The sequence below is a fragment of the Phragmites australis genome, chromosome 7 (genome assembly GCF_958298935.1).
Source record: "Phragmites australis chromosome 7, lpPhrAust1.1, whole genome shotgun sequence".
NCBI classification, from domain to species: Eukaryota; Viridiplantae; Streptophyta; class Magnoliopsida; order Poales; family Poaceae; genus Phragmites; species Phragmites australis.
In genome coordinates this window covers 21208395-21279984 of record NC_084927.1, presented here as the reverse complement: position 1 = coordinate 21279984, position 71590 = coordinate 21208395, and the positions used below count along the sequence as shown (strand labels likewise).

Sequence of the window (71590 nt, the reverse complement as noted above, 5' to 3'; positions counted from 1 at the left end):
TCAATCTCGAGGACAGGCGTCCACTCCGCCACAAAGTCAGAGAGCGCTTGGTTTTTGATCGCCTGGTAGCTAACAAACTGCAGATCAAACTCCGCCAGCTCCATCGCCCACTTGACGATGCACCCAGTGCCTTCTCGGTTCCGAAGGATGGGTCCCAGCGGATATGTGGTAACCACCGAGACCTTGTGCGCCTGGAAGTAGTGCCGCAGCTTACGAGAAGCGACGAGCACGGTATAGAGCAGCTTCTGGACTTGGGGGTACCTTGTCTTGGCATCTCAGAGGACTTCACTGACGAAGTACACCGGTCGCTGTACACGACGGGCCCAGACTGCGGCTTCACCCGAGGTCTTATCACAGCCCCCAAGCTCAGCGGCGTGGTCGGGGCTGGCCGAGTGCTCGGGCTCGGCTCCCTGGTCGGGAGGAGCCAGGTGCTCGGGCTCGACTCCCTGCTCAGGAGGAGCCAGGTGCTCGGGCTCGACTTCCTAGTCGGGAGGAGCCGCGAGGACTGGAGACTACTCGGGGGCGGCTGGGAGCTGGGACCCAGCACCTTGCCCCGAGCATTCATCACGCTCCACCACCAGTACCATGCTCACGACCTGAGGTGTGGCCGAGACGTAGAGCAGTAGAGGCTCACACTCGGAAGGGGCCACCAGTATGGGCGGCAAGGTGAGATACTTCTTCAAGTCGCGGAAGGCCTGCTCGGCCTCCGGCGTCCAGTCAAAGTGACTGGTCTTCTTCAGGAGTTTGAAGAGGGGGAGTCCTCGCTCCCCGAGCTTGGAGATGAAGCGCCCGAGGGCCATCATGCAGCCGGCGAGGCATTGAACTTCCTTGAGTCGAGCCGGGGGTCGCATCTGCTCGATGGCCCGGATCTTCTCTGGGTTACCCTCGATTCCTTGGCTAGAGACCAAGAAACCAAGGAGCTTGCCCGCAGGTACCTCGAAAACACACTTCTTGGGGTTGAGCTTCAAGCGGGTAGTGCGGAGACTGTTGAAAGTCTCGGCCAGATCTTCCAGCAGGGTGGCGCGGTCTCGGGATTTAACCACGAGATCGTCGACGTAAGCCTCGATGTTGCGGCCAACCTGCGAATCAAGGGTAATACGCACGGCGCGCTGGAAAGACAACCCAGCGTTGCGCAAACCAAATGGCATTGATACATAATAATAAGTCCCCACCGGAGTGGTAAAAGAAGTTTTTTCTTCATCCTCTACGGCCATGCGAATTTGGTGATAACCAGAGTTTGCATCTAAAAAACATAAAAGATTGCACCCAACGGTTGCATCTACGATCTGATCTATGCGGGGTAAAGGAAAAGGATCTTTTGGGCAAGCCTTGTTTAAGTCGGTGTAGTCGACGCACATGCCGAGCTTGCCATTGGCCTTCGGGACGATGACTGGGTTTGCCAGCCACTCAGGGTGGAGGACTTCTCGGATGAAGCCGGGGTCAAGGAGCTTACTTACTTGCTCCCGGATAAACTCCTGACGCTCGGACGCCTGCCGCCAGACTTTTTGTCTCACCGGCCGTGCGTCCGGGCACATAGCAAGGTGGTGCTCGATCACCTCCCTAGGGATCCCAGGCATATCGAACGGCTGCCATGCAAACAAGTCGACGTTAGCCCGGAGGAAGGTGACGAGCGCGCTTTCCTATTTGCCACCCAGGTCACCACCGATTCGGACGACCTGGGAAGCGTCTTCGCCCACCATGATCTCCTTCGTAGGAATGGAGGCATCGTCAGCGAGTCGGGGTTTGGATGAAGAGGGTCCCAGGCCCCCTGGGTAACCTTCGACCTCGGGCCGAGCTGAGGCCAAGGTCGAGTATAACTGCTCGGCGCAGGATACGGCGCTGCCGGTCTCAGCGGGCGTGAAGATGGGGCCTGCAGGGCCCGGCATTTTAACCGTCAGGTATGCGTAGTGGGTGACCACCATGAATCGAGCGAGCGCTGGGCACCCGAGGATGGCGTTGTAGGGGAGGGGGAGTTCCACGACATCGAAGATGACGTTCTCTGTCCGGAAGTTGTCCCGACTCCCAAATGTTACGGGCAGCTCAACCTGCCCGAGGGGTAGGGAGTGCCCTGGCATCACCCCGTAGAAGGGGAGCAACGGTTTTAGGCGTCTGGAAGGCACCTGCAGCTTCTCGAAGACTTCCCGGGAAAGGAGGTTTAGGCCTGCACCCCCGTCAATTAGCACTCTGCTGACCTTTACGTTGCAGATGGTGGGGGACACTACCAGGGGTAGTCGCCCCACGCCTGCAGTACTGGCGGGGTGGTCGGTCAGGCTGAATGTGATCGGGGAGTTCGACCACTTCAGGGGCGTTGCGGCCTCCGTGCTCGGGGTCACCGAGCACACCTCGCACCGCATGGTCTTGACGCAGCGGCGGGAGGAGGACGTGTACGTGCCTCCATCGATGAAGGCGACAGTGTGCTCAGGCTCCTGGAAGCAGAGCTCTTGGTTGTCGTGGGCGGCTCTGTCGTCGCCGCCCCTACAGGGCTCTTCACGGTCCCTCTGGCGCCGCTCGATGAGACCTTTGACCATGCGGCACTCCGTGAGGTCATGCCACTCGGTCTGGTGGATCTAGCACCACTTCCCTGGCTCGGGCCTTGCAGGAGCGGGGGCCCTTGCGGGAGCAGGAGCCCTCGCGGGAGCCGGAGCCCTTGGGCGCAGGCCTTTTGTCGGCGGCCGCCCGACTCGCTAGCCGGCGGTCAGGCTCCTGTGCTGGCCTATGGGAGAGGCCCTGGGCCAGCGCAACAGGGAGAGCCTCGCGCCTCCTTCCCTTTTTCTTTTCCCGCCTGTTAGAGCGGGAAGGACCTGGTTGATCGGCAGCGGGTTGCTCAGGGTGTGGAACGTGCCATGCCCGAGCCTCCGCCACCTTGGCGCACTTGTTGACCAACGCGAAGAGTTCCGCGGTGGTTTCGACCTCGTGCGTGCCCAGCTTTTCGAGCATCCGCTCGTCGCGGACACCCTGCCGGAACACGATAATGATGGCGTGGGGGGTTATCCGCGGGATGGTGTTGCGGACCTGGCTGAAGCGCTGTATGAAGCTCCGCAACGTCTCCCCCTCCTATTGTTTCATGGAGTGGAGGTCGCACTACAGGCCGGGGCGCGTGAATGTGCCCTAAAAATTATCTACAAACTTATGGCAAAGGTCATCCCAGGAGAAGATGGATCTTGGGGGTAAGTTCATAAGCCAAGAACGGGTAGAGCCCCTCAAGGCTACATGGAAATAATTGGCCATCACCTTTTCACTACCGCCGGCCGTTTGGACAGCGGTGGTGTAGATTTAGAGGAACTCGACGGGGTCGATGGACCCATCGTACTTCTCCGGCAGTTCTGGCCGAAACTTAGTGGGCCTGTTGACCCGACGGAGCTCGCTGGTGAAGGCACGGCAGCCTGTGCCGTACCCTGCTGCGCGGGCAACGCCTTTGGGCGGTGAACGCTAGCGAGCCGGGGAGCCCCGGCGGTCACGGGCTGGCATGGAGGAGGCCTGGTCCTCAGCTTCGGCCTCATGCCGGGACTCCCGTTGGCGCTCAAGGGCAACACGCCCGTCTTCGACGGCCCTCCGCTCGTTGAGGTGCAAGCGGAGGTCCTGAGCTTCGGAAGTGGCTAGGGGGGCGGCACTCCGCTTGGAGGCCCCCCGGCCGGTTCGGCCGCCACCTGAGGATGGACCGGCCTTGGTTGCGCCGCGGTGAGAGGTAGCTCGGGAGCTTTCGGCCAACACCTGACGGTGAGCCGTGCCCACCAGAGCGACCACCTCCTAGAGCCAGTGGCCCTCCAGGGTTCCCCCCCCCCCCCCTGTCTAGACTGGCGGGTGCCTGAGGAGAGCTTGCGCTGCAAGCAGCGCGCTCCCAGGACTGGCATCGCCAAAGGCTATCCTGCGCTGTAACGTCACCCGGCGCTGTCCAGACATGGACCTCGCGGGAGGAGTTTCTGCCACTTGCTGGGGGTTAGGCGGTGCGCTTACAACGGCAACGGCGGCCCTACTGGGCCCAGCTCCATGGTCCCCATGAGAGGGGAGTGCCGTGCGGGCGGACCGTGGCTGCTGCTGAGGAGCAGCAGCGACTGGGGCCTCCTGCGCGAGGGGCTCCATTTCTTCACTGGAGCTGGAGCCGGTGCGTCGGAGATGATGACCACCTACCATTTTTTCTGCAGGAAAACAAAATAAATTCAGGGATGCAACCACCCTACCTGGCGCGCCAGCTATCGGAGGGTGAACTCCTTAAGCAAGGATCCGGAGAGACCCCTTTGAGATTCGGCTAGGGGGATGATTCTGAATCTGTTTTGAGGATGAAATAAATGGGCGTAAATGCAACGGCAGGTGGGATGGAAGGATCGGATGCAGAATGCAGTAAATGCTCAGGAGGTTTTTTAGACAGGTTCGAGCCGCACTGAGCGTAATACCCTACTCCTGTGTGTATGCTATAAATGCTCTGAGAATGTCTCTCAGAGATGTTGTTGGTTACAAGAATATTTGTCTATCCTAAAGCTTCGAGCTCCTTGTTCTTCGGTGATCTCAACTTCTGTTCTTGTACTGGATCTCTATCTTCTTCCTCGGCTTCCTCCTTGTCTGAGAATCCCCTTTTCTGTGTCGACCGGCCCTTCCTTAAATACTCGCCGGCGGTGACGTGCCCAGAAAGAGAGGGCACGAGTTCCAAGGCGCCACAAATGGAAAGCAACCATCATGGGCTGCTGCGCGGAGTGATGGGGGGGTTGAAAACGTGCCCCCGTTTGGTCTGTTCGTCATGATGTCGTTCTGCAACGGGTGCCAGGGAGAGGGCCCACCGGGTAGCCACAAAACGGCCCGGCGTGCCCGCTCGGTCAGAGCGGGTCTGACACAGCAGGGCGGCAGGCGGGGCGCCTTGGGCTTCGCAATGTTATCCCGAGGCGCACCGGATGACGCGGGATGGGACCCATGCATTAAATGTCCCCACGCCTCCCTGCCAGGCCGTGGCAGGGACTAACACCGAGCGTGGCTGGAGCAGTTGGAAGTGACAGGCCATGCGCCCTCTTAAATGCAACATCGGTCCTTTCACTGGTTGACACCTCACCTCTGGACCTCTGTGGGGGCCACCGGCGAAGGACTTCTGTCACACCTGGTTTTAACTGCCAAAACCAAATGCGGCTTATGTGTGCCTAGGATGTTCAACACACATAAGGACGTCTCAGGTGAAGTAACAAAAGCAATACTTTTATAGAATAAACGTTAAACTCTTACAGTAATTGACACATATTGTCTTCTATGAAGATATCTGCAGCGGAACAGAAGCACCGGTACCCAACAACACCGCAGACAACTGACCGGGAGACACGCGCCTAGAACGTCACAACCTCATCTTGATAGTCTTCAACATCTTCACTCACTGAGTAGCAGCATACATGTCGCATGGTATAGGGAAAATAGCAAGTGTGAGTAGATAGAGTACTCAGCAAGTGGGGGAAAGTAATGATATGCAGGCTTATATCAAGAATAGGCTAACACATGGTAAATTTGCGTAAATGCGAGTAATGAAAACACATTTGGACTCAAAAATATTAAGCATTTATTATGTGAATGTAACACATACAGTCCAACACGCAGCATATAAGGCTCCCCACCTTGCACACCATAACCATCTAGTACTCTCTATACCAGAACCATAACCACAACCATCTAGTACTCCCTGTACTAGAACCATAACCACAACCATCTAGTACTCCCTGTACCAGAACCACAACCACAACCATCTAGTACTCCCTGTACTAGAACCACAACCAAACCCATAACCACAACCCACTAATCATGTGAGGATCCAAGTCTCTCATATCCGTGAGCACAGCTGTTATAACAGTTTTACACTCTGCAGAGATTGTCCAGCTTTCCCCATGAGTCAGTAAATTCCATGTTGCCGTGTTTTCGAAACACTTAACACACGCCAGTGGTGTGCCGCCAAGAATCACTGAATGACATTTGCCACTAACCAGAGACTAATCCAGTATGTGTCTGCCCACTAGGTTTCACTGCCAGGCTTTACGAAAGCTAAGCTCCTACCCAGAAGCTCCCTTTTGTGCTGACCTAACACACACTGGATAGACTCTAATCAGTATGTCACGTCTTACCCATATCAGCCTCGTGGTTGGTACATTACTTCTTGGGTTGTCGCTCCACGAACCGGTCCTTACATAGGTTACTTGAGCAAATACTAAACCAACATCATAACCATGACAACCATCAAAACTACTTTGCTCAAGGCCTAAGGTTCCATGTTGCTAGACCATTAACAAATTAACGACCATTATTGCATATGTTCATTAGTCAAGATTTTGACACTTCTCAACATCCCAAAAGCATGGCTAAGCAATCTACTCCACAAATACACCTAACCATAAACCATCCAGGTTCCAAGGGATGATAAGGGAAAATCTAGGGAAAACCATAACATAGGTGACTACCCATCATATTGACAGACATTGCATGCAATTTTGTAAAACAAAACATTTGAAAACATAGGTTCAATATGATCAAGGACACTTGCCTTTTTCCCAATGCTGCTTAGTGTTGTCAAAATCTTGGTCTTGAAGTCCCTCGAACTGCTCCAGAATATTATCGACTAATCGCGAGAAATACCGACAAACAACACAAAGCAAACACTAAGAACAACATACCAAACATCATTAAAACACTTTAAAAACACTATGGTTGGATAGGGAAGATTTTAGAAACGTTTAGACACAAGAATCGCCTAAATCGGAGTTAAGATGAAAAGAGAACAGTTTTTGGGAGATGGATTAGGCTGAAAAGGAAAAACTAGTTTACTGGAGTTATCTTCCTATGGGAAAGGTTTTATTGCACAATCACTGCATCAGGTTTGACAACATTATTATGCAAGATTCAAGAAGTGTAGGGCAAACTAGACTTCACTGACTAGGCTAAGGAGAATGATGTGGCGCTGACTTGGCATGCTATGCAAGTACCATCTTGGATTAAAGAAGGGATACACTGAGATCTAGTATCGACCACCTATGATGGATCAAAAAGTCCGAAGGTTGTGCTTCTAGGTTAAAGATACTACTGGTCACTCTATGTAGCGGTGGTGGTTCGGGTTTCGTCGGAGATGGCGATCGAACGCGTGGCCACAGACATCAATGTCGGCCTCAGTGGTGTTTCAGTGAAACGAGGGAAGCATGACGTAGAACGCGGAAAGACTAACTTAGTGGTATGGTTGGTTTTGGAAGGGGTCATCCAAGGTAGCGGCAAAACAGCGATGACTGCTTCTAGGTTTGGTGGTGACCACGAACAGATGCAAGAACGAAGACGCTCACGTTCTAGGAGATTGGCTATAAAATTTGAGAAACCATTTGAACAAAGATGTTCATATATCCCAAGAACACAATGCTATGGCTTTGTATTGGGTAGATCATCTACTAAGAGGAAGAACGATCAACGGCGATGAGACGGGTGATGGCTGCGATATGCTGTGGTTGGCAATGGCGTCCTGGTCGTGTCGCTGTCCAAACAGGGATGGGTTCCTAGGGTAACGTAGAAGACTCAATGGGACACGCTGTGACGTGATTGGTGCATCCATACGGCTTTTGGATTGACGGGGGACGCGAATGCAAATCCGGTGCGCGCGCAGAACGCGTCCAGAAACCGGACAGCGGGTATGTCGACCTTGATTGCGGTAGTTTGGCTACTCTACTGGCTGAGCTAGTTGGTGAGGGCGTGGGGAACATCATGGGACATGCACCGGTCAAAGGGCTTGGTGATTTGACCTCTGGTCGGTCGGGAACATCGATTCCAATCGGCTACAGCGCGGCTGTCTCACGGCTGTCCGCGACGGCGACGACCGCGGCAGCGTAGATCGGGCTTTGGCCGGGGCTAGGGCTTGGATAGGGACTTATTATGATGCTAAAACAGTAGTAAGGGAGGAGAAGAAGGGGTCCTCACATTGCTTTGATGGTCGAGGAAGGAGGATTCGCGGAGAAGATGACGTAGCGCATCAAGGGCGGCGGCGACAGCAGCTCCGGCGAACGGCTGCGCTCCGGCGACGCACGGACAGGGAAGCAGTGATTTCTAGGGCTTGGAGGCATGGAATAGGGGTAGTAGAGGGTGTTCAATTCATATATATAGGGCTAGGGGCGGCTGGTTGAGGTGGAGTCCAAACCGAACACGTATCGGATTCGAATTCGAGTCGGTTACGATTTCCTTTTTCAAAGCTCTGTATTCCGAGGATGATATCTCCATCGTCCGGACTGCAAATTGGACGTTTCTTGATTCTAAATTATAGTACTCGAAACGTTCTACAACTTTGGTAGTCATTGGAACTTTTGAAAACATCATCTTGATTTCTAAAAATGCGCCACAAGATAAACTGTTTGAACTCGGACTTCTCTGCGCAGCACTGATTTCGAGGGCTATAACTCTTAGCTTCATTATCCAAAAAGAGGACTTCCATAGGTTCAAATCGAAGCTCTCGACGAGATCTACAACTTTGGTATTGTCAAGATTTCCATTTGAGGCCGTTTTGGACTCCGAAACGTCATGGAAAGATGAGGCTGTCCAGGACTCCGCGAAAATTTGCAGATTTCGTAGATCCTTTGTTGGGCTATCTAGAAGACTTGGCTAAGGGTTTGGACTTGAGCAAGATTGAGCCTAAAGACACTTTAGGTATATCTAGGATTTAGAAAAGAAACTTTTGCAAAGAAATTTGAATAGGGTTTGAATTCGAATTGAGTTTGGAGTGAATTTAAGAGAAACGAAAAATAAGGTTGATCAAGAATAGGACTAGATAAGGAATTTGAATTTGGATTTGGGTGGAATTTGAGAAATAGGAGTGATTGACTTTAAACAAGGATTTGTATAAGATTTGAATTGACCTGGAGAAGTATCAGGTATGATCAAAGATTGAATAGATGATGAATTCAAAGATTTTGAATTCCAACCATTAAGATCCTTAACTTATTCACTACTGAGTTTTGTAAAAATCTTTTCAAAATCTTTTTCAATCAAAACACCAAAGAGAAAGAAAAATAAAAAGAACTCTAATGCATTTACCTGGCTCCTAACAAAACTCAACATGCAATGCACAGAAAATAATAACCTATATTGATTGATTGATTAAGAAAATAGGTTTTAAACCTATACTACTTGTGAAGCTATTCAATACTCTTGAAAAATTTTAGAAATTTGAGAAATCTGAAAATCAGGGTGTTACAACTTCTGAGGCCGTCGGGGAACCGAGTGCTCGGGGGTCACTGTTCACAGCCCCGAGCACTCTCTCCCGGATATGCCCTTTCTTGATCCTCGGGGAACCAAGTGCTCGGGGGCCACTATTCATGGCCCCCAGCACTCTCTCCCGGAATTGGCTGTTCAGGTCCTCAGGGAACCGAGTGCTCGGGGACCTTTGTTCACGGCCCCGAGCACTCTCTCCCAGAACTAACTTCCTTGGGTCCTCGGGGTACTCGGGTGCTTGGATGCCACTTTTCGCAGCCCCGAGCACACCCTTCCCGGTACTCGGCTTTTCTGGTCATCGGGGGACTTGAGTGCTCGAGGGCCACTGTTCACGACCCCGAGCACTCTCTTCCCGGCACTTGGTCTTCTCGGGTCATCGAGGAACTCGGGTACTTGGGGACCACTCTGGGATCAGACTTTCAACTGTCAGCTCTCTTCACCATTGGAGTACCTTCTTAGCCTGCCGAGACATCTTTGAGGCCACTACTTACTTCATTGACATCTCGTCTGCCCACTGGACCTCTCTGTTTCCAGAATTCGTTGCAACCCACCATTCCAGCTCAGGAGCCTCCTATTGTGCCTCCAACTATCTCACAGCCTGCGCTAGATGAGGTCAATCCTACACTTCAGGAGGTGCTCAGTCATGTTGATCAGGAGATGGCCGCCAAGGGTGTCTACACCTCCAACTCTGACCCTCGTCCAGATACAGTGCAGAGTCAAACTGCAGCAGGAGAGTCCTCTCCAGCCGATGACGCTGTTGTTGAGCTTATCTCGTCTACATCTGACTCTAAGACCGATGCCTCTCGGTTCGTGGTGCAGCCTTCTTGGGTAGTGCTGGCTCCCTCATCGCCTCCATCTCCAGATGTGTAGATGTGTTCTCCTTTTGGTGCTTAGATGCCAAAGGGGGAGAGATTCTAGTGTTAGGGGGCTTTTGGAGAGAGATAGTTAGATTTGAGTTCTAGTGAGCTTGCTAGTTTCAGGGGGAGTCTAGTTTAGCTTTTGGGTAGCTAAGTTCAACTTGTTGGATCTCATGGATTTTGATGTAATGACAGGCTATTTGGTTCTTAATCGATGTGTTTAGCTTGCCATCACGTTGTGTTTTATTTCATGCGTGCTTAAGTCTATTTCTTCTAGCATGATATGTTGTTCTAGTGCTAGGCTTTCTCTTGCTTTATTGTTATATGCTATCAATTGCCTAGTATGATAGGGTGTACTTCAATTTATATCTATATCTTCTCATATGTGTTGTCATTAATCACCAAAAAGTGAGAGATTGTAGCATTTATGCCTCTAGGTAAGTGGTAAATGTTTTGGTGATTAATGACAATTGTATCATTGTGACTAACAATTTATTTTGAAGGGAATAAAAAATTTAGTTCACAATGATAATTATGTATTCTTGGTCCCTAAGGCGATTGTGGATGATCAAAGGACTTGTGCATCAAGATTAAGGATCTTCTAGTTCTAAGTGTTACAAAGGATATGAAGGACACATAGAGTAGTATAGGTTATTTTTCTTTAGTCTTTTGATCATACTATAAAGAGGGGCTAAGAGTAGTAGTTTGACCTAGTGAGTCTAGACTTGGTTTGATACACACTTGTGAAATTCTAGCACTAGGTAGCTTATAGAAGCCCATGATTGACATGTCGAGAAGCTAGAGCTCAAGAAAGTTTCAATTGGATGAGCTCAGAGAAAATTTACCTCACCGTATGATCCGGTCTATGTGAAATGATCTCACCGGAGTATATGGTTATCTCAAGATAGAAAACACTCTATATGCACCGGATGCTCTAATAAACAAAGTGATTTAATCACCGGATGATTTTCTGGGTGACACGTGGTCAAAATTGTTAGAAGTGTTACACCGGATAGTCCGGTGTTAGTGTGGTGAGAGCACTGGTCTATTTTCAGCAAAAGGGGCATTGCCAGGAAAAATTAAATTTCAACTCACCGGATTATCCGGTGATGCAATGATAACAGCACCGGACTATTTATTCCAAAGGTGATTCCAAGGCAAGAATTCTGAAGCTCAGTTCAGCGGATTGTCTAGTGATCATGGTGTGTACACCAGACCAATTCTTGTAGAGAGTAGTTTTTGGTGGCAGAAGAAACTTCAATCACCAGATGGTCCAGTGAAGGCAAGAATGGATCATCGGAGTAATATTTCTAGAGAGGGTTGTTTCGGTTGGATTGAATGAGTTCTACTCACTGGATAGTCCGGTGATAGACACATATGAACACTGGAGATTTTCTACCAGAGAAGATTTTTAGGGTAAAAGAAGTTTAACCCACTGGATAGTCCGGTGATGTCAATAAAATCATCACCGGAGCATATTTTCCTGAGAGGGTTGCAACATGCAGTTTGGCTTGTTTCTATGCATAAGATTGTCCAGTGTTAGGTCGATGTTCACCCAATGATGGCACCGGACTATTTCTCAGTAGTAACGACTAATGATAGCTGGCACAGCAACAATGGAAGTTTGTACTCACCTAATTGTCCGGTGTGAGTAAGGAGATACTCACCAGATCATTCGGTGTTAACAAAAAAAAGTGGGTGGTTAGGTAATGGCTATAATTTGGATCTCTAACCTATAAATACCCCTCCACTTGGTTTCCATTTGGCTCTCCCATGACTCAGAGGAGTTCATACACTGTGTGTGTCATCAAGAAGCAAGAGAGAACACTTGAGTTGATTTCCAAGTCCATAATTGAAGATTAAGGACATCATTAGTCCTTGGAGAGTATCAAGTGTGCATCTAGCTATAGTCTAGACTTCATCTTGGTCAAGTGAAGCTATTAGCTTGTTACTCTTAGTGGTTGTTAACACCTAGCTGGTGTTTGGTGATTGGTGGTGTCTCAGTGAGCTCTTGGAGTTCTTGTGGAAGCCCCGCGAAGAGCTATGTACTTGATTTGATGCTCACTAATCTGGAGATGGAGAAGTGGCAATCATGAGGGAGCACTTGAGTCTTGGTGACTCAAGAGGGAGCAATATCCTTGGTGGATGCTCTAACGAGGACTAGGGAGGAGTGACAACTCCTCGATACCTCGGAAAAAAATCTGGTGTTCTCATGTCTATTCTTTACTATTTTGTAATTTAATTTGAGCATTTATATTCTTGCAAGCTTTCAATTCTGTATTTTCTTAGTGTCTTTGCTTGCTTGTTTAGTTGCCTTCCCCTAGCTTGTTCATGTAGTCATATTTCTTTTCATCTAGGCTAAGGTTGCTATTTGTTCTAGTTTTCGGTAGAAGCTTCTTATTGCCCAATTCACCCCCCCCCCTCTTGGGCCATTCGATCCTTTCAGGAGGGTTTAGAGGCAAAGGTGCAAGAGGTGCGAAGGGATCACGGGAGGTAGACAATGATGGTGGGGTGAACGTTGAGTGGGGCCCCCCTCTGCTTTTATACAAGGTGATGGCTCTTGGAAACGTCTCTTCGATTGACGTTGTGGCATGACTCTAGAATATCCTGCTTTACCGTCATGTTGCATTTAATGCCCGACGCGTGCAGGAGCAACAACTCGAGGAACTCGGCGCACCATGCTGAATGCACGCGCGTTTTCCCACCATAATCATGATCTACTATCATGTAAAAGATTCTCACCACTACCCAAACTTTCCGCTGCTGTGGTCCAACTTTCAAACTCGACCAATGATAAGTCTTCTCCTCGCCTGTCCTTTCACAGGGCTGGGACGATATTTTTGGGCTAATAAAAAATCTTACATGGATGGACCACCTTCTCGAGGACTTGTTTGAGAACTCGAAAACGTTCAGAATCCTAAATAGATAATTTGAGAACCCAGATAACCAAGGTAAATGCATCATCCTAATCGGGAACCCGAGTCTTATTCGATGATGCAGTCGGACAAAATGCTTATCTTTGCTAACCAAGTACTTGACATATTAAAGCCTCATTTCACAGACTGGTGGGGGGCTTGACGATGACTACTGGATGATTATCATATCTGGTCATCCTATGGTTTCCTGTAATTCTTGGGGCATATCTATATCTCCGAAAAGATGATCCATGGATGAATCAAAACTACCCGTAGGTACCAAGGGTATCCCGTAAATAGAAAATTTTATCTTTGAGAATGGGAATGAACATTCAGAGGACGTACGACGCCCCCAATATATATGGAGCATGGGGACCTTATGGAGGGATAAGTCATTAGGATCCAACCAGCGATAGAAGGCTAGATGGCAAAAGAAGCCATTTGACTTGGTTAGATCTATCTAGACTAGCTACGCACCCCTAGTAACAGTCCATGAGATCAACACAAGACAAACATAAGGTTATTATCCTAAGGGAGGCCCAAACCTGTGTAAATACCCCTCCGTATGTTCCTTTGGTACGTCTACTCGAGGCATCCCCCATCTATTCTACAAATTTGTAAGATCGTCGACAAATTCATGTTCAATTGAGTTTGACCCCTTTGGTTTCTTTGTGAAGATTCTCAACATAAAACGGGTAATCAAGAGGCTAATGGTATCTACCCTTTCCAGTCTACCAAAAGCATCACCTTGCCTTCGGCATTTGTAGCCTAGTCCTCCACAGATTTGCATCAATGTCTCGGCCATCCCGGACGCCAGTGCCTTTCCAATTTATCTTCCTTTCTTTTACCTTCAATTGCAAATAATGGCAGCTCCTCTCATGTATGTAATGCATGAAAACTAGGGAAGCATGTTCGCATACCCTTCTCTGCTGCCACCACTATTACCTATTTCCCTTTTTAAATAATACATTGTGATATGTGAACTCCCATTGATAGCTTCACTTGCTATAAGTTTTATCTCATGCTTTTGGATGATTACGCCCATTATGTATTATCCCCTTCGCTCCAATTCTAATACTTGTGCCATAATCCAACACTTCTATAGCCTCATACTTACTCAATTTCATCTCACCATTCAATGCCTACAATGTGACAAAGGGCACAAGTTTGATAACTCTACACTGCGCAATTTTCTTTCTTCTCACGGTGTCACATTCTGTTTTTCTTGCCCATACATGTCTCCTCAAAATGGAAAAGTGAAATGTATCCTACTCACCCTCAACGGCATTGTCTATTCCATGCTCTTTCATGTGCATTTGACTGCCACTTTTTGGGTAGAAGCCTTGCAACAGCTACCTATCTCCTCAATCAGTGCCCATGCAAGCCTTTACATCTAATTACTCCTTACCATGCACTTGTTGGCATTCCACCGAAACACACACACCTCCGCGTGTTTGGGTATCTTTGTTACCCCAATTTAGCCGCCACCTTTCCCCACAAATTAGCTCCAAAATCTGCTACTTGCATCTTTCTTGGTTATCCCCAAGAACACAAAGGCTACCGCTATTTCATTTTGATAACACACAAAATTGTCTTCTATCAACATGTTGTGTTAATTGAAAACTCTTTTTCATTTGGCACATAGACACCCATAGCAATGTCACCCACCACAGTTGTAGTCAATCCAACTGAATCATCATCAAATCCGGTGCCCTAGCGATCTCTTGCGCCTACCTGCTGCGAAGATCTCGATCGCGCCAATCAGATCCCTCCACCAGCTCCCATGGTCCCCGCGTCTGCCACCCACCACCCTCCTGTACCTGCCTCAGATTTTGCTCCAACCAAAGTCACGTCGCTACCACACACCTCTCTGCCAGTGTTGCATCCACCAGCGGTTCTTCACTACACGCACCCTATGTTCCGCGATACCTCTAGCGCATCCCCAGCTGCACGTACACCACCAAATGCCCAGCTCTTTGATTCTATGCAAACATGCTCCAAGTCCAGGATTTCTATTCCCAAACACATCTTCAATCTCTCAGCTAGCACAGCCATCTCTCCACTTCCCTCCACATATTGCACTGCACTCAAAGATCCAAACTGGTACCAAGCCATGGTTGAATAATTTCAAGCCCTTTTGTCCAATCAAACATGTACTTTGGTCCATCCTCCACCTGGTGCAAATATTGTTACAGGGAAATGGATATTTACCACAAATTCAATCCAGATGGCTCTCTATCTCGCTATAAAGCATGTTGGGTGGTTCGTGGGTTCTCTTAAGAAGCCAGTGTTGATTACACCGAGACTTTTAGTCTTGTTATTAAGCCACCAACCATTCGTGTTGTCTTAAGTATTGCCACATCCCATTCCTGGCCAATTCATCAATTATATGTTAAGAATGCCTTCCTCCATGGTTCTCTTTCTGAAACCATGTATTGCCAGCAGCCTTCTGGTTTTGTTAATGTATCTCATCCTTCTTATGTTTGCAAACTCAAAAAGTCCCTTTATGGCTTAAAACAGACTCCTCGCACTTCGTTCTAACATTTTACACGCTTCATCCTTACTCTCGGTTTCACCCAATCTCGATCCGATTTCTCCTTATTCATCTATCATACACATATCCTTACTCTATGTAGATGACATTATTCTCACCATCAATTCTACATCCTTCCTTTAACATCTCATTACTCGCCTCAAAGGTGAATTCTCTATGACTGACCTTGGCCTCTATCTCATTTCCTCGGCATTTCAGTCGATCACAATTCTCATGGTCTTTTTCTATCTCAAGAACAATATGCCACAGACATCCTCCAACATGCAAATATGCTTTCATGCAATCCTTGTTCGACTCCTATCGATACCAAGTCAAAATTATCTAGTCATTTTGGTTCCCCCTCACCAATCCCATCGAATACCACAGCTTAGCTGGCACTTTTTGGTACTTAAATCAAACTCGACCAGATGAAGCACATACTTTGCTATATCTGTGGAACCATCACCTATGGTCTTCAGCTCTTTCGATCTTCCTCCACAGATTTAGTTGCCTATTCCAATTCTAACTGGGCTGGCTGCCCAGATACTCGCCGATCAATGTCTAGGTATTGTGTCTTCCTAGGATCCAACATCATATCATGGTCTTGCAAACACAAGTCATGGTCTCCAGGTCCAGCGTTGAAGTCGATTACGGGGTTATCATGAACATTGTCATTGAAACATGTTGGCTCCGGCAACTGCACATGGAACTTCACCAACTGACGCCCCGTGTCACGATTGTCTATTGTGGCAACATCAGCGTGTCGTGCATGTCTTCCAACCCTGTGCAACATCAACTAACCAAGCATGTCGAGATAGAATTGCATTTCGTTCATGAGAAGGTCTCCATCAGCAGAGTAGTGGTACATTATTGCCGGCTCATGGCTAAAATCAGCAGGGATATACATTTTATCACTACCAGTTTATGCCACGAACCGGCAATGCAAAATAAGATACTAAGTTTGGAAGTTGCAAAATTTAGACTAAGAAGGTAACTATAAAATAAATCACTAATTGCACTAAAAAATATATGATTATACTAAGAATGTATTATTATACTAAGAAATAAGGTCTCGATCAATTACAAAAAATTTGGATTACCCAAAAACCAACATCGGGTTGCAAAAGATCACTAAGCCTATGTTGTAGCCAGCCTACTCCTATGCTAGTTTAGGCTTCTTCACTGGCGGATCATCCAAATCATTGACGTTGTTTGACGATGATGACTACGGCTCCTCCTCCTCCTCAAAGGATGCATCATCCTCCACGCCGTCCTCATCCTCCTCCAACCTCGCCGCTAGGCGACGTGAGGGTGGAGTGCCCTCCATGAAGTACCTCCAGTCATCATCATGCAAGGAGGAAAACATATAATCATAGGAGGTGAAGGAGCTAGGGTCATCTGAGGAGGCTGCCAATGCAGCGTCATCCAGAGATGATGGTAGTTGCGACCGAGGAGAGGTCAGAGATGGCAGTGGTGGAGGAGGAGAGGCCATGAAGATGATGGTATAGCTAGTTAGGAATGATGGTGGACAATCGAATGAGTAGAATGTGGAGGGCGAGTAGTTGTAATAGCTATTCACGAAAGACGAAGGGGTGCCATAGAGTTTTAATGATGGCACAAAAAATTCAGGTTGTAGGAAATTTATCACTATCGGTTGGAGTTACCAACTGGCAGTGATAGGGGGTGCATGAATCGATGTGTTAGTCTATTAGTGTAGGTTGTTAACTCCAACCGGTAGTAATATCATTGCGCTGGGCATAGGAATCGAGGTGTCAATCGATCACTGCCAATTGGTTACTTCAACCTGTATAACTATGAACTCCATTTAATCCACATGCCGTTGTTTCTATGCCACAAGTGAGAATTCACTCTGACGCTAGTGAGCGTAGAGTTCTTTATTCTTCCTTACTTTATTCTGAGAGGTATGTGAGGAAACGCTTTTTATTCTTTCCATCATCTGGTGCTTCATTCTTTCTTACTTAGATCTTTGTTCTTCTTATCTTAAGTTATAGTTCTCTATTTTATGTTTGTGTTATTTTTTGCAGATCTACTCTTTTGTGTCATTTCGATGGCTCCATTGGAAGGAGGGTTAGAGTTAGCCAAATGGTGGCTCGTAACCTAGATCGCATTGCAGACCCTTAGAAATGATTGGTCATTATCTTCGGACACTAGGTTCATCCAACCCGAAGCCGGTGAGTGTGTTGCTCCCCAAAACACCCCAGGACGCAACAATGCTTTTCAGTTTGCCTCTAATCCTCACAACAACAATTGCTAAGTTCTTTGCATGGAACACCGAGATGGAGAGTATCTGCATCATCATATGTACGTTGTTGATGAAGACAGTTTCTACTTCATCATTATGAGCCTCATCAGCATGTACGATGAGGCAAAGGATGATGACTGCAGTTGTTTAAACTATTGTAATGTACTTTTAGATAAGTATTATATAACTTTTTTGTAATGAACTGTTGGGGTCACCATCAAGGCACCCCTTGACTCCGCCCACTTAAGACTGAAGACCATCACGCTCAGTATCCCTCCGGCACCCTTAGGCTCCCTGTGACCTAAGCCTTCGGAGCCTTCTGGGGGCCTAAAGGCCACTAACCACCAGAGTCCACTGACCTCTGGAGGCTTAGGGAGGGGCAAGCGCCCCCCCAGTAAGACCAACTGGACCGGGTCCACCGACCACGTGGTATCTAACATGATGTAGCTGGCATTTAATGCCAGTCAAGTGGTGACCACCCTAACGCGCTGGTGCAAGTGGTGGCCGCCCTGACATGTCGGACAAGACTAGCATCGTATTTGGTGACCGACCAAGCACAGTGGCCGCTCGCCGCCATAGTGACTACCACGGTTGGGTGATGTCATCATCTTGTCGATATTTTGTCCTTTGACCTAGGTGATGTATTACTAAACTGGCCCTATAACCCAGTTTTACAAGTAGTGGCTCGTATCTCTACTGATGGTAAGGGCATGTTTGTAACCATACACTCAAGAGGGCAATATAAATACTGACCATGGGCACACGGTACCACGGATGGAAATTTCTAAGAACTATCATAGGCATCCTCTTCCTCTCAACTACTTCTCCAAGCTTTAGTCGCTCTACTGAGATTGATTCTCGTTGCACCTTGTTCGTGGAAGACAATTTCTTTCACCAATAGTATTTTCATGTATTATGTTAATATGTGGTTTGTATTTCATATTAAGTCTGGCTACTAGTTATCTGCAATTTTTAGTTGTATTTATATTTATAGTATAACTGTTGGTTCTAGTTATGAACCAGCATTATCACTGACACCTCGGTTCCCACGCCCGTGCTTTCAGACTATCACTATCGGTTGTAACCAACAGTGCTGGTCTATCACTACTAGTTGGTTACTTGATCTGACAATGCTAGTTCTGCTACCTTATATAAATGTTCTTTTTCATCCTTCTTCAACACATAGCCCTCCCCAGCCTCCTACGTCTCAAAGCCCCACACTGTCATGGGCCTCCATCACACCGACACCATCGCACCCTCCCAGACACAACCACCGCCGCCCCAACCCAGACTCCCACTATCACGAGCTGCCGTGACCTCCTTCACCTCGACGCCGGCATTTTTCTCCACAATGAGGTAATTTTAGTTGAATATTTTAGAGTATTTTAGGTGCATAGTAAATTATTTTGTTCAATTTTAGCTTATTAGATTAATCTTATAGAGGCCACATATAGGAAAATAATGATACATATCCAACTAAGTTTGAATATGCTATTAAGTGGTATCAAGGTTTAGGTCATGCAAGTTTTGGGACATACAAATGAGGCATAAATGAATTTTTTTTTTTTTTGCATTCTTTGGCGCAATAGCTTGCTCTCATTTTTTTATGACTAAAGTACACAAAAGCTTGTATGGGCCTGTGATGATTATGTGGTTAAGGGACAGTAGGTTGACCATCATAATTACATATTTTCTTATTCAATCTCTCTCATATTCCATGAGGTGTAGAACAAGAAGGTATGTGTCGACGATTGTTGAACCGCCAATCTTACAAATTTTTTGAAGAAGTAGAGAGATGCTTTGAGTAGACGAATCAAAGAGCACACAGAGGGGGTTTTGTATAGGTTTAGACCTTCCTTAGGATAATAGTCATATGTCATGTTTGTCTTGTACTGATCTCTAGGACTGTTACAAGGGGATGTGTGGCTAGCCTAAATAGATATAGCCTAGTCGGGCGGCTTCCTTGCATGTAGTCGAAGAAGATCTAACTACGAAAGGCGTGGTGGATGCAGAGCCTCCGCAGGCTTGAGATGGCTTGTGTCTTTGCCTCAAATGACTTGTCCGCTGTAGGGTCCCCAGGCTCCGCAGGAGTCTTCCTTCTTGATTTTGGAGATAAACTACCTTGTTTATGAGATATCCTAGGTAACTATAGGCGATTTCCATTCCTCCAGGGATCCCGTACCCGAAGATAAAGATATGCCCCAAGAATAAAAAAAAAACTCTGAGGTATCAGAATATGGTAGTTCTATACTACTCATTTCGTCAAGCCCCCCCACCAGTACATGAAGGGTCAAATACTTGGTCAACAAAGATAAACATTTTGACCGATCGTATCATCAAGTAGGACTCGAGTTCCCAATTAGGATGATGTGTCCAACTGGGTTATCAGGGTCCTCAGATCATCTATTCGGTGTTCTGAATGCCTCTGAGTTCTCGAGAAGGTATTCCATCTTAGCAGGATTTCTAATTTGCTTGAAAAATATCATCCCATTCTTATGAAAGGACGAGGAAGATAGGATTTGTTGTTGGCCAGGTTCAAAAGTTGGACCATCACAATGGAGATTTTACGTAGTGGTGAATAGATTCTCTATTTGACAAAAAGAACTACACAAGTATGGCAAAGCACTATTCCATCCCCTTAACTGCCCTGCCTGCTTTGAAAAACAATGGGTAATGGAACACATCGAGAGGCCGCCTCTTTGTCCTCGCAAGTTAGCCAAAAAGACACAAAATTGACTACCTACTGGAGTTTGGTTGCACGTGAGCCATTATGTGGACGCGCATGGCATTTAACGTCCAAAGACAGAGAGACGATGTCTCCCTGACTTAGGAGTCTTTAGAAGCTCTCAAGTGATGAGGCTTCACTGCACCAAATCAACACTCAGCCATGGAGCCTCCACCTTCGCCAGAGTTTTCCTCCTCTTCCCAGAATACTCTCTATCTTCCCTGAAGTATTCTCTTCTAATGCCACCGTCATCTCGTGCCCGATCTAACTCTGCGGTAGAGGTCATTGAGAACTCCTCCAACGAGGAGGTTGAAAAGAAGGCAGCAACCAGCAGCATCCATGTAAAACAGGGCAAGCCCCCAACACCCGTACGGTCGTCCCTAGTCCAATATGAAGTGGATTGGGACCTCTCAGAGGTGGAGATACGAGAAAGAAGAGGTGGCAGCTGAGGTGGAGGAAGAGGAGGCGACTAGCAGTGTCTCTGTAAAAGACGACAACGTCTCGGCTTCTTCTTCACCTTGGTCCTCAAGCAACGTTTGCGAGGGCGGCTAAAGGGGGTAGCTGGGGCAACGACACCGACAAGTTCGGTGGGGAGCCAGGGCCTCACCACCGACCTCATGCTCTCCATCAGCACCGGTGATAGTAGTAGTCGGGGACGAGAACAGGGAGGGAGAGAATTCCCTGACTCAGTTTATTTCTTCCTCCATAGCCCGGCGCTGAGTAGATATTAGGACTTTTTGTAATCCTCTTTCCCCTATCTTATTTGTAAACATGATCGAAATATTTTTAAATGAAAAGATCATATTTCTACCACGATGCCTATGTATGACTGTGAATTTTCTTGAATATAAGGAATGTTTAAACAAGTGTTCGGCCTTTGATTTGTATCTTCCTAGTAGCTTATGGAGTTTCGAAGCCTCTTGTTGGGATGTTCATCGTGATTACCTTAGGTCAGACTTTGAGCGAAAAGTGTCGTAGCTTTTAGGCGCTCGTGGACTCGATAAGGTTATCCGTGGTCCCTAAAGATGTTCTTCCCTTCTCGTCAAAAATTATTTTATGGCACGCACAACAAGTTTTGTAGTCTGAGTACATGTGAGGGCCTCAACAGGATATTGAGGAGGAATTTTCGGATAGGCAGTCTAGAAACTCAAGTGCACGTATGGGCTTAAGCACCTTAACAATTGCTTATCTCAGTTTTTAAGGCATTGGATCGAACTAGGTAAAACGGCATATATTAATTTGTGTAATATGATAACTAATATTACAAAATATATCCTAAGTACTTACACATAGAATTTACGAAGTTGGTCGATGTTTCAAGAATATTTAAGGACTTGACAATCTTCCATTGCTAACCTATACGACCCTGATCGATTAGACTCGACCACCCTATAAGGACCTTCCCACTTCAGAGATAGCTTGTTGCTATTTTTTGGCTTTGTACAAATTGTAAAACCATATCTCCAGGTTGGAAGGATCTTTTGCTGATGTTCTGGTCGTGATAGCTATAGAGAGCTTGCTGGTACCATGCTAATCTTATCAGTGCTTGTGCCCTTTATCTCTGGGAAGGGGATCCCTGGAAGAAAAGAAAATACTCGTACGTACCCGAGGCATCCCATAACTGGGAAGGTCTATCTCCAAAATAGGAAGGAAGAGTCCGGAGGACATACGACATCCCCATATATATACGGAACTGAAGGGGCTACAAAGGAAGAGGCCAGAGCAAGTCATCTCAAGTGATACGAGTTCCACAAGCCAACAAAAGCCAAGGAAGAATAGATTTAGATCCATCTAGGCTAGATATACCCACTTGTAACATGCTCATATCAATACAAGATAACAACACGTAGGGTTATTATCCTCAGGGATGCTCGAACCTGTCTAAAAACCCCTGTGTATTTCCCTTGTGATTCGTCTACTCAAAGCATCCCCCTATTATTTAATAAGTGTGTTAGATTGATGATTTACAAATCATCGACAGCTGGCATCGTCCGTGGGGATCATGACAAAAGATATTGATGAAGTTTTTGCAGATCTGCCCGACGTTCGTCCCAACTAGTGTTCAGATCCTTCCCGAGACATAAGCTTTACACCAGGTTCTCGCAAACATGACGGGAAGCCTTGGTGCAACTTCCACCAAACTAACAACCACAGCATCTACAAGTGTCGCCTCTGGAAAAAGTTGGTCAAGGTCAAAGTCAAAAAAGCAGCCAAGGGAAAGAAGGTCCAGGTTGCAACCCATAGCATGGACACTGACTCGGATGGTAGTAGGGATGACACGAACACTATGTCTTTCTAGCCGAGTGAGAGGACAATCGACCACATGTTAGGTGGTTTTTCATCCTACGAGAACAAGTGGCAGTACAAGACAGTGGTCCGAGAAGTTCTAGCTGCTATTCCTAAGGGTCATCAGGTCATGAAATGGTTCGACACAGAAATCTCCTTTGGCCAAGAAGGCTGCCCTAATAACTTTGTAAATTCGAGCCGCTTTCTGATAGTGGTCAAGCCTACGACAAACAATTGCAGGGTTACCTAAGCCATATCAATGGTGGAAGTTCCCTGAACATCCTCTTTGCTAATGCACTTGTAGGGAAGCAGATCTCGTGGTCTGCAATCAAACCGGTTACTCAAGCCTTCCATGGTATAGTACCCAGATCTTCGGCCACTCTCATTAGCTAGATATTGCTACCTGTCACCTTTGGGAAGCAAGACAATTTCTGAACAGAAAAAATTATGTTTGACATGGTCAATTTCAATACGGCATACAATGCCATCTTAGGAAGACCTAATCATGCTAAATTCATGATAGCTATGCATTACGCTTAATAGTGCGTGAAGATCCCAGGACCCGAGGGAGTCATCACCATCCGAGGCTGCATGAAAACAGGCTTACGCTATGACAAACGAAGTTTAGTTATGGCCACACAGCATCAACTCGACAAGGAGATGAACTCAAGGATAAAGGCCAATGTGAAGTCTCGTGGAGAAGTCAAATTAGTTCCTTTGGATCCAACAGAGGCATCCAAGACCGTCTGAATCAGTTTTAAACTGGATCCCAAATAGGAACTCGCGCTCATCACTTTCTTCTAGGCAAACGCTGACGTGTCTGCTTGGCAACTGTCAGACATGCTCGGGATCCCTAGGGAAGTGATTAAGCATAAATTAGCTATCCAGCACGACGCAAAGCCGGTTAAACAGAAACTTTGACGTTTTGCACCCGATCGGAAAGAAACTATTAAAGAGGAAATTGAAATGCTCACCAAGGTAGGCTTTATTCGAGAAGTGGATCACCCCGAGTGGCTCGCAAACCCTGTTATGATCAAAAAATCAAACAGCAAGTATCGAATGTATGTCAACTTCACGGACCTCAACAAAGCCTGCCCCAATGATGCTTTTCCTCTGCCACAAATAGATCAAATAGTTGGTTTCATCTCTCATTACGACTATCTAAGCTTTCTTGATGCCTACTCTAGTTATCATGAAATTAGCATGAATCCAGAAGATGAGGAGAAAGCCTTCTTTTGTTACCCTGTTTGGGGTTTACTGCTAAATTAAAATGCCTTTCGGATTGAAGAATGCCAGTGCCACATACCAACGAGAAATGCAGATAACACTCCATGATTAGATCGGCCAGAACGTAGAGGCCTGCGTTGATGATCCCGTCATCAAAACCAAAAAGAAGGAAGATATCATCTCCAACCTACAAGAAACGTTCAACAACATGGGCAAAAATCAGGTTATGCTGAATCCAAAAAAGTGCGCATTTGGAGTCGATGCAGGGAACTTGCTCGGATATCTAGTATCTTACCAGGGAATAGAAGTCAATCCTGAAAAGATCAAAGCTATTGAAGAGATGTGACCTCCCAAGTCAGTACGAGAAGTTCAAAGACTAACCAAATGCATGGCAACCCTTAGTCAGTTTATTTCCTGGCTCGAAGATCGAGGACTTCCCTTCTTCAAAGTGTTCAGACAACATGACAAGTTTGAGTCATCAAAAGAAGTAGATGAGGCATTCAACAATATAAAGAGGTATCTTTCTCCCACCCCCCCCCCCCTCCCCTATGCTAGTCACTCCTAACCTTAATGAAGATTTACTCTTATACATCACGGCTGGACCACGAGCTGTAAGTGGGGTATTAGTGGTGGAAAGGAAAGTGCAGGACAAACAAGAGAAAAGCTAGCAACTGGTGTACTACATCAGTGAAGTACTCCATGGTCCTAAAGAATATTATCCATAGTTACAGAAGCTGTTATCTACGGTATTGATGGCTTCTCGTAAGTTACTGCAATACTTCCAGGCTCACAAAATCACCATACCATCAATATTTCCGTTAAGAGAGATCCTGCACAACAGATATGCAATCGACTGAATTGCCAAGTGGCCAGTTGAACTCGGAGAATTTGATGCCCATTTCGTACCTCGAATAGCAATCAAGTCACAAGCACTTGTCTAAAAACCCATGTGAGTGAACTAGTTTTTGAATGGACAAAACCAGATCAACCCCAGATGACCGCAGCAATCTATCGGATATATGGACTTTATTCTTCAACGGGTCACTCACGCTTCAAGGCGTAGTGTGGCTAAGGATTGTACTGATATCTCCAACAGGAAAAAGCCTGCAATACGCTTTGCATATCGATTTTCCGGCTACAAATAACATAGCTGAATATGAGGGTCTGCTTGTCGTCCTCTGAGTAGCTTCTGCTCTTAGCATTCGTCACCTGCTTATGAAAGGGGATTCACAGTTGGTGGTGAAGCAAGTTAGAAAAGAGTATCAAACCACTGATAGGACCATGATAGACTACCTTACGGAGGTGAGGAAACTGGAGAAGAAGTTTGTCAGACTCAAGGTCAAGTATATCCTAAGGAAGGATAACTGCCTCGTCGAAAGTCTTGCACGCACTGCATCCTCACGGTCTCCAGGACAACCCAAGCTTTTCATAGAGAACACAGCTAAGGGATATAACTAGCTCTACGAGACATATAAACAGCTCTGAGGCTCACCAGGGATTGAAGCCCCAAAAGGAATTGCGGGGGGACTCGTGGCTCAGCTCGAAAGCAAAGTTTCGTGGATGACCGCAATCTGCAAGTACCTTCAAGATCAAGTTGTGTCTAAGGATGATGCACTAACTAAGCAAATTTCCCGTCGATCCAAGATGTATACCTTGGTGGATGGCGCTCATAGAGTATTCATAAAGTGTATCTCTCAAAAGCAGGGTAGAGAACTACTCAAAGAAATCCATTGAAGGGTGTGTGGAGCTCATGCTTCCTTCTGAACCCTAGTCGCAAAGGTTTTCAGACATGGTTTCTATTGGCCTACGACTCTCCATGATGCAAGTGAGTTGTTAAAAAAGTGTACAAGCTATCAATTTCACAACAGAAGAATACATCAACCCGCTCAAGCCTTACAGATGATCCCTTTGTCGTGGCCATTCGCGACTTGAGGGTTGGATATTCCGGGGCCCTTCTCGGTAGCACCCAAGGGCTTCAAGTTCCTATTCATTGCAATTGACATATTTACCAAGTGAATTGAAGCTGCGCCAGTCAAGAAAATCATGTTAGCGGCTGCCAAGAAATTCATCATGAAAAGGGTTATGACAAGATTCGGTGTCCCAAGTAGGATCGTCACCAACAACGATACTCAATTCTCCAACCTGGCATTTATTGATTATTGATAGGAACTCGGCACTCAAGTCTGCTTCGCATTCATGGCACATTCAGAAAGAAACAGACAGGTCAATCAGGCAAATGGCCTAGTACATCAGGGAATCCACCACTTATCTGCCTACGCTAAAAACTAGGCTTCTAAATTGCATAATGTACTCTGCGTACTTCGAACAACATCTAGTAGGGTGACGGGTGAAACACCTTTCTTCCAAGTTTATGGGGCTAAAACAATGCTACCATGCGAACTAAACATCAAATCACCCCAACTTGAGTCATACGACAATAAGGATGAAATCCCGAGAAGACAAGATGATCTCAATGCTCTCAAAGAAAAAAGAACACAAGTGTTTATAAGATCCTCATAGTACCAATAAGCTCTCTGATGCTAACACGACTAGAACATCCATAAAAGATCTTTCAAACCCGTAGATCTGGCTTTACGTCTCGTACAAAGCTAGAAAAATAGCAACAAGCTATCTCCAAAATTGGAAGGTCCCTATAGGGTGGTCGAATCTAATCGATCGGGGTCATATAGGAAAGCTATAGAAGATGGTTAGGTCCTTAAAAACTCTTGGAATATTGACCAACTACGTAAGTTCTACGTACAAGCTAATAGAGAGATGATTACAAAAAGTCCTAAAAAAGCTACCTGGTGAAGGGGATGGAGAGATTGATTTAACTTGACCAATGAGAGGTTAAGGTCAATGGCGCCCTAACTCCCGACTGAACTCGCTGGTGTCATAGCCCATGATATCGACATCTCCGACGATGATGATTTAGACTCTCCACTGGGGGTTGCTGCTCTATGACCATGGATTAGGTGAGGGATTAACTCCCAACCACCATCGCCAGAGTCCCCACCTTGGCTACTCCTTTCGACCATCCTCGCCAGAATAACATGAGGAAGGAGAGGATGAAGTGGCAGGCATCTTACCATCTTTAATGGAGACGCTGCCGAACGCCTCCTTCTCTGCCTCAGCTGTTGCTTCTTCCTCCTCTATTTCCGCCTCCAAAAGATCCCAACCCACCTCATCTTGGACTTGAGGCGCTGGGGGCTTACCGTCTTTAACAGGGACACCATGAGTCACAGACCTTTCTTCAACCTCCTCATCGGAGGAGACGTCGATGACATCCGCCACTAAACCAGACTTTGTGGGAGACGATGGAGGAGTGAAGGGTGTGTACTCGATGGAAGAAGGTGAGTAGTCAGGGGAAGAGGGCATGTACTCAGGAGAAGGAGAATCCATGATCGAAATTGAGTGTGGTGCAGCTGAGATTCGATACCCGAAGGTTTATATAGAGCAATGAGTCAGGAGGCGAGACGCCTCACCTACCAAACTTTACCTATGGGTGCGGCTGCGTTATGAGTCACGAGCACCCAAGCGACGCTTGGTCATCAAAGTTGTGTCTTTTTAGCTGACCGACACGAACAAAGAGGTAGACTCAGGTGCAGTCATTTACCCATTGAGTTTTCCAGGGCATGAGAGTAGTCAAAAGGATGGAGAAAGGATCCCATCGCATTCATGATGGAGAATCTTTTTCACCGTCATGCAAACTTTCCACTGCCACGATTCAACTTCGGAGCCTAGCCAGTGACGAGCCTTATCTCCCTTGTACTTAGCAAGGATAGGATAATTCTGCGTGCTGACTAGAAAATCTACTCGGATGGAATACCTTCTTGAGAACTCAGAGGCATTCGAAATCCCGAGTAGGTAACCTTAAAACCCAGGAAACCCGGTTAGATATTTTATCCTAATCGGAATTCTGAGTTTACTCAATGATATGGTCGGCAAAAGGCTTATCTTTGCTGGCTACATACTTAAACCATCGAAGCCTCATTTCATGTACTGATGGGGGACTTGATGATGAATAATGGATAATCACCAAATCTAGAAACCCCAGGGTTTCCCGTAATTCTTGGGGCATATCTTTATCTCTGTGAAGGTGATCCCTGGAAGAAAAGAAACTACTTGCAGGTACCCCAAGCATCCTGTAACCTGGAAGATCTATCTCCAAAAATAGGAAGGAAGAGTCCAGATGACATACGACACCCTCATACTATACAGAACCAAGGGACCCTACGGAAGAAGAGGCCAGAATAAGTCATCTCATGTGATACAAGTTCCACAAGCCCATACAAGCCAACAGAATCCAAGGAAGAAGTCGTCGACTAGGTTTAGATCCATCTAGGCTAGTTACATCCCCTTGTAACAGGTTCATATCAATACAAGACAACAAGATGTAGGGTTATTATCCTCAGGAAGGCCCTAACCTATCTAAAAACCCCTGTGTGTTTTCCTGATGATTTGTCTACTCAAAGCATCCCCCTATTCTTCAACAAGTTTGTTAGATCAGTGATTTACACATCGTCGATAATGCTTTTCATGATGAACTTTGTGGCGGTCGCCGAAGTGATTTTGCCGACTGGCTCAGCTTCAATCCACTTGGTGAAGGTACCGATTGTGATGAATAGGAACTTCAAGCCCCAGGGTGTTACTAGGAAGAGCCCCAGAATATTCAACCCCCAAGTCATGAATGGGTCACGATAAGGGGATAGTCGTAGGGCCTGAGCAAGTTGATGTACGCACCTGCTATGAAATTGATAGCTGGTACATTTTTGTACAACTCGTTTGCATCATGGAGAGGTGTAGGTCAATAAAAACCTTATCTAAATGTCTTCTCGACTAGAGTTCGGAAGGAAGTGCGAGTTCTGCACACCCCTCCATGGATTTCTTCAAGTAGTTTTCTATCCTGCTTCTGAGAGATGCACTTCATGAGTACTTCGTGAGCACCTCTTCAATAGAGGACACCTTATATATCCTAGATTGATGGGACATTTGCTCAGATTATGCATTGTTTTTAGGAACAACTCGACCTTGAAGGTACTTGCGGATTGGGTTCATCCACAAAACTTCACTTTCAATCTAAGACACGAGTTCCCTCACGACTCCTTTTGGGGTGTTGATACCTGGCGAGCCCCCGAGCTGGTTATAGGTCTAATAGGCCACCACTCTTTCAGCTACGGCATTTGATGATTTCATATACAGCTTTGAGAAATTCTCTTCAAAAATCTCGGTTTGTCTTGGAGATTGTGAGGATGCTAGGCGGGCAAGACTATCGATGATGCAATTATCCTTCCTTGGGATATACTTAACCTCGAGTCTGATTAATTTATTTTCTAGCTTCCTCACCTCCATGAGGTAGTCCTTCACAGTCTCACCCGAGCATTGATACTCCTTACTATCTTGCTTCACCACCAACTGTGAATCCCCTTTCATGAGAAGACAGTGGATACCAAGAGCAGAAACTACTTAGAGACCGGCAAGCAGACACTCATATTCGGCTACATTATTCGTAGCCAGGGAGTCCATCTACAAAGCGTATTGCAGGCTTTCTCCAGTATGGGGCACCAACATTCTTCAATCCAAAAGGCATCTTTATGTAGCAATAGAATCTAAACTGAGTGATAGAAGAGGTTTTCTCCCCCTCTTCTGGATGCATGCTTATCTAGTGATAACGGAAATAAACATCAAGAAGGCTTAGATAGTCAAACCAGAAGGTGGGGAAGACATCCTTAGGGCAAGCTTTGTTAAGATTGGTGAAGTCTATGCATATACGCCACTTGTCGTTTGCTTTTTTGACCATGAAGGGATTGGCAAGTGACATGGGGTGATCCACCTCTTGGATGAATCATGCCTTGGTGAGCCTTTCGATCTCCTCCTTGATGGCCTCCTTTCGGTCAGACGCGAACCATCAGAGCTTCTGCTTGACCAGCTTTGCATCGGGCTGGATAGCTAGTTTGTGCTCGATCACCTCCCTAGGGATACTAGGCATGTCAGATGGTTGCCATGCGAACATGTCAGCATTTACCTAGAGGAAGGTGATAAGCATGAGTTCCTGTTTAGGATCCAAATTGGAGCCAATTCGAACAGTCTTGGAGGGTTATGCTGGGTCCAAAGGAACTACTTTGACTTTGTCATGGGACTTTACGAAAGCCTTAGACCTCGAGTTTTTTGTCACCTTGTTGGGTTGATGCTGCGTGGCCATGTCTAGACTCTGTTTGTCGTAGTGTAGGCCTGCTTTTGAGCAGCCCCCTGGACAGTAATGACTCCCTCGGATCTCGGGATATTCACGCATTGGTACGCAATAGTTATGAAGTTGGCCAAAGTTGGTCGACCTAAGATGGCGTTGTACGCTGTTTCAAAATCTACCACATCGAACAGAATCTTCTCTGTTTGGAAGTTGTCATGCTTTCTAAATCTAATGGGGAGTGATATCTTGTTGATGGGAGTGGCCGAAGACCCAGGTACTATACTATGGAAGGCTTGCGTAACTGACTTGATGGTAGATTGGGAAATCTGCATCACTTCGAGTACCCCCACAAAGGGGATGTTGAGGGAGCTTCCTCCATCGGTAAGAACTTGAAAGACCCTGTAGTTATTGATCGTATGCTCAACACTATCAGGAAGCGACCTGGCCGTACAAAGTTCTTTGGGTAGTCATTCTGGCCAAAGGAAATCTTGATATTCGATAATTTGATGGTCTGGCGACCCTTGGGGATGGTATCTAAGACTTCTCGGGTCATAGTCTTGTACTTCCACAGGGTCGACTATCCTCTCATTCAACTGGAAAGACATTGAATCCTAGTTGCCCTCGCTACTGCTGGAGTTAGAGTCCCTGCTTTGGGTCGTGACCTAGGTCTTCTTTCCATGGGTTGCTTTTTTAATCTCCACTTTCACCATCTTCTTCCAAAGGTGGCACTAATGGAGACTATGGTTGTCTATCTGGTGGAGATCGCCCCAAGACTTACCATCGCGTTTTCCAGAGCCTGGTGTAAAGCTCTTACCCCGAGATGAACCGGAGCAGTTGTCGGGATGGGTGTCGAGCAGATCTACAAAAACTTCATCAACTTTGGTTTTCTTTCCCTTACCTCCCTTGGTCTTATTCTTGTGCTTTCTCTTAGACATGTTGCCGACGAGCACAAGCTGAGGGTGCTTGATGCCCTGACCCTTTTCCTTAACAAAGTGGATAGCATCCTCGGCTTTGGCAGACATATCGACGATATTCATGAGTTCTTTGACTGTCTCGACCTCCTTCCTAGCAACGTCTTCAACTCATCGTCGGCTCCTCACCCTCTAATTGAATGCTTGTATGACATCATAGTCGTTGACCTTGGGGATGGTGTTCTGGATGTTGCTAAAGTGGGCTCATGCAGGATTTATTTCTCCATCTGCTCACAATAGTAGAGATCATTTTTTATGCTGGGGCGGACGTATGTACCCTGGAAGTTCACTCTGAATACATCACAGAGTTGTTCCTATGAGTAGATTATCCCTAGCAATAAGTTGGTTAGCCATGTCATGGCTGCCCCTTCAAGGGTTGTGGGGAGGTAATTCATCATTACCTTCTCATCCTCACCAACCGCTTGGATAACCATGGTATAGATCAGGAGAAACTCAATATAATTCATGTCGATCGACCCAGGGCGGAATCTTGCTAACTAGTTCATGTTCCGTAAATCTAGAGAGAAGCCCTGACACCCGTTGATTGCACCTTGCTTGGTCCGGGTAGCCTCGGTATTCTTCTCCACGGGAATCGAAGATCGGCCCTGACTAGAGTGGTATCGGGACGTCGTCCAATCGGATCATCGAGGGGTGGTTGATACCTCTTGGAGGGTCTTCGAGCGTCTCTGCTCATTGATGAACTCACGCAAGTTATTAATCGGATGACCTTTGACTGGCGAGGTCATGCAGCGGTTAGTTGCTCGGTTGCCTTTCTAGTTTGTCTTGTTTTGGGATTACATCTTTCTAAGCCTAGTCCATCTCAAGAAGGGGTGGTGTGAGACTTCCCTTGATTAGCGTTATTCTCAACGGTGGCTAGATGGGAGTCCTTAGCCTGAATAAGAACCTCCTTTGTCATGTCGGCCACCGATTTCATCCAGCCCTTACCAGTGAGGGTTGTCATATCTGTAGTCGGAGAACACATGAGATCCTCTTTGTATAAGGAGGAGCCTCTGCACCATTGCAGATCTATAATGCTGAGCCCCCTGCTGATGGTCAGGAGATGATAAACCCTGCACTCTGTTAGGGTTTTGGTTTTGGGGAGGTGTGACCAGGGGAAGCTAGCCGTTACCCAGACCCGAAATGGAAGGGATCTATGTGTTTGCATGATCATCACCATGATTGATCAGATCATCACCCCCTTCTCTGATGGCGAAGACTTCTCGGTGGTAACCTCCACTAGAGGATGAGTCCAGATCCATCATGGATTTTTCATTAGATTGCTCTGGGTAGGTATCTCAACAATCTATGTTGTCGGAAGCTGCAGGGGAGGATCCTAACTTGTGGTGAATAGCGCATTCGCGATTGTCTTGGTAGCTAAGTGGTTCAAACACGATGCCACAGTCCTTAGTGCATTGATCCATGAAGTGACTTACCTCATCACTAGAATCATCATCAGATAGTTCTTCATTGATGTTTACCCGATGGATCATTAGTTCATACATGGGAGAGGGGAAGTTATCGTAAAACTCCTTGTCCGAGAAAATGATCCATGATACAATCTTGGGCGAAGTTGACGTCATGTTATATGTAGAATCTTCAACACCTATTATCATGATCCCCACGGATGGCGCTAGCTGTTGACAATTGGTGAATCGTCGATCTTACGAATTTATTGAAGAAGTAGGGGATGATTCGAGTAGATAAATCAAAGAGAACACGTAGGGGTTTCTATATAGGTCCAGGCCTCCCTTAGGATAATAGTCATATATCCTGTTTATCTTGTATTGATCTCTATGACTGTTACAAGGGGTGTGCGAGCCTAGATAGATCTAACCTAGTCGGGTTGCTTCCTTGTGTGTAGTCAAAGAAGATGTAACTGCGAAAGGCTTGGTGGATGCAGAGCTTCCGCAGGTGTGTGATGGCTGTGTCTTGGCCTCTAATGACTTATCCTCCGCAGGGTCCCCAAGCTTCGTATATATAGGGGTGGCGACAGACGTCCTCTGAAGTCTTTCTTCCCTTTTTGGAGATAATCTTCCATATTTAGGGGATATCCTAGGTAACTACAGGAGGTTTCCATTTCTCCAGGGATTCTCTTCCTAGAGATAAAAATATGCCCCCAAGAATCACGGAAAGCCCTAGGGTATCAAGATATGGTAGCTCTATACTACTCATCGTCAGTATGTAATTATGACAGTCCACATGTTGTTTTTATGACTTGTGCCTATGAGCTGAGACCCTTTTTCCGGGGCCAATGAGGGTAACAATTACCAATGATGATAGTTGCTACTCATATCTTATATTGCTTTTATTTGATGCAATGTTTCACTAATGATGTTTTGACGAAGTTTATTTGACAGCCACCGTTGAGAGATGATATCAAGCATATTACACTTGGACATGAGAAGAGAAAAATGTATTAGGTTTGGTGTCACTTTCCTTCTCTCTGTCTTTCCTCTGTTAGGATTAGCCACAAACTTTAAGAGATCATAGCAAAATAGATTTTAGCAGGAGAGGAGATGGAAGGTGCATTGGATTTTCTAGTGTTCATCCTAAAACTATTGGAGGCAACCCCCTCTACCTTAGTGAAATTTCATCTAGCACACATATTAATGCATATTTTTCTACAATAATGAAGGCAAAGTCCTCCTAAATGATGCTAAAGTATGTAATTTTACATATTCATGACTACTTTTTAATTTTTATATAAATAAATGATGAAATCATATGTGAATGATAAACTACGATATTAACGGTATGTGATATGTGATGGTTATATGTATTGAACAATTTGTGATATGTGATGGTCAGCTGTATTAGACCATTTGTGATATTTGATGATGAATAGTATGCAAACCATATGTACTTTTTTTTTTAGAGTGGAACTATCTACCGGATTTTTACTTAAACTGATAGTGATAATTGAGACATCATTGTTGATTCGTGGCTCAAACCGATAGTGATATTAGGCTATTACTATCGGTTCGTGATTGAAACCAACAATAATTCTTCAGAAACTGGTACTGATAATCTAGACTATCACTATCAATTGTATAGTGTTGGTTCAAAATTTGGCACCGATGACGATTCAGAATGGCACTGAAGACTGTTTATGTAGTAGCCAAGTCAACTAAATAAACGTGGCACCTGCGCCAGGAGCAGTACAAGGGACGATCACAGAATAATGCACTCTTTTTTCAGAGGAACAAGTAACGCATTTCATGAGAGGAGAAAAAGAAATGCTGCTTAAATGTCCTGTTTTGTTTTCCTCTTTTGAGATAGGATGCCTCAGAGGACACTCGGTGAACAGCCGATGGCGTTAGAGTTCATCGCAACGATGTTTTAGCCGGACCATTTTTCTAAAGCCCACTCACTAAACGATCCATAACAGTGTTGTTTTAGCCCGGCCCACTATCCGAAGCCTAGTTATTAAACGGCCCATCTAGACGTCCACTCCGCTCGGATTAGCGATTTGGGCGCAGCAGAACGAAATCAATCGGAGTCGGACTGTCGGCGATCCCCCCTCGTCGTTCGCCGCCGTCCGGTCGGCGGCGGCGAACCGGACCTGCCTACCGGGTACGCTCTTGCCCCCGCCCGCGCCTCAGTGCCTGCGCAAGAACCACCCCTTCTGATACAACCAGTTTATTGGATGCCGCTGCACCGACTGACTGCTTAGAGGAGAGAGAAGTTGAGAAAACTAAATGATGCTCCTTTTTTCCGCCATCTGTTCCCATCTGTTCCGTTGCTCAAGTTGTGCGCGTCCTGCCCGCATCCGGGTGATGATTGTGTTTGTGGAGTGGGGGCGAGCAGTGGCCGGGATCGCTCAAACAGATAATCAGGTGGTTTCGCGGAGTAGCCATCCGATGCAGATTTCTCTGTCTACCTGGCTGCTTTCGTGCCCCCAGGCTGGTCCCGGGCCAAGCCATACATGTCCTGAGTCCTGACTTCGTGCTCGGTCGCATGTGGCGAGCTAGTATTGTGGTCACATTGATGCTTGGGCCCGCGGTACTAGTTATTAGAAAAATTAGGAACTAACAAGATTGCTTTGTCCATCTGTGCTCTCATTGGGGGAAGTTCTAGCTTCGATACAAGATTGAGATTTTGTTGCTTTTTTCTTAATGATCACTGTGTTAAGCCGATGCAAACTGCAGTACAAATGGCTCTGGCATTCCCTAAATAGGGGAAGGGCACCCGAGCCGGTCCTAGGATTCAAACCCGGGTGCGTGGGTGGGTTAATCGGTTTGCCCGCTATCAGGCCAGTGGCCGGTTCTACGTTCCTGGTCTTTCTTCTTTTTCTGGTATGCAGTTTTTTTTTTCTGGACATTGGTAGTCTTTCACAAGATGTGCTGTAAGAAACTAGCGTTTCTCGTGCTAGTGTGGTTTCACACTTTAATTCTTGATCAGTGAATCCAACTTACAAAATATGACTTGATGGATCAACTATATTTGGTATTAGTTGTTATTCTCATTGATCAGGTGGTACAACACAGCATTTAGCAGTTTACCACACACTTGGGTTCATGGATAAGAAAAATCTAAATATGTCATTCCCCTTATTGGCCTACATGTCCTCATGGAGTATGTGATTATTACAATAATAAAAGCTACACATTGATAACCATTTTGTCCTGTAATATGTTATATTATTGTCAATATCAGATTAACTCAACATTTGGATAACCCGTTGGAGTAAGGTTCAAATATAATCTGTAAGAAAAACGGAAATCTGGTCTTTACAGACAACACAATGATCTACAATGTGTTACTCTGTTGTTGCCAACTCTTTTATGAGTAGTAATCCGGGCTTTTTTTTTACTGCAAGATAACTACAAGAGAGTTAATTTATTATTCACAATTCGACATGTTAGGTGTTAGGATGCATTGCTGTGTGGCCATGATCTTGTAACTGTACTCATTTCTACTTGTCCTTGTTCATGATGTGCATGTGTTGTCTTGTTGACATCGAAATACAATCATTTTCTTAGTGAAGAGCATCTTTTTTAAAAAAAAAAAAAGAATTAGCAGGTGCCAGCTAGCATACAGATTTTTGCTTGGCTTCTCCTTCGGGCTATCCAGATGGTCCCTAACTCAACTCTTAAATGTGCTCATGTGGTATTTTGTGGGAACGTAGGCTAAAACAACTCCCCATGATAACAACAAGGCCCACATATTAGTCATGCATGTTATCTTTTCAGAAAGCATGTCATGTTGTATTATTGAGAGCTCTTTTCAGGTCCTCTGAGCCGAGGGTTGAAAGTACAAGCAGGCTGAGACTGACATCAGCGTGCAACTCGTGTAAATGTCATTGTGTCATATATTTTTAGATAATGGAAATGAATTATCACAGCCTCTACATTCGAAGATGCGTCATATAGATCCTTCCTTGTGTACACGGATTTCAATTCCAGTTTCAGATTTTGTTCACAGGCGGAATTACTGGAATTCGCGAATTCTGAAAATTTCGTTCCGAATTTCAATCAAATGGATTGCTAAATTTTGAAGAAAAAAATAACAGATAAGTAAGGTACTATGTTTCAAGTCAAATGATATGCATTTGGGCTAGTAGTAGAAAGGCCGTGCGCGCGCTTGTGCAGGCCCTGAGTTCGAACCTCCAGCGCCCCATTTTTTTCATTTTTCTCATCTTGAAGAGGAGGGATCCACATGTCAGCCAGGGAAAGAAACAGAAAGATACTAGCTAAGCGTTGGAATCGAAATTGAGACCACCGTGGCAAACATTTTCCTCTGTCAGGATCATCTTTTTGTTCACATAATATTCAAATAAAATTCAAAGTGAACCGAATTTTTTTTTTTGCCGATAATGTTTTTTCGTTCACTGCCAAAAAATCCGAATTTCGCGAAATTTCACCAAAATAAAATCCTTGGTGCACACAGTACACTGGTTTGATTCTCTTGCACAGCTACCTGCTGGTATGTGGATAATAACAAGTTCTTCTAAGTTCACCCTCTCCTATCCTATGCTATTGTCGCATTGACTGTTGGATGGAGGGCTCGGATTGTCATGTTTATGTTTGGTTACAACTGTGCAATGGAACAGCTGATCAGATGTGTTGATGTGATCGAGGAATGGTGGATATGTCAAATAGCTCCTGGATTCTTGGATATACGGGACAATGCACGACCATGATAAGGCCGGTTTATTTTTTGAGCTTGCTTAAGAGGAAAATTAGGGGAACGCATATGTACAAGTAACTAAAGCTGATAAGCTCGTTGAGAGATATCTTTTTAGAAGACATATGCTGAGAAATTAAAAAAAATATTATAGAAACTAACAATCTATTTTTTAATAAGCTAAAAACATAGTTTTTCAAAAAAAATCCAAAGGCTGATTGCTTCTTCCATGTGCAGCACAGGAACATTGAGCTAGTAATGTGTGCAGCTTATACTCCTTTTTTTGGATAGTACAATTTACAATGCTGTACCATGAGAAATTCACCGATTGTAATGCACTGCCCAACTGATCTTCCTTTTTGCATCACAGAGAGCAATACTGGTGAGTGGTGACTGTTCGCTTCGACCTTGCTTTTGATTGATGGATATGCAAGCAGAGTAACCTGCTATGTTGGAGGTTACTGTTTCGTGTGTGTTAACTAGCGTTATCAGATCTCATGGAGCTTGAATGTTACTTGTACATATGCACTTAGCAGCACCAGAATCCTATCAATTCTCCAGTTTAAGACGCTGTCTGAACTAATGATTATGCAACTTTTGCCCTCTGAATTTTCATGCCGGATAACTGTCCTCTTTCCTTGCTTTGTGTTTGCCTGATTTGAAACTGCACCTGGACAACTTACTGTAATGAGCTTTTCAAGTAAAGGGGGGAAAAGGCAAAATCCAAGGTAGCACCATGCATCAGATTAGCACATTATCATCATACAAGCAGCAAACAGCATTTGCCATGTTCTGGCTCAAGTTGTGCTAAAGAGCCCAGGAAAGAAAGAGCTGCTTAAACACCACTGCTAAGTAGCAGCACAGAATGACCCAACCAACTATGTATATATACCCCTAGCTGATCTAGCTATCCATCCATAAGAGCTCTGCTACACATAATTAAGCATGCAATTCCAGTAGCTAAACTAAACACGCACTCCTAACATCCAGAGGTAAACCCTTAATAAGAACTACAGACTTCTAGCCCATGACAGTGCCAAGCTGCATCAGTTTGCAACCGCCTTGGACTTGGGCGCCGCCTTCTTGGATTTGGGCGCCGCCTTCTTCTCATGGCCGCCATGCACCCCTGGAGCGGCGGCGGCATTGAGGTCAGGGATGGGCGCGCGGTTGCCTGCCGCGGCTGCATTTCCGTTGCCGTTGCCCTTGGTGTTGGTGGTGGCGTTGTTGGCCCCCGTCTTGGCGAGGCGCTGCTTGAGCTCGGTGAGCAGGGCCTGATTCTCCTGGTTCAGCAGCTGCGCCTTCTTGCGCAGCCGCTCGTTCTCCTTCATGATGTAGCAGTTCTGCAGGTACAGCTTCGCGTTCAGCCTGTCCATCCTCGCCTGCCACAACAGGAGAACGAAGTTAGCAGCAGCCATGGTGGCAGTGGCATCCCTGTGTGGGGGTCCATGTTTCAGAGTTTCAGTTACAGAAGTCGTTTTCTGTTTTGCTACGTGCTAGCTGGGTCGTGTAACTCATGTTATATGCGTATGCTGTTACAACTGCAGAGGGGTGAAGAAGACATGGAAGCTGAAACAGAGAAGTGTGTTGTGCTCGAGATCTAGTGAATTATTCAGGATATTCAGACGGGTATCCCTGCTGGGGCAACATTTTCAGAGGTAAGAACAAGCTAGGTCACGCAAACTGTAAGGCAAAACAGAGTAGTAGCAGTAGACACTGATGCATGTCTCCTCTGAAATCCCTGAAGACTGAAGCTTCGATATAACTAAAAAAATGGATTGGAAGGTTTTACTCATTCCAAGCACATGATTACCGTTACACCATTGTTAAACATGCTAGTACAACTACTAGAATATGCAGTTTGCGAAGTTGCCGAGACATAAAGAAATCAAAGGTATTGGGGACAGCAGATTGCATGCAAGATTGATTGCATAAAGTAGAAACGAACAAAAAGGGTAGCAAGCACCGATTGTTTACACCAAGAAAGGTAGAGGCCCCATACGGCACACATGATTGTGCATGCATGGTGCATGCAAGAAGAGCACATCACTGGGGGAAAAGGGAAGTGACGAGACTCAGAGGATCACCTGGTTGCCGCCGGGGGGGAGACGAAGGCTAAAGCAGCTCACTCACTCAAGTAGCAGAGGAGGCAGTTCGACGAGGCTACAAGATTGCTGGTGGGGCAGGGGATCGGCGGAGAAAGTCCTCTTCTAATGAGCGATGTGTTGGTGATGAGCTTGTGCTTGCTCATCGCGGTGGGTGGTGGGGCTTATTTATAGGCGCGAACACGATCTCACTTCTCTCGCTGCCGCCGGGCCCGCGTGTTATGGAGCGTCGCACGTACGAGGCGGCTCTCATGAGCCCTTTGAACTTGAGCAGAGGGAGGGGAGAGGACGGTATCATGCATGGTCGTAAGGGGGAGGGAGGGGACGAAACGGGGGGAGGCCGGAGGCCGGCGTCAGGGTGGCGTAAATGGTGACTAATGATGAGGCCGGGGTGGCGAGGGGCTGGCCTCACGTGACGATGGCCGCGTCTGCCTTTCCGTGCGCGCGCACCACCAGTCCAGCACCGGCCGGCCGTGCCTCACCGTTATCCCTAGTGCAGCTGGTGTTGGGAAGGTCCCTGTAGCTGCTCAACAACCGAGCATGCCACATTTCGCATAACAGTGTACGGTTACCTGGACCGCCATAGCTAAGCTAAACCATCCCTCACTTGCCAAGTCTGCAAGATCTCGACAACCCAACACTCATTTTGCTTCTCACCGCTGCACTGCATTGCACACTCACTCTTGTACTTTTACAGAGTGCAGGCGCAGTAACTCGTGCTACTAGCATTACAGCTTTAGAGGTTTGAAATCGGTGGCCGAACCAAACGGAGAGGCCAGGAGGCGTACGTACGACGAGGAGAAGGGGGCTTCAAATGATGATGATGAAGATGGGCCTCGGCCGGCCCAAGATTCGTAATGATGGCTCGTCTCCGGGTCCTCGCTCATCATCACGCCACCACCTCTCTTCTCTTCTTTTCTTCCCCGTCTCCTCTCTCTTTATTTACCCGACTCCTTTTTTTACACTACCAGGAGGGGATTATCATTGCTTACTGCGCCACCCCTTCCTTTAATTCCACCACCCGGTGATCATGATCTCCTCCCCCACCCAATTGAATGCCTCACGATTGAGGCCCCTTTCTTACCCTTCCAATTTTACTGCATGCCTATCATCTCCTCCCCCTTTTTCTTTTTGGCCCGTTCCACCGCTTGCTTTTGCAAGGCTCATGCTGAATGTGATTGTTGCCAAGAGACCGAGTCCGAGAAGGAAATCTATATGGCGCCAGAAATGGCGCAGGGGTAAAAAAGGAGAGGGGGAGGAAAAAAGAGAGAAGGGGAGAAAAGAAAAGGAGGTAATGATGTTGGACAGTCTGGCCTCCTAGGCTGCATGTATGAGAGCATTTTCTGGACCTAATGCGCTCCCCTAAACACATGTTTAATTGGCCACTGTAGAGAAATAAACGTAGCTAAATCAGCCAAATTACGCTTCTAACCCTTTTGGAATTCCTTGGTGTCATCAATGCTACTACCATTTTCTTGTTAAAGTGTAGCTTGCCATTTTGCAAACAAACGCAGTGAAAAAAGCTTTGAACACCATGACCTCTATGGTGTTCGAACTCATAAACTCCTCCCCTCCGCTTGCTTCCAAGAGATCAGACTTTTGGGGGTGATCCTTTCCTTCTTCTCTAGCTTTTAGATGCGAGTATCCGACATCTCCGAGGTTGCTCACAAGTTATCCGAAGTAGCCATTGAAAACTTAGGGTTGGAGGTTGAAGAAAGAGGGGAAAAAACTTACGCTCAAAAGCAGGAGGTTTGAGCAGTATGGATGAAGATAACATCGAGATTCTTTCATATTTATAAGGGAGAGAGGTTTGATAACTGTTCAGTAATCAATTAACGGAGTCCTCGGCGTTTCAAATTTCAAAGCACCTTTCCAAATATCATAATTATTTTAATTCCCCTCAATAGTCATTTGCATTTAATGCAATATTCCTTGATGATGTAGAAAAAGACAAGGTGATCCTTGTGCTTATACAGTCAAAAGTAATTCCCGACTAAATAGGCTTATACAAATAGAACTCTATTTAGTTGGAGGAGGTTTTTTAACCAGAATAAATATTCTATTCACTTGAAGATGATTCCCAACTAAAAAGAAACATTATTTGGTCAAATATTGTTCTTGATTAGGTGAGTTCTAATGTGATCGAGTCCCTGACAATGGATGGCCCAATTGTACTCTTTTGAGCAGAGTTGGGGACTAAGTGATGAGGATTTGATAATTAAAAATTAAATAAAATATTGTATATCCCAAAGATAGATATCCACCGTACACGTGTACTTAGTTCGATACGATAGGTTTTATAACCGTCACATGATAAATAAAACATATGTTGATATTACAAACAGTTTATCGTGTTCTACACGGAAATCATATTCGAATTAGAAAGGAATTCTCCAGATATTCGAAAGTAATACATTCCAGGAAGATTACATTCAAAGGCTTCGACTACGATACGTCTTCCCGATTCAACTATATAAAGAGAGGCGGGGGTACATCGAGGGAGGAGTCAATTGAGCCCAAAGAGGATGAAGATAAGCTAGAAGCTGGACAAGCAATACGAAGCAAGCATAGCTGGATAGAAACAGAAATAACACATTCAGATCTACAACAGATTAGATTATTTTGATAATAGATTCAGAATTTAGAATATGAGAGAAGTCGTCAAGATACTTCTGACTAGATCTAGACACACATTCATTATAATTGTCATTTTCTAAGATTATTGAAGGCAAAACATAACATAAGACTATTATTCTAAAGGGAACATGAGCGTATATAAAATTGTGTATCCTCATCTTTAATACACATAATTTATAACCAGATACTCTTATTTTAAATAAATATTTGCATAATCGATTTTACCCATTGTTGACAAATAGTATGTGACGCAATTCGTTCATCAAATGAGATGGGTCTCCACGAGCTTGGCCACCGTTTGGAACGCAATTTTTTTTAGATATCTCTTGGAAAATGTATGGTTATTTCAAAATTCTTATTTCATCCTGTTAGGCTTTTAGGTCAATTCTCGTCCAAGGTCTATTCTTGATTCTAGGGGATTGATTGTTGTACCGACCGAACTCCACTGCAGCAATGCTAATCCTGGATACAGGGTTAATGATGCTCGTGAGAGAGTAGTAGCAATCCTTGCCATAACCATCTCTGTAGCTCCTCTTGCTCGCCGGCAGCTTTCAAGATGCGCACGGAGTACAAATCAAATGCACAACCATGATAACCAATTACTAGCAAAGCCATCATTTGGATTTGCCCTTCTCGTATGCTCATGCCATCCTATAGCCCTTTTTTTTTGCCACCTCCACTTATTGCACTACTCGAAAGCTTCATCGATGCCGCCGCCCATCGAGTCACACTCGATCTCATGATAAAGAAAAAGAAACAAACTTACTCGATTTGGCTAAGGTTGAGTCACTTTTTCTCTACGGCCTAACCACAGATAAAATCATGCTTTGAAAAGAATCTGTTGTCTAGGATGCATATGTAATGCAATGTAGCCAGTAGATGCTGGCTGCTGACATTGCCAAACTACTTGAGCTTTGTGTACCAGCTCGTGATGGTGTTAGCCAGTACCACTTACTAGATCCATGAGACCTTCCATGGAAGAACACCCAATGGCAGCGTCATAACTGGGATGAAGCTTCACTGTGTTTATTTCCCATGCAAGCCGATCCTTTCGAATACTACTAAAAAAGCTGTGCCAAGAAGAAGCTGCTGCCTCCTGATCAGATCGATCACGGCAAATAATAATGAGCTGCATGGTTTCTAGAAAGGCATGATGGAAGGCAGACAGATGCAATGAAGTACACGGGCAGAGGGAAGCAGAGGACAGAAAGTTTGATATGCATGGACACAATCAATGGGGTTTGGCGAAAAGGGCAGCATTGCAGGGGCCTCCCTTGGAAGGAAGGGTCAATGTGGCGCATCGATTCGCCCCATGGAAAACTTTTTCCTCCTCCATACCGGCTAGCTCAGGGAGATCGAAATGGATCACGTTAGCCGTGTCAGGCAGAAGAATTATCATGGAGCAGACTGAGCCCCCCATAACCAGAAAATTTTCCTGCACAACGCAGCTGGCCTAATTCCATGGTGTGGTCACATGCATGTTGAAGCATGTGCTAGCAGCTACGTACGAGCCAGCTATAGTGCTATCAGCTAGGTCTCTATGGTTGCTGTTCGCATGCTTGATGTGTTCGTGTAGTGCAGCATGATGACTACTCCCTTCACAGCTCTCGATAGGTGTGTGGATCTTTTGCACGCCTTGCATGTCTTGTTACGACCTGCTTCCAATTAGAACAGAGACGCTCCAGACCAACAATACTGAAAGAAACGGTTGAATCGAATCGTGCTTTTCTTTGTTTCCACGAGAGCTCGATCTACCCCGTTGACCGGCAGATCAGACGACTGAAAAGAGAGCACCCATCTTGCTCGTTATGGAACGACGGCAGCAGCAGATCTTGTCCTAGCTAATCTGCATGCACCAATGCGATGCCGAAAACTTGTCTACTTATTACACGACAACAAGTGATCCCCTAGTCAACCAGTGTGAAACTACAATATACGAGTGGCACGAGCTATGGCAGGACGCAATCCAGCGCGAAGCATTTGCCCGGCTCGGCGGCTCGTTCGAGTCAAACAAGGCCCGCCTCCCCATGCAGGGGCATCATGGCGGCCGATCTGAGGTGTGATGAGCGCAGCGCGTCTTGGTAGCACGTACACCCCCGCCCCGCCGTATCATCATCATGCCGACGCCGCTAGCAGCAGCTAAGCCAACCCAGGCCCGGCACGGCGCAACAACGGCAGCAGCATGTCAGCATGTGCGTGTGGAGATCAGTGGTGGTCTGCTGAACTGGATGGCGTTAGCCGAGCCCGAGCCACGCTGCCTATCCAGTCCCATCCAATGCAATTGCCGCTGCCTGCCAGCCGCTCGAAATGGCAAGGGCCACACGGGTTGGCGCGCGCGTCCGGCCTCCTGCGTGCGTGCGTCGAGATGACTTGTGCGGTGCCGGCCTGCCGGTGCTGCCTCAGCGCAGCACCGGCAGGCCAGGGAATAGAAGCCTAGTTGGGGTGCAGTGCAGTCGTGCATGGACGAGAGAGAGGGGCAAAGACTGAAACCAGCAACTCTACGCGTACAAACGGATCCGCTCGCTGGCTGCGTTTGGCCGAGGCTGGCAGTTGGGTCCACACCACGTGCGGACTCACCGCTCACCAGGGGCAACCCCGTAAAGGAGTGGATTGTGGGTGTCGGTGTTATACGTATGAATGTGAATGGATATAATTAGAGAAACGTGTTTGTTTATTTATATATATTGTTATAATCTAGTTTGACGAAATGAAAATGTATGTTTGTAGTTTGATCTGATAGATACATACAGTAGACTCACTTACTATTGTCATAAATCATTTTCATACAAATAACTAATCATAATTATAAATCTTACATCTATTTATATGATCTCAGATTTAATCAACCAAATAAAAATTTAGTTTAGATTATTTAAATAGATACAATTAAGTAAACATTTTTCTCTTTAACAAATTTAATAGAAAACCCTATACATACCACCGGTCACACCGATAGTGCCCTTTACTCGGTCGTTCTGCCTACCTGCCCTGCAATTGTTCGCGCACTAGTTCAGTAATTTCTCGTCAGGGGAGGGACATGGATTGCACTGCACTGTTCGTGCGCATCGCTCGGCTTGCTGAACTCATCATGCCCTGACACGGCTTCGGCCGTGTCGGCGTTGCAACAGTGACCTAGGAGGCTAGGACGAGGGAATCCTCGCTCATGTGTCGCGTGCGCGCGTGACATATAGTCTTGAGTAGCGGCCTGCACGGGTGCGAAGGAGAGTGCCGAATCTCCTTTGAGAGTGAGCACGCCCTGATGTCGACGTCGGGCCAGGCCGGACCGGCGGCAAGAGGCCCTCCTAAATTCTCAGGGCCAGCCAGTAGCGTCGCATCAAACCGAACGTGCCGCCGTGCGTTCGTGTCAAAACAATCAGCAGCGATCGCTTGCGCTAACCGCGCTCGGCGTGTCGCATCAAACGGGCGACGCGGCTCGCTGCGACGAATCTTACACGAGCTGGTTCAGGTTGTCCTGAGAGGAGTGCTGCCGTCGGATCCGGGTATAAACTTGGGCCGGGTATTAAATATTAATTGGGCGACTGACCCGCACAGCCCAGCCGGTTGAGCCGTGGGATCGCGGATGATGGCGCTGGTGAGGCGACAAATCTACCTGCCTTCTCGCGATCGATCGACACAGGGACGGCGACGAACGCAGGGGGACAAAAAAGGGAACCGGCGAACGTGCGCGCACGCAATTTCGGCAGGTCGCGGGCCTGTCTCGCACCGGCCGAACGAACGCACGGGGCGCCGCGTGATCTCCATCGGACGACGGCGGGGAGAGGACGGAGCCGCGCGACGGCATGAAAGAAATCTTGGCTAGTCACTGCGTTTTCAAGTCGCGTAGCAGCCTTAAGGCTTCAGGCTTTCGTTACGGCGGCAGAATGCGTTGCAGAAAAGATGTGGTAAAAGGCTGCATGCATGTCTTGCAGAGAACAGACGGAATGATGGAGAGGAGACCAAAAACACGGGATTAAGATGGCCAGGGAAAAGGCATTGCGAGTTATGTGTTGCAGATCACCAATCTGATCTGACCGTTCTGGGCCAACCAGACAAAAGAGAGGAAGGTCCGAGCAGGCGCTCGTTTGGTTGTCCGGTAGATGCCACGGGAAGTTGACCGGTAAAAACATCATACGCCAGCTTGACATAGTACGTACTCCGCACTGCAAGTTTTTTCTTCACTCCCCTCAAAAGTAAACATGAAAAAATAAAATGATCAACAGATTGGGCATGTCAGCTATTCAAAACAATATTGCTAGTAGCACAGGACACATATATTTTCTCTCTCTCTTTTTGCTTAGTTTTTCACTAAATCTTCGCATATTTGACAAAACTGGTAGGCTGAATGGTAGGACACTCAGCTAGAGCAAGGGACTTCTATGGATGAAAACTGTTCTTGTAGCACCATCTTCTCGCATTCTGTAAACTTACCACTCGAATGTCAGCATTGCTCCCATACCATTCTTTCAATTTACAATATTTGTCTGATTTTCGAAAATTCGCCATAATAGTATACCTCCAATTATCTACAATCCTTTTCTATTCTCTTCATCCTCGCCCTCTCTTCGCCTCCCTTCCTCTCTACCAATTGCCCCACCACCCCTTCCTTTTTATCTCCCCACATGTCGCCAATACAACAACTATGCTGCCGAGATGTGAGAGCACTCTATTATCTTTAATTTTTTTTTTTGAAATGTTGGCAAAGTGGCGAGACGAATCCAAATTCTAAAGAAAAAATCATTATTGGTGTGGCACGAAAGGAGTTTTCCAGGGCAGTAGCGTCGAAAGAAAGCACAGTGCCAAATTCATGAAAATCTATAGCCCATTGGAGCCTAGTGAAGATCCAGGGGAAACGTGATGCTGCCTTAGGCCTTGATAACCCTACTACGGCCTAAGCCATCTTCGGGGAAGTGACGAAGTGATGTTCCCTCCCCATCCATGCCATGCAGTAACGTCTCATGGGCCCAAACCCGGCCCACACTAACATTCCAATGCCCGCGCCCCGGGCTTGCAACTAGCGACGCAGAATCTTCCACCGGCTTGCAACTAGCTCTGCTCTGCTCCGCACAGCATTGCGAATGCTTCAAGCGAGCAGCGAGGAATGCGAGGTGGGTCGGAGAAGACGTCCCCGCCAAGCGAAGGGATGCCGTGGAGAGCTCAACGCCGCACCCTGCAGGCCTGCACCACGACGCTTCAAGCGAAAACCTGTGCAACAACACAGACCGCCCGTCACATCACGACCATTCCCATTCCTTGACGCCATCGTCGTCCGCGCCCGCCCTGCCCAATGCCGTTGCCATTTGCCACCCACACTCTATGTGCCTATATGGTCCATGCACATGCTCAACGATCGACGTCTCGGGTCCCTGCCGCTTGTGCACCACGCGATGCAGCCAAAGAAGATGACGCCGACGCGCTGCTTTCTCGTGGTTGTCCGGACTCTCGTCGTCTCCGCCGTGCTCGCGTGCTCCGGTGCTGCCGCCGCCGCGGCTGAGTATGTCCGGCCTCCTCCCGGGCGGATCATCCTTACGGAGCACACCGAGCCCGCCTCCCATCCTCAACAGGTACATGCGTTTCTATTCACAATGCAATGGTCTGCACGGCCGCCATTGTCGGCGCGATTAAGTTCACAAATCACAAGCGACGCGACAATTTTTGTGCACACGATGGAATGATTGGTTTGTGTTTTAGGTCCACGTATCGGTTGTCGGGGTTAAGCACATGAGGGTGTCATGGGTCACCGACGACAAGCACGTGCAGTCCGTGGTGGAGTACGGTAAGGTCTCCGGGAACTACACCATGTCGACCACCGGCGACCACACCTCGTACCGCTACTTCCTCTACTCCTCCGGCAAGATCCACCACGTCAAGATCGGCCCGCTGGACCCCGGCACGGTGTACTACTACCGGTGCGGCATGGACGGAGAAGAGTTCAGCCTCAGGACCCCACCGGCCGCTCTGCCCATCGAGCTCGCCATCGCAGGTAGGGAAGCCTGTCTGGTTATCTCCTACAGCCTTGACCGAGGCGCTGACTTTGGATCGGACGGCCGAGAACTTTGCAGGGGATCTGGGGCAGACCGAATGGACGGCGTCGACCCTGGCGCACGTCAGCAAGTCGGACTACGACGTGCTGCTGGTGCCCGGCGACCTGTCGTACGCCGACACGCAGCAGACGCTGTGGGACTCGTTCGGCCGGTTCGCGCAGCGGCATGCGAGCCGGCGGCCGTGGATGGTCACCCAGGGCAACCACGAGGTGGAGGCGGGCCCTATGCCGCTGCTCCCGTGCTCGCCGCGCCCGTTCGCCGCCTACGGCGCGCGGTGGCGGATGCCGTACGAGGAGAGCGGGTCGGCGTCCAATCTCTACTACTCCTTCGACGCGGCCGGCGGCGCCGTCCACGTCGTGATGCTGGGGTCGTACGCCTACTTCAACGCGAGCTCGGACCAGTACATGTGGCTGGCGCGGGACCTCGCGGGCGTCGACCGGCGCGCGACGCCCTGGCTCGTGGTGCTGCTGCACGCACCCTGGTACAACACGAACGCGGCGCACCAGGGCGAGGGCGAGGCCATGAGGAAGGCCATGGAGCGGCTGCTCTACGAGGCCCGCGTCGACGTCGTCTTCGCCGGCCATGTCCATGCCTACGAACGCTTCGTGAGTCGTTTTAACTCGCGCACTTGGCCTCAAAAAAACAAAAACAAAAACTCGCGCACTTGCTATATATACTTCCACTTGCTATTGATCATCACCATAGGCGAATTTCTTGGCCATCCAATGACATGTCTCAATTTGCTGTCGCAGACAAGGGTCTATAACAACGAGGCAAACCCGTGCGGACCAGTGTACATCACCATAGGCGACGGCGGCAACAGAGAAGGCCTTGCCTTCGAGTGAGTAATGACTAATGAATGCTTGATGGCATGTCCTGATTTTTCCATAAGTTTGCTTAATTCATTTTGCCGTGTTGGTACGTAGCTTTGAGAAGAACCATAGGCTGGCGCCGTTGTCGGTGACGAGGGAGGCGAGCTTCGGGCACGGGCGGCTGAGTGTGGTGAACGCGACCATGGCGCACTGGGCGTGGCACCGCAACGACGACGCGGACTCTGTCGTCCGCGACGAGCTCTGGCTGGAGAGCCTGGTCTCCAACGCCGCGTGCCGGCAGCACGGCGACCCCGGCGCCATTGATTCCCGGAACGATGAGCTGTAGACCTGTAGCGTTACAGGTCTCTGATTTTGTGACCAGATTTGTATATCCGAGGCGCTTTGGAGCACTTTCGCATGTATTTGCTTCATTGCCACGGTAAAAAGGTCTTTCAAGGAAGCTTTTCGGGACATTACTCGAGACTTGAGAGGCCAAGACCAAAATATGTATTTGGCAGAATAAAGCTAACATACATTGAGAGCAGCTATGATCAGTTATAACTCATTAAGAGCCTGAACGCTTAGGGTGGGTTGACATAACTCTATGATCTGTCATAACTCGTATTTGAAGGCTTATAACTAGTTAAATGATGGTGTGTTGCAACAGTAGACAAAAATTTCACGTGATAATATTGTTGGTTGGGTGACCTTGACTCACAAAGGCATTGGATACGCACAGCATGCAACAAGCCAATAAAAATAAAACCTTGCTCTATACCAACAATAAATATACTACTCCTTGAAGTAGCGGATCCAACCTAAAAATATAGATGGGTCAGAGTCAATCGCTCAGCCATGAATCAGTGCCGTCAGGGATGAAATATACGATGCAGAGTGGTCGGCGTGGAGGTCTCATCACTAGTAATGTAGGGCGACCGTCCTACCTCGCCATATTGGTCAATCCGCACTCCTTCCACTCAATTGATCACGAGACGAGATATAATCATGAATGCTTTACAATGGGAAGAGAAGAAATTCACATGAATGAGCTTTTTCCCCCTTGTGACACATAGTCTTGTAAGAAAACCTTTTTGATGTGTGTAGCTTCGAGCTGAAGGGTAAGCTGAAAAAGGAAACACATCACATCAATTATCTTGTAAAATCATGGTTAGCAATGTAATCTTTGTTAAAAAAATGATCAGGTGTCATGTCTCAAAAAATTAATTACGTAATTAAGCATTCTCAATCATCATTGCATGTGTTATACGCATTTTTCTATCGAAGTAAGTTAAACATATTCCAAAAGTATGTGAACATAGTTTAGAGCTCGTTAGAAAGACCCTAAGTGCCTTGGAGTCAGTGAGGTATGCAAAGAGAGGAGACTTAGAAAGATTTCAGCAAGAAACCCCACTCACGATCTGATTGAGCCTCACCGTGGTCTGACCGCTAGGTGTGCAGCCACGTGGGTTTATCACGTGGACTTATCGTGGTTTGATCGGGAGCATTGGCATTCTGATCATCAGAGCGCGAGGCTCGACTTAAATGAATCGATCACTCTCTCTTGATCTCTCTCACACTCACTTCCCCACTCCACCTTAGAGAGAGAACGAGAGCTTCACCTCGACGTCCACAACAACCGAAGATCGATGGTGGGGACCTCCCTAAGTCTTCCCCCCTCTTCTCCCTTGCCGAAGGCACACTCGTCCAACCTCAAGCCCGCACCCAACCCTGGAACCCGATCTCCAAACCGGAGCTTCTCTGGAGTGAATTGATCCGTTAGGAAGCTACCATACACTAAGATGAGGCATACCCTACCGTTTTCCTATTGTTTTCGAGCTCGATTTGACCCCATGTTGTTTAGATCCGAGTTCAACCTAGCCTAGATCCAATCCATAAGGTATTTTAAGTTTAACTCAATGAATATTGTCTAAATCACTTTAGAAACACTCCACTAGTCCCATAGAACAGTTTGGTACCCTTCATCGTCAAAGGTTTCACCGGAGTTCTCGTCGGCGACCTAGCAAAGACGCTGTCGGTAAGGTTTGACGATCCAACCGTCAATAGGGCCGGTCGGACCGCCAGTTAGGACTGAAGAATCCAAGTTGAAAATCCTATACAGAGATCACACTGAAGCACTTCCGTAACAATACAAATTACTGTGTTCAGTAACTTGCAGCTCAAATAACCACAGTAGGTCTACACTCTACAGTATGCTACGCAGGTAATACGAGGGCAAAAATTACAATGGATAATAAACTAGGGATATCAATTAACAAGGTGGCATAGAAATGCAAATGGACAGTGATGAAAGGACAAGTGTGTCCATTACAAAAATGTATTGAGTCACATGAGCTGAACTATGACATATATTCATACAATTTATTAAGTTTTCTTGCATGTTTATGATTGCATCCGGTAAAACAAAATGTTTATTATTGCAGCGTATTTCTGCTCACAATACTAAGGAAAGATGACAAGATCTTTTTAGATGTTTGATTTTGCAACTTATACCCATCACCTGGATTTGAATTAAGAAGCTACTGAATTTGAGTGAATTACGCCATGCCATTAATCAGACGATGGGTAAGAACAATTGCCCACTATGTTCTCATAGTTCATTTTTACAAGCCAACTCTTTCAACTGTTATAGAGTAGCAGAACTGCACACAAGCTAGTACATGACTGGTACAGAGTTAAAAAAAAAATAGAGGTCTATTCCGCTAGGGTTCGTTTTCTTCTCCCTTCGGTTTGCTGTCGTCATTTGCGAGCGCCACGACGGATGGCGCATATGGGATTACCTGCATGGATCAGAGGAGCACGCATGGCAGGAATCAGGAGTCGAGATCGCTGCCGTGCAGAGGCGGCACGCGGCCGCGAGGGAGGGGAAGATAATAGGCGCTTCAGAAGAACGTCGCGTCGGCGGCTGCAACATCGCTTCGGCAGGTGGAGGCGCTCGTGCGAAATCACGCGTGTCCAAATTCCTCTCTCTCCCATCAATCGAAATCACACGACTGAAAGGGGAAAAAAATCATTCTACCAGCAGCATAGCATCTGAACTTTTCCCTCCCTTTGTTTCCAGTCAAGAACAAAAACGCAAGATCGTTTCGTAAACGCAAACACTCTTAAACACAGCCCCTGAAAGGTCGATTTATTCATAGTTAAAAAAATGTCGAGTTGTTGTTTTCTTCTTTTTTCTAGAAATGTGAGATTTTATTATATCAAAGAAGGGTTACAATCAGTTGCTACAATAGAAATGTGAGATTTTCTCGAACTCTGCAGCCGTGCAGCGTCTTCGTGGACAGTGATGCCCAGCGACCTACCCCGCCGTCCGGTCGCGTGGCCAGAATCAATGGATCGCAAGCAGCCACGGGAATCGATCAGTCAGATAAACAGGGGTACATGTGGCTTATGTCACAATTAACAAGATAATTACTAAATTACCCTAATAAATGGATGGTTAGATGAAATCTATGATACTTTGCACCAATCAATATCATAATGCACTATAAAGGTCCTCAAAAAATATACCTTGTATCTTCGAGCTGCCCAGGCAGGCTCCATCTTTGGCGAAATCCTTCCATACCCTCAAGTCCACTAGCAAGAATCATTTGCCTACAAAGAAGTATAAGAACAGATGCAAGCAAAAAATAAACAAAATGTTTATTAATTAATAGAAAATTCAAAAAAAGTTGATGATTCCGTCTGTTTATTGTAATGTAACTAACAAGATAAAAAAGTGTACCTTATCAATAACAGAAATGTTCTTCTTAGCAAAAGAACTATAATTATTCAGTACACATTCCATTTCAAAATATAAGGCCTGTAGTTTTTGTAATATTATTTTAAAATAGCAGGCTCATATGCAGATTTAATGACTTTTTGTCTCTATCGCCCCTCTTTTATTTAACCTCTCTACAGCAATTACGAGTACATATTCACCCTAACTATTACTTTCTACGTTCCGCAATGTTTGTTCACGCCCACCATTGCATACAAATCAAGAAATACTGAAATCGAGTGAAAAATACAGTGAGATGACCATACTACCCATAATCAATGCAATGATGAGTGCAAGTAACTCATTAGCGTTGGAGTAAATGCATGCATGCAATCAATGGTATAGCAGGAAAATGAACCCAATTTGAGACAGATACTTCCGATACCATGAACAAACATTATGAAACAGAGGGAGTATCTCTCTTAGAGCAGCTCCAACCGGCTAGGCAAACGGCTCCCTATCGCCACATTTACCGAGCTGGTCCAAAAAAGCACCTCCAACCGGCTCTCTATCGAACTAACCAAATTAGATCTCTCGCTATCCGCTCCTCCTGCCTCGTCACTTCCAGCTATCACCTGTACGCTCTCCATGTCCAGTTCGATACGAAACGAAGTAGACTGACTCGTGGACCTACTTCAAAAATAGTCTTTTGTTACTTCAAAAATCATAGAATTTTATCATACGTGTTCCATAATCCATATGCAACCTATGTTAACTAGATTCACCTAAAAATTCTATGTAGAATTTAAACTAAAATTCTCTAAAAAAAAATGGTACTTTTATAACTTGTAACAATTGTTAGTGCTCAAATAAATTCTCAAAAATTTGGGAAAATTCAATAATATTCTTATTATGTGATGGACTAATTTCTAAAATTATTTTCAGCCCTAGGTTATATGGTGAAAAAGTGAGTTACTTTTTAATGCTTCATTTATATGTATTTTTATCATTTCACGTGATATTCTTCTTTTAAGTCAAACAAAATTCAAACATATGCAAAATATAGCCATTGTAAATATCGTTGTTGAAAATATAGCCGTTGCAAATATAGCTGTTAGAAATATTTTTTTAGTTATAGGATATTAATAAAATATAGGTGAGTAGAATTTAGGAAGTGAGATTTAAGGGTCGGTTGGAGTGCGTAGAGAAATAGAGAGATAATCTTTTGAAGAAGCTCTGTATACAAAGATATAGAGAACAAAATTTATGAGTCAATTGGAGATGACCTTAGTTTCCAGCGATTAACTCCCGTCCTTGACCTCCTTACAAAAAGAATCATGGAAGTCTGGAATACCAGAATAAGTACTATTCACCGGAACAAATAATGCATACAGAAGTCTAGCAGCACCTGGCCATAGTATGCTAAGCAGGAACCATGCATTATCTCAAAAGTAACAAAATTCCTCCAGCATCTGAGGGAGGGCTATAATTTTTTTCTTGAGGAGCCTTTGGTAAACACCAAGGGCTATCGAACTAAAAGTACTAAGCGTATTGTATATCGTTGTTTATGCTGACCATTTTCTTTTTTAAACACTTACGTTTGCACCAGTCACCGAGCCCTATGAGGTCACGTAGAAACTTGGTCTATAAGTATAGTAGAAGAAAATATGTATTTGGCAGAGCTAACATACATTGAGAGCAGCTAGAGCCTGAACCCTTAGGGTGGGTTGACTTAACTTACTAGAAGTCACTGTCGGTATTCCCAGAAAGTTTAGTAACATTCTCTCTCCAGAAACTACCTAATTCACCCTATGTAGTGCCGCATAAGTTTTTGCTCATATAGGGCTCATTTCCTATATTAAAGCTTGCTATAATGAAATTTATTTATGTCTAGTAGGTATGATAACTGTCGAAGCAAGAAGAAAGCAGATAGTTGTTTGGTGTGTAGGCATCAAACCGATTAACCGATCAAGGGATGAAATTTCAAACTAGAAAGCATTTAACTGCTGAGAAACCACATCCATACGATATTTCGTATGACATGGAGTTTAGACAACCAATCAAGATAGAAGGTTGAATTAAATCTCTACAAACACTATCATATATTAGCAAAGCTTCTGAAATCAGATATTGGAGAAGCTTCTAAAATCAATATCCACTTGATATAGTAGGAATGGCTAAAATGTTGGATTCTCCAAGTCTACAAGGAGGAAAGGAAAACTCACATGTACATGTTCCTGCCACTCTACTCTCCTTATCTAGTTTAATAGTTCAGATTGGAAAATAATTCCGAAGGACAGAGCATTTGATATAAAGACATTAATTGTTGAATGGACCACTTTACTTAAATCTCTGTTAAGGAAATAAATAAACCTTGAAGTTTCATCTAGGAGATAGGAGTATCATTTAACAAGCCTTTAACCACATGATGATACCATGATAGTTTACAGAACAACAACACTAGTTATTAGGCTACCTTTCTAGCAGCGTGACTTCTGATGGAGTTGGGTAGTCCTTAGCTTCTTCCATGGGCATCGAAAAACCCAGTTTATATTCACTATCTTGCATCCACTCTCTTATTTTCTTGTCCTGTAATGATAAGATACAATGCTGTATGATTGAGTAAACAACAAATAAAATCAGACTACACTACAGCTTCAAAGTAACTGGATAACCCTTTTCTCAGCTCATTGACGGTATAGCGCAATGTCATCTTGGCAGGATAGCTCGATATCACTGATTTGTAAGCCTGGGGAATATAAAGTTATAAACGATGTTTTCCTTAGAACACTTTCCATGCATAATGCGTATTTAATAAGAGAAACATGATTCCAATGTCAGAGAAACCTACTCACATAAGAAAAGATTCTTGAGTATACAAATCAGCGTCTTCAAGGACATGTGATGCAATCTCTTTTACTATGACGGGGGATTGCAGCCCACGCATAAGATCATCGCCAACAAGGATGGCATCTTCCATCGTTTCTGGCTTATTGACTGTTTTAAAAAATAATGACATGTTGAGTATTGACACCATTAGCACAAGCATCAGCTATATTTACCGCACACAGTTGCAAGTTGTGATTGGATTCAGCAAAACTTCGTTATACTGACTAAATCTGAATCTGATTGGTTGCTTACTTATTTGTTGTACTTTGATAGCATAGATATCTAATTCTTACATAACCAATGAAAAAAATAGTCTTTAATCATTCGTAGCTCTGGAAGTCATTCCATTTGTCAATAGGAAAAGCATTTTTGTTTGGTATGCTGCAGAAGGAGCGTGCACATTGTTCCCCCCTCTATTCTCTTTGTGCAATTAAACCTTCGCACAGTCCAATTGCAACTATGATCCCAGAGTACATGCTATTCCATCGAGCTGCAGCTCCTACCTCCAAAATCATTTTGGCTCACGCCAAGTTGCCACAAGGGCTCGCCAATCACCGAACGATAAAGTTACTCTCGGTCCCATACTAATCACCAACTGCCAATTCTATGCAAAACACAACTTACTACCCAAAATTGCCACGAGACAACGCACGTCAAGTAATAAAAAAAGGGAAACGGAAAGAGAGATAGTGCTCGCGTACCATGCATAGTGTCCTAGTAGTCTCGCACACCCCAGCAAACAATCTGAGGTGGCTAAAGCAGAACAACTTCTTGCAGGCTTGCAGTTAACCAACCAAGAGGAAAACACATAAAGTTTAGGCATGGTTCACCCTAGACAAATAGGAGCGAAAGAGAGGGGACAACTTGACAAAGAGGACCTACTGCCTTGGGCGATTATGCCACCGCCGCCGGTCACCGTGAAATGGAACAGAGATTTGGTCTTCCCTCTCCCCGATTAAAATCGAAGGTATCATCTGGGCGGAAGATGAACGACGATTCGAGCGCCACGGCGGGTGGTCATCCCTCGGGAGTGTGCGAGCATGTGGCTGGCGGGAGCGCTCCCGCATCGCTGGGGATGATGCGCGTTGTGGCCCGTCAACTGAGGGATTCGCGAGCCCAGCAAGCGGCGGTCATCAAGCGGGCTCTGTTTGTGATCGCTCCCAACGGAGTCGGCTTTGTGTTCATCAAGCAATCGGTGGACCAGGCCATTGATGGACCTTTGCGGTGCTCGGATGAAGTTTCCAGTCCATGCCGTCATGGCCCGACCAGCCCACCCAGAGACTCTTCGCTTATGGTACGTGCATCGGAGATATTTTTGACCATTCGTGGTCCGATCCTTCTGGATGCTGGCTCTGGGTGCGGAAGGGTTGAGTGATTGAGGAGGCAAACCTAGGATTTCAGGCGACCCCGGCAGAGATTCGGCGATTTGGAGCTTCGGCGCGGAGGATCGTGCGAGCGTCTTCAAGGAGAGTGGACTGTCGCTCCTTCGCCTCTGTCGTCCAAGGTACGATGAATAGGGAGCAGAGCAAGGAGATGGGGATTGGGGGTTCATCCTTTCGTGCTGGTGCTAGAGCGGATCCAGCCTGGAGGGAGGGACACCAGTTTGGGGGATCTAGTTCGAAGGGTCACCAGGGTGGGATCCAGTTCCGAGGCGGTGGTAGAGATGGCGGTGACCGCCGGCGTTTTGGAGGGTTCCAGCAAAATAGAGAAGGATCTCAACAGCAGGTTAGAGGTGGCGGTTCTAACGTCAACAGGGATGTAGGGTGTGGTTCTCATAGAGAGAACATACCCAACCTGTCTAGAGAGGTCTCTGCTAATGTAAGCAATAGAGATGCTGGTCTATGGAGTGGTAATAGAGAAAGTGGAAGAATTTTTGGAAGGGATAATTCCAGAGGCTAGGACCCCATAGATTCAAGCTATGATCAAGGAAGTCACATCTAGATAGAAAAGCAAGGTAACAAGAGAAGGGCTGATGACAGAGATGGAGTGACCATTGAGCAAGACCTTAGAAGTAAATTGATAAGGGAACAAGGAGAGAGACAGCTTGTAGAGAACACTGGAAAAAGTGCTAGAGAGGATGTTACTGAATCTAAGCTTTATTGCTACAACTGTAATGATTCTGGTCATGTCAGAGCCTAATGTACAAAGCTTACTCTGTGCTACCATTGCAAGAAGATTGACCACAAAGCAACCACATGCCCTGAGAAGAGAGGAATGAAACTCTGTGGTTTTGGCTTCCCTGGAATGGGCTTTTATAGTATACACATCCCTCAAGCTAAGAAAGGCACAGCTAAAAAAGATGTTTTGGGCATGATGACTATAGAAAGAGGAAATGCTAATGTGGAGATCATTGACTAGGAGATGATGCACCTTTTTAGAGGCAAAAAGAGTTGGCAAATCAAGCAGGTTACTGATAAAGAATTTATGATCACTTCCCCTGATGAAGATATGAAATATCAGTTGACTAGATTTGCTAGTTTTGGGTTTCAGACTGTTGGCAAAGATATTGTGAAGGCCAAAGTGCTCCCCACAGAAATGCTTGCTGAAGCTTCTAGTATGCTTAAGTAGTTTGGGTGAAGGCTGCTGGAATCCCATCCTTGGCTAGATCAAAAGAGATAGTTACTGAAATTGCATATTTACCTGGAGATCTGGAAATGATTGATGAAAAATCTTTGAAGGGACCTGGTCCAGTAAGGATTAAATTGTCTTGCAGAGATTCCTCAAAGATTCAAGGTGATACTGAAGTTTCATCAATGGGGAAGGCCATAAAATCTCTTGGTATGTGTAGGCAGCTGGTAAAGATAGGCCACCACTCACTGACACTTCTTCATCAAAATTTGATAGACATAAAGAAGAGGATGAGGAAGAGGATAGAGATGACTTTGATGGAGCTTCTGATGGTAGTCATGATCCTGGTTTTGCCCAACTTGTACAAATGCATCAACAGGGTGGGCTTACAGGGAAACAAGATGGAGGAGATCCCAGTACAAGGCAAAAACAGCAGGCCATGGAGAAGGCCCCTCCACAAGGGTCACCTAATGAAGAGCCATTTGATTCTCAAGGCAGCCACAACATAGATGAGTTTGCTTCCCAGGACCTACCTGGGGCTGTTTCTCTCCAGGTAGTGATCTCAGAGCCTTAAGACAAACTCTCCCGGGACTTTGAGAAGAAGCAGGATGAACAAGTGGCTTATGAGATAGACCCTGTTGAGAGAGAAAGGGAGGAAATGCAGATGTTGGAGGCAAAAATTGAGGAAAGAGCAAAACAGCTAGCACCTTTGATGAACTTCCTTCCCAAGCTAGAGAATTCTAAGATTCAGAAAGAGAAGACCGTGGATAAGGGGATGTCTAACATGATAAATTGCAATTCAGATATTGAGGTGGTGGACATATCCCCTTTGGCCCCCATGATAGATCAATCTCAAGAAGAGGGTTTTGTTATAGTAAAACCTAGGAAGAAGAAAGATCATCTGGTGGCAAAGAGGAAGAGCTCAAGAATACTTGAGGATGGAGTCCCTGTTCACATCAAAGCTGACAGCATCAAGCAACAGAAAAATGACATCTCAGGTAACAAACATACTTCCTTTTCTGTTTTTAATTCTTTAGATCCTTTGCATTTAGCCAGAGTAGCTAGTTCTTGCAAAATAAATGTGGGCTCCGATGAGGTTGAAATTATACATAATATATCCATTTTGCAAACTCAAGAAGTGGCCAGAGGCTGCTGCCAAGATAAGATTGGAGGAATCCTACAATTAAATAGTGATTGTGGATGACTCAGGTGTCACAAAGAGTGAAGCTGGGCTAGATGCCATAGCAAATGAGACTGAATCTCAACAGTTGGATGGAGGATTAGAGGGTCCTTCATCCTCTGAATCAGATTCAAATAGAGTTATGAAAAATAGAAGAATTGTGCGCAAAAGAAAGGTGGGGGTGAGGAAAATGAATACATCATGATAGTCATTTTCTGGAATATTAGAGGTTTGGGTGGTAAGGGTAGGAAGAGACAGCTAAAAGAGATGGTTTATTTACATAGAGTGGACATCATTTGTCTTCAAGAGACTATCAAAACTGATTTTATTGTAAGAGAACTTCAAGATTTAGTTAATGGTTATCACTTTTCTTGGAATTGGGCTGCTACCAATGGCCTCTGGAGGCACCTTGACTGGTGTGAGATATGGTGATTTAGATGCTCTGGCAATGGATTGTGGAGAGTTCTTCTCCAGCATTACTATTTTTAGAAGAAATAAATCACAATGGGAGATGGTTAATGTCTATGGCCCTGTACAACAGGAGAGAAAAGTCTCATTTTTGCATGAGTTATACAGAAAGATTATTCATACTGATCATCCTTTGTTGGTGGGTGGAGACTTCAATTTCATTATATTTTCTCATGAGAAATCCTCAGATAATATTTCCTTCTCTTGGATGGACATGTTTAATAGTTTCATAAATGATGTTTCCCTTAGAGAAATGCACAGAGGGGGTAGCAGATTCACCTGAACCAACAAACAAAGCAATCCTATTAGATGTAACTTGGACATAGTTCTTACCACAGATGGCTGGGACCAACTATACCCTTTAGCTCACTGCACTGCTTTATCTAGAGTGGGCTCAGATCATTGTCCTATCTTGGTGGATTCTGGGGAAGACAAACTGGATAAGTATCACATTTTTAGATTTGAGAGTGCCTGGTTGTCTCAGGAAGGCTTCAAGAATCAGTTGATTCAAAAAATTCCTGAAAGAGGTGATTTGAATGTCCAAGATTATTGGAAATTGATAAAGAATACCTTGAGGAAATTTTGTAAAGGATGGAGTGCCAATTTAAATAGCCAATTGAGACGACAGAAAGAAGAGATTCTCAGTCAGATTAATACCTTGGATAACAAAGCTGATTTGGAGGATCTAAGGTCAGATGAATGGAATGAGAGATATCGTTTAGAGGAAGAACTAGAGAAGATTTATCATTATGAAGAAATTTTATGGCAAGAAAGATGTGGTGTTAAATGGTGTCTCAAAGGAGATGCTAACACTGGGTACTTCCATGGTGTAGCTAACGGCAGAAAGAGGAGATGTTCGATCTTTTCTCTTGAAGATGTTGACATTGAAATTTCAGAGCCTTAGGAGCTGAGGGATCGTATAGAAAATTTCTACAAAGGCTTATTTGGTAGTGAAGATAGGAGTGGTTTAACTCTAGGAGAAGGTATTTGGAGTGATTTTGGATCTTTGTCAGATGAGGAAGCAGGCTCCCTCATTCAACTTTCTCTCCAGAAGAGATTGACATTGCCTTAAATGAGATGAAAACCAATACTTCTCCTGGCCCTGATGGTTTTTCTGTCTCTTTTTATAAAGATTTCTGGGCAAGCTTTAGACCGTTTTTTCTAGAGATGTTTGAGCTCTTCCATAGAGGTGAGCTCAATTTGAGTAGGCTCAATTATGTAATTACTCTCATTCCAAAACTCAAGGAAGCAAATAATATCGAACATTTTCGACCAATTTGCTTGCTGGGTGTGGATTACAAGTTGTTCACTAAAGTTCTGACACTTAGGCTGACACCCCTGGCTGACAAGTTGATCAGTAAAGCTCAAACTGCTTTTGTTCCTGGGAGATTCATCTTGGATGGAGTAGTAATTCTGCATGAGATTCTACATGAGCTTAGAGTGAAGAAAAAAATCTGGGGTGATTCTCAAATTAGACTTTGAAAAAGCCTATGATAAGGTTCAGTAGAGTTTTTTAGAAGAGTTCTTTAGAAAGAAAAATTTTCTTGAGCAATGGATTGGTTGGGTTAAATATGCTGTGAAAGGAGGTAGAGTGGGGATAAACATCAATGGCTCCCTTGGAGATTTTTTTAGAACTTTTAAGGGGTTGAGACAGGGGACCCCTATCCCCTCTTCTTTTTAACTTGATTGGGGATGCACTAGATGCCTTGCTTAGAAATGCAAAGAGAGAGGGATGGATTAGAGGCCTGGTTCCACACTTAATCCCTGTTGGTATTACTCATTTACAGTATGTTGATGACACTATTATTTTTCTAGAGTTAGATGATCAATCAATTACTTACACAAAGTTCATTCTTTACTGCTTTGAGAGCATGTCAGGTTTGAAGATCAATTACCAAAAGAGTGATGTGATTGTTTATGGAGCCTCTGAAGAGGAACAAAATAGAGTTGTTAGCATGTTCAACTGCAAAGTGGGGTCTCTCCCCATTAAATACTTAGGGATTCCTGTTACTGATGGTAAGCTCTTTGCAAAAGATTTGATGTTTGTTGGTCAGAAAGTTGAGAAAAAGATGGGGTCTGGCAATGTGCTTATCTCTCTACTGGTGGAAAATCAATTCTGATAGAGTCCAGTTTGAGCTCCATTCCTACTTATACTATGGGAATGTATCTGTTGCCAGAGGCTGTCCACCAGAAAATAGAGTCTGCAAGGGCCAATTTTTATTGGCATGGTCCTGGAAATAAAAAGAAGTATCATATGGCCAATTGGGTGACCTTGGCCAGACCAAAAAAGTTTGGTGGTCTTGGATTCATTGAAACCAGGTGATGAATGTTTGCCTGCTTTCGAAGTGGATTATAAAGTTAGAAAGAGGAGATTCTGACCCTTGCTGTGCTTTACTTAGAAGCAAGTATCTTGGTGATGGAGGTTTTTACAACAATTCAAGTGCTGGTGGATCCCAATTCTGGAAAGGGCTTCATTCCATCAAAAATTATTCTGCTTTGGGCTTGGCATATGTGGTAGGTGATGGAAAAAAACCAGATTCTGGTTAGATGTCTGGCTTGATTACTGTCCTTTGAAGATTAGGTTTGAGCATATTTACAATATCTGTTATGAGCAATAGGCTATTGTTAACCAAGTTTTGGGAAATGGTGATATTAACCTAACCTTTAGAAGATCTTTTGGGTCACAAGAGGTGTTAGACTAAGATATTTTGATTAGTCTGCTTGGGAGGGTGTCCCTGTCCAATGTCCTTGACACTATTAGATGGATGTTGGAAAGTTCAGGAATTTTTTCAACTTCCTCCTTGTATAAACACATTACCTTCATAGGGGTTAGAGATGTTAGAATGGTGGAAATATGGGATGCAAAAATTCCTTTTAAAGATAATTTTTTTTTCTCTGGTCCTTACATAGAAACAAAGTCCCTTCTGCTGATTAGTTACTAAAAAGGAATTGGAGAAGATGAAAACAAAGTCCTTTTTCCTATGGTAATCCCAGCATGAATACTTTATGCTTTCAATATAAAACAAGGTCAATGCCTTTGGTCTAAAATGGAACAGAGATGGTGAAGATGAAGGGTAGGAGGGTTTATGGCGATTTTTTTAATTTATATATTTTTAATACTGGAATTTATAAATATATATGTTTACTTTTTTAAAATTTAAATATCTATACGTCTATCATCCATTTGGACGGATGATAAATCTATATGATTCATTTGTGTGAACAAAACTAAGTAATTATCGCTTGTTCAATAGCGACTCCTCATGGTCGCTAATCGATTGGACTCGGGTGTCGTTCTTCGAGGCTTAGATTAGTTTATTGAATGTGGTCGCAGATGGGCGATGGGGCCTTTGCCCTCCTACTTCGGTTCGGAAGCAAATTCTGTTAGACCTCAGGAGAAAGACCCTCGTGAGACTTTTATCTGCGACATATATTTTGGATCTAATAACTCACACATGTGCATGTATATATGGTAAAAAATACATGTTACGCGAAGACAAGAGTTTACGTATAAAATCCGATCTTATAGAATTTACTTTACTTAGACTATCCCCGGATAGGATGCTCATGTGCTCTACAGGGGACGTCCGGGAGGGTTTGAATGCTGCAGAAATACGATTAGCATATCCCATGTGCAAAAAAGCTGACATGCAGCAGGAGGAAAAGGACCTTGGGACTCGATCGTGTATCCTATGCTTTTTAAATCCAGTGAAGCATCCCGACCATCCTCAACCATATTCCCTTCATTTCGTTCCCTTCCCGATTCCCTTCCCCGTTTTCATTCCTTTTATTTTCTCTCATCTCCAACAGCTTCCCTTCGAAGGGAATCACGAAGGGAAAGGAGAGAGAATCCCGTCCTGAAGGGAATGACCCTGGGAATCCCGTCGTGAAGGGAAACTGTTGGAGCGCTAAAGGGAACGAAAATCTCTTCACGACAGGATTTTGGTCTCCGAAGGGAAACAGTTGGGCATGAACACCATCCCTTGTCGGTTGGGCGACACTCCACTGTGGCCCTAGGCGACTCGGGTGGTACTGCCGTCGAATGGGCGACAATTTCTTGTCGCGTGTTGAATAGGCGATAAGAATTTAGATATGTGATTTTTCAAATTGAGCGTATATATTTGCAAAGTTTAGAAAAAATATAAAAATTAAATAAATCTCTACTATATAAAACACAAGTTGATTACTATGTCATCTCTTTTCTTACTCTCCCCTAATCTAATAAAAACTCCTAAAATTTAAACAATTTACCCAAAAATGACTAGAAATTCTAGATCTAGTTTTTCAAATATGAAATTTATAACTATTTTTGGCATATAAGCGAATTTAAATAAAAAAATATTCAACTACAGAATTATAGATATCATCGATATGTATAATTTTTATATAAAGATTATCGTCATCTGAGATCATATGAAAAAATTATGATTTTTTTTAATATCTTCTGCGAGACATAGTACCTACGTGCCGATAGATCCTTAGTTGGCATTTTGCGTGCCTACATGTACTTATTTTTTATAAATATCAGATTTTAAATATTATTTTTATAATTTCTAATAAAATAATATTATTTAAAAAAATTTGAAACCAAAATACGATATTGCTCCTGATGTATTAGTTTAGTGATATACTAAAACACATTCACATCTCCATACCTTAAATTTATTCTTAATTTTAATATTACTTTAATTAATATTTATATTTTTTGCAATGTACGGAAGCTAGTTCGGTTTATGGCTCAGCCAGCTCAGCTTCCCCACCCCGATCTGCTGAGCCAGTCGCGGGCAGAACCGGTTTATGCGGTTTGCATCTGAGCCCAGATAAAAGCCCATGAAAAATTGGGGTTGGGCCACGTGCATAGCATGGGCGAGGTCCATGGTGCAGCCCTTCGCCTATCAGGAGGCGTCGGTTGACTAATCAACGTCTAGGACAGCAGGGCCCTGAGATAGGGCAGGAACGGCGCCTTGATGTCAAACCGACGGTCGTGATCGCAGATCTCACAGGCCACTTGTAGTATAAATGAGCAACTCGGGCTCTTCCGCGCAGAAACCCTAGTACCGCTCCAGCTCTCCGCCGCCGCCGCCGCCCCACTCCTACTCGGGCTCTCTCCCACCCGGATCCAGGTAATGGCGCGCTAACCCTATCTCGTTAGGCCTTTCTGTGTCTGGTAGCTTCTTTGCGGAAGGGTGATCTCGGTGGTGGTTCTAGGGTTGTTCTTGCTGCTAGGTGAGGTTCAAAATGCGTGCTTTGCTAATGCTATCACATCGTAGTAGATTTGTTTTTGGTGAAATGGAGCAATGTTCGTATGGTGTTGGCGGTTCTGGTTTTGATGAAATGTTGAATTCAGCGCTAGTTATCCTATTGTGTATTGATCATTAGGATTTACATGAAACTTTTTGGAGATGATTGATCCACTTATTGGCTTCGACATTCAACCAAGATATTTTGGACATACTGCTTTAATGCATCGTATTGCTCAATAAGTAGTCATTTGTCCCAGTAATTTGGTTGTTTCACTTGAGGTATACGGAGGCCTTTGTGCTCTTCTGTTTTAATTGCGGTGTGAGTCATAGTGATATTTTTCTGGTGCTGCATGCCTAATCTTCAACTTTATTGTTAGCTTAAACATATATGAGTTTTTATTTAGATAGATTCATGGCTCTGTAAAATTAGATTGTAGGTTGATTTAAGTAAATGTGTCGTTTTGTTTGCCGGAGATGCTCGAGTATTGGTGATTTGTCTATTACCACAATCCGACGAATTGTTGATTGACCATGTTACTTTGTGGTTTGAGCAGGATGAAGTTTGTTGCTGCCTATCTGCTTGCTGTCCTTGCTGGCAACCCCAGCCCCTCTGCGGAGGATTTGACAGCTATTCTGGAGTCAGGTGATTTTATTTAACTGACATCCCATGTTATTCGGCACTGCCAACTGTTTAAATGGATAACATTTGTTACTATCAATTCTGCTTTGTATTATCAAGAACATCAATATTGACAATAGTTTGGGCTTACCCCCTTCTAGAGTGTAGTTAGTTTGTCAAATGGGTTGTTTGTACTTAATTGGCAGTGAATAAAATGAGCAGTAAACTTTCATTATGAGATTTAGTGTTTTACCTATACTTTCTGCACACAACATAGTAAATCCTGTATGATATTTAGTTAATTGTGCACTCAACATAGTAAATCCTGTATGAGATTTAGTGTTTTACCTGTACTTTCTGCACACAATTCACTTGAAGCAGAAGTACCTGATCCTGCCATTTCTTGTATATTGCAGTTGGTTGCGAAATTGACAATGAAAAGATGGAACTCCTGTTGTCCCAACTGAGTGGAAAGGACATCACTGAGCTCATTGCTGCTGGCAGGGAGAAGTTCGCTTCTGTCCCTTGCGGTGGTGGCGGTGTGGCTGTTGCTGCTGCTGCACCTGCTGCTGCTGGTGGGGCAGCTCCTGCAGCTGAGGCAAAGAAAGAAGAGAAGGTGGAGGAGAAGGAAGAGAGTGACGATGTAAGATCATTGTTTTTGCAACATTTCAATTCACCTGTCATGATTTTTATTCACCTTTAACAGTGCTGTTTTTCAATGCCACTTAATATGCCCTATTGATAATATGCCATGCAAATTCTATTCATTTTGTTATAGCAATGTGTCCACCACTTATTCCACTCGAAGCTAACAATTTTATTGAATATGCATTTGCAGGACATGGGCTTCAGCCTGTTCGACTGAGTGCTGCGGTCATCCTCTCTATCATCAGTGTCAGGCTTTGGGAAGAGGAAACCAGAGTCATATGTTTGGATTTTTAATCTTGTTTTAGAAGTCAGAAAACGCTGGAAATACATGCTGTTTTGAGATGTAGCAAGTCCGCCGTAGGTTATGCTGGATGATTTACTTTGAACCAAAGTTTTGCGACCCTACTATGATGCTTTATGAAGAATCGTTTCTGCGAAGTTTCACCGCTATTCTCGTTTATGTGGCTTTGTCATTTAGGAAGATTCCATGTTGCCTAGTTCATTCGTTTCTGCCTATCATCTTGTACTTTGATGATATATGCATGTGGCTTTGTCATTTAGGAAGATTCCCTGTTGCCTAGTTCATTCGTTTCTGCCTATCATCTTGTACTTTGATGATATATGCTATAGATTACTTAATACCTTTTGGGCGATTTTTCTATTAAAGTTTCGGTTGTGATTGGCATCCTCATTAATAGTATGCTAGTAGTCTACCATTGCCCTGTGCAGAACGAAACGAGATCCTCTGACGTTGGAGATTTTGATGTCAGAGGGCAGTCGGGCAGTTTTGAGCCGTTCGATCACAAATAGGCGGACAAGATCTGATGCTACAGTAGGTATGTAAACAGTAAAATTGCTACAGTATATTGATGAACAGTAAAATTCGTAACTGTACAACATCAGAGAACTGTAGCGCATCCCACGAGTTACTGTACACCTCTGACGTTGCTCCACCAACGTCAGATGAACCGGTTCCGTGCAGAACGCTTTGATGCTACTTGGTAGAAATATATGGCCATAGTCGCAAGCTAGTCGCGCCAGCACAGTTAAACTTGAGGGAGCTTTTGTTCTGAGGTATTGCTATTCTTGCAACTGGCGTGCGTTGGAAGCATCTTGTATTGAGAAACTAAGCAATTTGTCTGAGCCATGGACGAGAACGTGAAGCAAGTAGAAACGTAACAGCATCGATTCACTACAGTGCTATTTATCACTACGGTGCTGTGTTCTTCACTAGGCTTGTTTTGGAGCACTGAACCCAGCAATTTCAGTAGTTTTAATCGAAGTCTTAGACCAACTGGACCCATTTAGATAACACAAAATCACTCAATAGGGAGTATGAAGTCAAGCTGCACGTAGGTGTGTTTCTCAGCATAGGATTTCTGAATTAGACTAGCTATCTGCCCATGCGTTGCAATGGGTGCTAAAATTTTTCACGAGATAATATATTTAACCAGGTGAAACATATTGAAAATAACATAACGCACGATAGTATTACCGCTATAAATACTTTAGATTCCAAAATAACATAAGACAAGAGGAATATGGTATGGCTATTAATACTTTATAATAAGATATATTGATAGGTACATATATATATAACTACAAATAAAAAGAGAATTTCATAGATCATGATCATTAATTCCAATTTTGAGATAAGAAAGCTGTTGCTACGGGATTGCCAAAAGTAGTCGCAATAAAAGCATAATATATCAGCATGAGAACAAGCTGCAGAAGCCTGTTTCTCATTTGTTTGCTGGTATCATCATTTGCTTAACCTACATACATGGTGGATGAAAGAGCAGACAATATCAAAATGATCACATCTACCAAGAAGTATCCTGATATGCAATCCCGAAACTACAAATAATAAAAAGAAGAAAACTAACATCTAAAACAGAAAAGTAAAGTCTGCTTTCTGTGTAGAAATTGGCTCGACACTAACATCTTTTAGGATTCTACTGCAGTCATTAACTAAACTAATCCATCCCACTCAACACTCCCATATTTGATTTCAGCCTTATGCACAACATTCAAACTTGGTTACATTGCAAATATCAAAAAGAAAATGAAGATATCACTATAAAGCTCGATGTACAAAACTGTGTCAGCTCCCAGCTCCACAAATGCAAGAAATTGTCGATATTCATATTGTCGTAAAGCTCCAATAGCCAATGAGAGGCTACGTCATCATATATATATCTAATGCATGTCATTACAGAGTGCAATGATGAATATAATAAGACCTGTCAATTCATATGCCTCACACACAATGGTGAATTTACCGCTGGAAGCCTGAATGTGCCTCAGTATTGCTATCGTCTTCATTCATCTAGGTGAGGTTATGGACTTCATCCAGAAGAAAACCGTGCTATAAAATAGATGGTTGATTAATTTATGCCATATGATACATACCGAACTAAATGCCCTCTCACTGTGACCGAGAATAAAACAAGCACAGGAAGGCTGATGCAAGAAATTGTTTTCAGGTTACATAAAAAACAATATGACTCCTATAGAAGCAGACATTCTGCCATATTTCACCACCTCAATATGATCCTGCAAGAGAACTAGTAAAAACATCCCCAATGTAAAAAAAAAAAGTTCCAATATTCAGGTTGGAAACAAAACTCCAATATTAAATCAATAACAGTTAGGTCCATGGAAGAAGAAAATGGCAATGCACAAAATTAAGTAAAGATGCTAAAGACAACTGCATACACCTAGAGTTTTATGCCTCAATAATGTTTTCCATATGTATCAGCTATCAGCCACGGGAAACGAAATCTAACCACAAGAAACCATTAGCTAAAATATGAGATTGAATACAAACATGGCGGCATTCGCCAAGTTGCTATACTGGGGAAGCGATGGCGGACTAAATTAACCGTCCTTCTCCTGAGAGGCCTTAAGACGACTTCTGATCCAGGACTCAAGATATTGCAGCTCATCCTGGGAAATTGAGTGACCAAGATCTGGATATGCCTGTAAAATGCATATGATGGCTTGATAAGTTGGATACTCAGAGCACACGTCGAAATCAAAGATTCTCTGAAGCGGGAGATAAAAGGACCATGTAGAAATCTACCTTAAATTCACAATTAACACCTGCACTTTGCAAAAATGGTGGACCAGCTTGACCATCTTCAAATAATACCGTTCTGTCAGCTAGACCATATTAAGAATCCAAATTTCTTTCAAAATTATATTCTTACAGCAGAGACCAGATGGTCCATCTAACATTCTTCAAGGTTGAATAACTGCGGGGCCAGTACTTTCCTTAATCTATTGGGTTAGTTTTTTCAGCAAGTCTGACAAGTGACTGCAGTCTGCCTGATTTCATTCAAATATTGTAAATCACCCACAAGGATTTATGCTATCATCATTATTGTGTAAATAAACATAATACTTGATTGGCTAAAATATGAGATTACGTGCGTAATTTAACTTCCATTGTGCAATGTTCTATTGAATTTGTAAAATAACATTTTTCCTATCCTAAGTCCTAAGATGGAGCCGCAGGGTCACATTTTTTTCCTACTTGACTTAATTCTACTGGCACCCAAATTGATAGGTAAGGCTGCGCCATAATAGGCATATTGCAATATTTGATGTTTAGGAGGGAACTGTGAATATTAAATCTGAAGTACATACTTAGGAATACGTAAAGTTTAGACAGTGAATTTCATATGATAACATCCAAATAAGTCAAGTGCTGGAAAAATTTAGCGCTATAATTCAATGTCTTACATAATTATCCAGATTGCTCACTGAAACACATCAATCCATAGCCCGTGCAATTTAAATGGTTTTGTTTTAGGTGTATATGTAATCCAACTCGAATAAGAGAAATACTTAATACTTATCACCTGATGGTTCCTAGGTATGGCCATGCCAACGCATGTAGAGGTTCCAGCAGTGTTTGTTCATGCATACGAAAAGTTCTTTCAAATCAAAAGACAACAACAAGAACCCAAGAGAGCAAACATCATCAACCTCAACATTTATGCTTGCTCACACCTTAAGGTTGTGTTTGTGCATTAAACTAAAGGAAAGGGAAACAGAGATGAAAAATATTGATTACCTTCCTTGCTTCAGGTGAAATCCTCTGAATGACTGACGAACCGAAAGGCACCCACCCGCTGAAAATGGCACCTCCGCCTAGCATCTTCAGTAGAGCAAAACAATTGCTAATGTCAGAGCACCTGCAGAATTACATTCCACTACTTAGCTCATAGAACAAATTATTCCTTCTCCACAAAACGATCCATCCAAACGCATCAATGATACTCTTACCTCCTTGGCTAAACCCACAAACATATATATTCTTAGGGTGGATACCATCTGCTGCTTCCCTGTCTATCATGGCGTGCACATTTTCCACAGCCTTGAGAACCCCACTGTCATCTTGCGGAGAACCCTACCTGTCAAGGTTTCAGCTCAATTAACATCTGATGTCACATTTACCTATCAATTTACAAGCGGTAGTGGGTGAACTCACAACACTTCAGAGGTATGTTCAGAGCGGGGAATCTGAGGTCGGCAGCGATGGCGAGCGCATCCGCCATGCCGCCCAGCCGCTTGCCCGGCTTCTGCTGCGCCGCCGCCATGGCGGCTCGGATCCGGTGGCGCGCATCCACCTGGTGCAGCAGCTCATCAGCGGGGTGGGCTCACCTCGGTCGGAAGCGGCGCGGTTGAGATGGTGGCAGCGGTGTCAATGAAGGGCGGTGGCAGGCGTCGGGGAGGCGGATCCGGGCGGTGGCGGCTCGAATCCGGTGGCGGCAGCGTGGATTCGGGCGGTGGCGCCGAGAGATGAGGCAGAGGCGAGAGGCGGCGGGGAGGCAGCGGAGTCGCGAGGTGGCGGGGAGGAGGCGAGGAGTGCGAGGGAGTTAGGGAAGGGGGGAGCGGAGGGAGAGCGGGGGTGGCGTCGTCGGGGCGGCTCGGGCGCGAAGGAGGAGGCGGCGGCTCGGGCACGCGGGACGGGGAACGGAGGAGGCGACAGCTTCGGTGTGGACGAGAGGAGAGGAGGAGCGCGGAGGGGACCGGGGAATGCAGGCGGGCGGATGGAGAAGGAATGGTGATGGGCACGCGGGCGAGTGGATGGGGCGGGCAGAGGAATCGCGCGGAGGAGGCAGAGGAATCGCGCGGAGGAGCAGAGGAATATTCCACGGCGGACGGATCACGCCTTATTTCTTTTTTAAGTAGGAGAGATTAAAAAAGAAGTTTGCACATTTAACGTCAAGGTGTAGAAAATTTCACATTAATCATGAAAAAATAATTAAGGACTAAAAATCTTGCATTAAAAATCGTCATTCTTTAGGCCTCCTTAGAACGGAGGAATAGGAAAACTGTAGAAATATGATAGGAATGCATGTGTAAA

General features: G+C 45.1%; 3 protein-coding genes, 1 long non-coding RNA gene and 1 pseudogene across 5 annotated transcripts; 2 read left to right on the top strand and 3 right to left on the bottom strand.

The window, feature by feature from the left end:
* Positions 1 to 38034: 38034 nt before the first annotated feature.
* Positions 38035 to 39623, bottom strand: LOC133923481 (protein LITTLE ZIPPER 4-like). Its single transcript, XM_062368769.1, has 2 exons — positions 39373 to 39623; positions 38035 to 38667 (listed from the first exon to the last, which is right to left on the bottom strand). The coding sequence occupies exon 2, from the start codon at positions 38659 to 38661 to the stop codon at positions 38335 to 38337; it is 327 nt and encodes a 108-aa protein (XP_062224753.1). The 5' UTR covers positions 38662 to 38667; positions 39373 to 39623; the 3' UTR covers positions 38035 to 38334.
* Positions 39624 to 47308: 7685 nt separating this feature from the next.
* Positions 47309 to 49420, top strand: LOC133923480 (purple acid phosphatase 22-like). The gene is made up of 5 exons (XM_062368768.1): positions 47309 to 47588; positions 47716 to 48007; positions 48087 to 48673; positions 48821 to 48909; positions 48995 to 49420. The coding sequence occupies exons 1-5, from the start codon at positions 47358 to 47360 to the stop codon at positions 49224 to 49226; spliced, it is 1431 nt and encodes a 476-aa protein (XP_062224752.1). The 5' UTR covers positions 47309 to 47357; the 3' UTR covers positions 49227 to 49420.
* A 2254-nt stretch (positions 49421 to 51674) lies between these two features.
* LOC133925457 (uncharacterized) lies at positions 51675 to 55635 on the bottom strand (annotated as a pseudogene).
* A 9057-nt stretch (positions 55636 to 64692) lies between these two features.
* LOC133924169 (large ribosomal subunit protein P2A) lies at positions 64693 to 66663 on the top strand. Of its 2 annotated transcripts, none has more exons than XM_062369589.1 (4): positions 64693 to 64826; positions 65501 to 65589; positions 65982 to 66208; positions 66404 to 66663. In XM_062369589.1, exons 2-4 carry the CDS (start codon positions 65502 to 65504, stop codon positions 66428 to 66430), a joined length of 342 nt encoding a protein of 113 aa, XP_062225573.1. In that variant the 5' UTR covers positions 64693 to 64826; position 65501; the 3' UTR covers positions 66431 to 66663. The 2 variants fall into 2 exon arrangements, with proteins under 2 accessions (XP_062225573.1, XP_062225574.1); XM_062369590.1 differs by having other exon boundaries at positions 64798 to 64929.
* A 926-nt stretch (positions 66664 to 67589) lies between these two features.
* Positions 67590 to 71263, bottom strand: LOC133923479 (uncharacterized). The gene is made up of 5 exons (XR_009910632.1): positions 70712 to 71263; positions 70507 to 70634; positions 70295 to 70415; positions 69299 to 69543; positions 67590 to 69195 (listed from the first exon to the last, which is right to left on the bottom strand). It is a non-coding gene; the product is annotated as an uncharacterized LOC133923479 (long non-coding RNA).
* Between the last annotated feature and the right edge of the window lie 327 nt (positions 71264 to 71590).

Excerpts from the sequence above, each read along its gene's own strand:
- LOC133923481 (XM_062368769.1), bottom strand. The coding sequence starts at position 38,661 with ATGGACAGGCTGAACGCGAAGCTGTACCTGCAGAACTGCTACATCATG.
- LOC133923480 (XM_062368768.1), top strand. The coding sequence starts at position 47,358 with ATGCACATGCTCAACGATCGACGTCTCGGGTCCCTGCCGCTTGTGCAC. Across the intron at positions 47,589-47,715 it reads CCGCCTCCCATCCTCAACAG|GTCCACGTATCGGTTGTCGG; the intron begins GTACATGCGTTT and ends TTTGTGTTTTAG. Across the intron at positions 48,674-48,820 it reads TCCATGCCTACGAACGCTTC|ACAAGGGTCTATAACAACGA; the intron begins GTGAGTCGTTTT and ends TTGCTGTCGCAG.
- LOC133924169 (XM_062369589.1), top strand. The coding sequence starts at position 65,502 with ATGAAGTTTGTTGCTGCCTATCTGCTTGCTGTCCTTGCTGGCAACCCC. Across the intron at positions 65,590-65,981 it reads GACAGCTATTCTGGAGTCAG|TTGGTTGCGAAATTGACAAT; the intron begins GTGATTTTATTT and ends TGTATATTGCAG. Across the intron at positions 66,209-66,403 it reads AGAAGGAAGAGAGTGACGAT|GACATGGGCTTCAGCCTGTT; the intron begins GTAAGATCATTG and ends ATGCATTTGCAG.